The following is a 65164-nucleotide window of genomic DNA, read 5'->3' as shown; positions in this document are numbered from 1 at the left end:
AGTGAGCGAACACCGACCGAACTCCGAAGTCATGCAAATTTGCCACGATGCATGACAGAAAGCTGCTAGGCTTGAAAATGACTTCTGTGTGAACAGTGCTTCAAACATCGTGAAATTTCGCTAATGTGACTGCATATTAATTTCTATGATCTTCTTACTTACTGTTATATTTAGGGGTGTGGTCATGGGTGAAGCTTCATTCTTTCTTTTTATTTTTTTATTTTTATTTTTTATGATTCGCATTGTACAAATTCACAAAATATTGCCACCTCTTAAAGGTATTGTTCACCCAAAAATGAAAATTTGCTGTTAATTTACTCACTCTTTCATTTAAGATGTAGATGACTTATATTTCTTCAAAAGAAGTTTTAACTGAAACCATGAGCAGGCTATATCAACAGCAAATTTAAATTTCTGAGTGAATTATAGCTTTAATTTGTACAACTTTATTCTTACCCTCCTCAGTTATGGTTATATCTAGGGGCGTGGTTAGAGGCGGAGCCTCATTCTTACTTTTTTTAAGTCGGAAGCGTTGTCTCACGCATAACGGAAAATTCCGTTCGGCGGGTAAAGAGTTAAAATAGTTAAATTTTTCTGTTCCATAATATAAAAGCATGTACAGTTTTACAATGGCACAAAAAAAAAAAAATAATAACGACACACGGAAACATAACCGATACGAAGTTCATACCTGTTCAGGTTTTTCTCCAAACAGTCCCGATGCCCTGCAGGTTCTGCTCACAAACACAAAAGAACAATTTAACTGTCATTAGAGACTAAACACACAGCATTTGCATATGTATGTAATGATGTGAGATGATCTAACACACACTCATACACACACAGCACAAATCTACAGGGAGAGACTCGTCCCAGATACTTCAGTCCAGCTCCACCAACTAATTACAGATGATTATAAACACAGAAAATGACTTAATTATACAGAGAATGAGATATTTATATCATGTGAATAAAACACGAGTGCGGTTTAACTGTGAAGTTACCAGTTCAAGTCAAAAAGTCCACGCTCTGATCTTCAGGTCTCTAGATGAGACGCGTGCCCTTCTTTCAATCTCTTTCAGTGAAGGTCTTTGAGACTTGTTGATGTTGTTTCGTTTTTGTTGATGTTTTTAGTGTCACATTTGCAACCTCTTCTAAAATTCTACAATTGGAATTTTAAATTAAGGCAAGACACAACAGACAAAGTCAATGTTTTTCATGCACTTCTGAGATTTTGGGCTATTTTGTTTCCATAAATACGTCTTATTTCAGACTATAGTGGAAATAAAACCAATACAAAGTACTCATACAAATGTTTTTCTTTATTAGGCTATTTATCTATTTGCATCTGTAGATTTGAATAACAGTAAAACATACTGTATCTTTAAAGGCCATTTTCTCAAAATGAGTTTGTTCGTCCACTTCAGCAATGCTTACAGATGCCAAATTCTACAGTTTTATTTCTATTCTGAAGGTTTTTACATATAACATTATATACATTATCCAAACTTATACCAATAACATTATAAAAAACTTAAAACCAATACAATAATTTTTAAAGAAAAAATTCTAAAACTAATACCAGTAGTTTTAAAGATTTATACAATTGTTTTTTTTTTGTTAACCAAAATGAAGCCAGAATAGAATAGAATAAAATTTAAATAAATAATAGAAAACATTAAAATTAGAAAGTTGCTCTGACACCTAACTGAAATAAAGTAAGTTTAAGTACTAAAATTAAAGCTAAATAAATATTCAAAGATATACCTAAACAAAATTACTTAAACTAAAATAAAATATGAAAATATTAAAATAAAAGACCATTCAAAACATGAATGAATACTATAATAGTATTTTCTGATTTATAGACTCAAAATCCCTTCTGTAAAAAAACCTTTCAAATTCTTATATATAAACATAATCAAACATTCATCTTTGTGTCTAGAGACTGTAAAAAATAAAAAAAATAAAAAATTGGTATCAATTACCAACTCAAATTGGTTTAAAATTAAAAGAATAGTGAAACTGTATTGGAATTTTGGTATCCATTAACATGGCGACATTCTTTTAACCATTAAAAATATTTTTAGAGAACTGCATATTTTCATTGTCTGAGTGGATGTTGATGATTATCCAGCTGTCAGCGTCTGTCATCTGAGCATCCGCCCGTAACAAAGACATTTATTAGCAGCAAATAGCATTGTTTGAAGAATGCAGCGCTGTCTAATGTGTGCCAGAGGTGAAAGTGTGTATTAACATCAACAATAAAAAATCATCAGCACACAGTGAGGGCGATGTGTGTGTTGTGAAAGTATGTGTTCCTCAGCAGAGGGTGGGCTGACTGATGGTTTATGGCGGAGGTCTCGTCATTTAAAGCTCAGAAACCTATCAGCCGCCTACAACTTTGTCAGTGCACTTGACTTTTAGTGTCAGCAAAGTCTGAAACACACCTTCAGCTGCGATCAGACAGGACTCTCATGTCGTTCCACACATACGTCTGCCAGTATTTACTCTTAATACGGTGATGGAAATATGCTCGCCTCGCCCTTCACCTCTGCAGAACGCAAGATATGAGGCACAATCTCATGAAAACCTGTCGAGATCAACAAGAACTGAAGACAACGAACACCATTAACATTTTCATGATACTCAGACCTTTTTTAAACTTCAGATTTTCATTATTTTAAAACAAAAAACCTAGAGATTGTGAAGTGTTTGTAATTCCTGCTTTGTTGTCCTGCCCTTGATTTTTTGCTGATTTAAATGAAAATATTGCATCAATCATCAGTGAGAATACGGGGAATCTTAAACATTTTGGATGCGTTATGACAATTGTTTTCTTACATAACAGTAGTGAGAATTTTGCAAGAAAATGTTACAAATGCATAACAAAAATAGCCTTGTTAAGTGAAACCTTAAAATTAACTAATAATGAACAATATACTGTACATCTGCATTAACTAATATAAACAAACAAGAAAAAAAAAATTTTACATTCTTTTTTTATTTAATGTAATTCTGACATTTATTAGCCTAACAGTTTTTTTCCCCCAAATCAAATAAAAAATTGCATCTGTGAATGTTGGTTAATGCACTGTGAACATCTGTATTTTTATTAACTAACATTAATAAATGCTGTAAAAATGTTAGCTAATGAGACCTCACTGTAAAGTGCTTTCTTTATATGAAATTTGACCTGAATTATGTTTGGATGAAATTCATCAGTAAGGTGTGGATCTGTGCTGAGGAGTGACATTCATGCATGTAAGCCTCTTTTAAAAGTGTGGGTTTAAAATCTTTTCAGCCGTGCATGCTGAGAATTTCTGACCTTTAGAGTTGGCATGAACTGTCAGCAGTGGATGAGTAAAGCAGCTCTCGTAGTAAATTACAAACGAACGTGTTTGGGTCATACTGCAGTTCACCTCTAAATACAAAGAAAGAACAAAACATTACATTTAGAGAGTCAGAGGACTACTGTAATGTGAAAAATATAATAACTGCATTATTTAAATTGTCATAATTTTTAATCCACATAATAAACTTAAAGGAGTAAAAATTGCTGTAAAAAAATTACAAAAAAAATAAAAAAAATAAGGCAGGCATAAAAATATCATATATGTAGTAGTCAATATTTGAAGAGGATCAAAAAAGTTGCCCATCAAATATTAAACTTATTTTATCTATGTTTCTCATGTTCATTTAATTTTAAAATTAAGTACTAAAACAACAAACTAAAAACTAAAACTCTTATTTTAGTTATAGTAAATTTAACATTATATATATATATATATATATATATATATATATATATATATATATATATATATATATAGTTAAAAATTAGTTCTACTTAAAAAAAATTCTACATCATTTAAATAATTTTGTGTAAATTTGAGAGTAAAATGTGCTTAAATTACAAAAAAAAAAAGGCAATAAAATGAAGTAAAACCAAAACAACTAGATTAAGTCATCAAAGTTGACTGAATTAAGCTGTAATTTGATTTCGAGTGAATTCTTAATTAGGAGTAATTTTAGTTTAAGAGAAAATCTTCATTTGCATATTTGCACTTGACACATACTTGCCTACCTTTTCTCAAAATAAACACAAATTAGCTTATAACAGAGAAACATTTGCCGCACGAGACTCGTTCCTGCTGTACACTGAAAAATAAACATAGGAAGAAATGATTACTGATTTCACTCAGCACCACTAGAGGACGCCACTTATAACAATGTAATAATTTAATAGTGCTGTCAAACGATTAAGAGCAATTAATCGCATCCAAAATAAAAGTTTTTGTTTACATAATATATATATATATATATATATATATATATATATATATATATATATATATATATATTATATATATATATATATATATATATATATGTATATATATGTATATATATATATATATAATATATATATATATATATATATATATATATATATATATATATATATATATGCAGGCATATTTCAGAAAAATTTATGTTTTTATATTAAAAACATTTATATATAATGTAAATTATATGAATATAAATATATACATGTAGATACATGTAAATATCCTCAAAATATATACTGTGTGTGTGTGTATATAAATATATATATATATATATATATATATATATATATATATATATATATATAATATATATATATATATATATATATGTTTTGAGCATAAACTTACCTAATTTTGTCCAGTTTCTCAGAAAACTAGATTTTATCTCCTTATGTTGCATCTCCATGTATCTTGAATTAAGTGTTTACACATTTGTATTGGAAAACAGGACAAAACACAGAGGAAGATGTTCAGGTTTTTTTTTTCAGTGCTTTCAACATTTACTTAAGATTTTATGGTCTGATTTGAGAGCTTTATAAGCTCTTAATTCCTGTAAGGGCAAACTACAACTTTTTAAGACCCACAGAAAGCCAAATGAGGATTTCTGGATGGAAACATAGGCTTGTGTCCTCATAATGGTGTAGCTACTGCATCTACCAGCAGGGGCTAACTAGACCACATTAACCAGCCCATGACAACCTGTTTGAAATAATAAATATAGCAAAAAACAAAACAACAGTCTGCTGTGACTGTACTTAGCTTTCATTTTATGATGAAAACAAAGCGCTGTGTGGAGGACCAGTGTGTGTGTGTGTGTGTGTTTCTCTGATCCGGCCTACAGGATTAAAGGGGTGAGAGGAGGCCGTGAGGGACAATCCTCACATCACAGACAGAGCACTGACAGTCCAGCAGCTCAGTGGAGGCTATGTTTGTGGAGATGGGCCTGCGCTGGCTGTGGAGGCACCGGGTGAGTGCTTTACTGCTGGTGTTAGCGCTCGCACTGCTCCTCTCGCTCCTGGCCACACGCTCACTGCACACCAACAGGTGAGAGACTTCACTAGCAGAAAACTAAACAAATGAAATCAGTTTCCATTAGCATTTGGCAGATGCTTTTATCCAGACAACTTACAATGCATTCAAGGATTCGAACCCCCGATCCTGGCATCACTAAAGCGTCATGCTGGGTTCTCGGCAAGTTTATTATTGTCTGTTAAACTAAAACAATAATTTGGTTACTTGATATAAGATGAACATTAAAAAATGAAAAATATAGAAAAACTAATTTCATTTAGTTTAACTTGATATACTAAAACTAATAATAATAATAATAATAATAATAATAAATTAAAATAATAACTATAGGCTATAGACATTTCAAAAATAAAACCAAAAAATTTAATAAAAATAACAAAAAAAACAAACAAACAAAAAAAGTTAACAAAAACATTTTAACAAAAAAAATAAATAAAAATGAATTAATTTCATCATATTACTAAAAACATAATATTTTCTGAGTACTATTTGCATTTGGCAGATGCATTAATCCAAAATGACTTACAATGCATTAGAGTTAACTATACAAAAATAGCACTACAATAAAATTAACATTAACTGAAATTTATTAATATTTTATTTCAGCTAGTTGCCAAAGAAAACATTTTTCATTTTCATTTTGGCTTGATGTACTAAAACAAAAATGAATAAAAACTACATCGATACATAATAAAAAAGTAATAAAAAAAACAACCAAAATTGCTAAAAATGTAACTAACATTAAGAATAGAAAAGGGAAAATATGAAAATGCATTCAAAATATTAATAAAAACCATAATAGTTTCTTAATACTACATCTGGCAGATGCTTTTATTCAGTGACTTACAATGCATTATATTTAATTATTTTTACATGAAATAAAAATAATAAATGCAAAAAATAAATAAATAATTATTTCAACTATTTGCAAAGGCAGTATTTCTCATTTAGTTAACTTGAGAATACTATCATATTATAGTTTCTAATAGTTTTATGTAGCATTGAAATCTATTCTCAATAATACTTAAAACAACACTGACGGTTAAAAATGACAGTATCTATCTAAGAGCGCTTTCAAACTAAGTCTGGAACAAATTCTATTTAAAGAACTAGAATTAGGTTTGTTTGGTTGGTTTTTAAAGGGTTTTCTCAGCACAAGGTGCACATCACATGGTTTGGTTTCTTTAGTTGAAAAGCTTTTTTAATGAATTGAGGCATTCACTTAGTCTAGGAAACCACTGGAAAGTCATTTGGACTCACAAACATGTTTTGAGTGAAGTGCTTATGATGACATTTAATTTGCCTCTTTTATTATGTGCTACTTGCACACTGGAGTCAATTTCTGCTGAAACAACTCACATCCCTTACATCTGTTGCACACATATCACATTTATGTGGTTCAAATCCAATGAAAAAACTAGAAAGAAAGAAAACTGCTCAGCTGATAAAGAAGAAGGCATCTAAGCAGATGTTTCTCCTACAGAACCTATGATCTGAGACCTACAGCAGACAGAAGGAACCAGAGAAGAGTTGCTGAGAAACACACGTCACCTCTCACTCCAAACACACACCATCAGCCCAAACACACACCGACAGCAAGAGCCGAGCGGCGGAGAGCACATCCACCCGTGGTCTTCCTGAAGACACACCGGACCGGCAGCAGCACCGTGCAGAACATCCTGTTTCGACTCGGAGAACGAGAGAGCGCCACCTTCGCCTTTCCCTCCCGCACGTTCCAGTTTAACTACCCAGACAGGTAAAATAAGCACAGTGCATGATGCACATCACATTTCCACCAATGTTTCAGTAATTACATGTTAAAGTACCCTATTACCTGTTTCCATTCATCTCAGTGGTGTTTTGGTGCAGGATCTTCTAGAAGTGCATGACCAGCTGCTGCTGTTTTTGGTCCCAAGTAGCTGTAAACTCTTCATTAGTGAATATTCTGGCTCAAAGACAACAGGTGGAGAAAAACATGAGTCTATTTCACTATAGTGCTAAGTGGACCAAGCTAATCAATCTAAGGCACCAAATGACAAAGATCAATCAATCAATCCATAAAAGCCTCCAAAACACATCTACTGTAATATAGTAATGCAATGAAATACTTACAGTATAATTGATATGTTGCTTGCAAATTGGATTGTTGGCATACACAGCTACTTTTGAATGAAGTAAGATTAATTTTGACAGTGGATTAGTTACAGCATGGGGCTAACTTGGCCATGCTAAACATGCTAATGAATCACCAGAAGACAATTTAAGTCCATTTCACAATCTGAATAACCTTAATCTCCTATAATATCATAAAATTTGAACAAAATAAGTTGTTTGCCATGTGCTTTGGTAGCATACATGGCTAGTTTGAATGGCTGTCAGTGGAAAAGGATGCATCTTAACTGAAAAACTGGTTGCAGCATGGGGCTAAAGGCAAATTGCTAAAATGGCAAATTGGTTTGTTAGCATACATGTCTACTTTTCAATGGCTGTCAATGGAGAAACATGCTTCTTGGCTAACTGGACAATGCTATACAATCAAAGATTTAAGAAAGTTTATATAAAAAAAAATACCTTTCCCATGTCCATTTCCCATTTTAATAAGCATCCAGAATAACTACTATAATATAATGAAATGCTCATGATTTATGCAAATTGTTTTGCTGGCATACACAGCTTCTTTGAATGGCTTTAAATGCAGAAAGATAAATTTGACAGCAAATTAGTTACTGCACTGAGCCATGCTAAGCAGTCTTTATGATATTCATAATTTGGCTACCCATGCTAGGTCACCAAAAGACAATATACAGTTGACCTTTAAAACACTGCATATATCACTACACTGAAAAAAGGTACAAAAGTTGTCACTGTGGCAAAACCCTTCTAAAAGTTAACTAATATGTTCACTTTAGGTACTAATATGTACCTTTAAGTCACCAATATGCACCCGTTAGGGGTAAATAAAAGTTCAAAAAACTTTTCTGAAAGGGTACTGCTACAGTGACATCTTTTGCACTTTGTCCGAGAGTGTAGGGTGGATGGATCAAGTCAGTCAGTTAGTCATTAACAACATATTCTTGACCTCATTCTTCAGACCATTAACAACTGTTCAAGGGTTAATGAGCTTTAAACCAAACAAGTTCTTCACTCTTGCTCTCTCTGTCTCAGATTCAGAGCGACATTTGTGGACGAGCTGCCCGAGGGTTCATCTCAGTTCGACTTGCTTTGCAGTCACATGCGTCTGGACCTGAGGGAGGTGAGGAAGGTGATGCCCCAGAATGCTGTCTTCATCACGCTCTTGCGAGACCCAATCAAGACCTTTGAGTCAGTCTTTGGGTACTACACCTCCACTGTCCCAGCGTTCTTCACTGCACGCCGAGCCGCCACCAACGAAGGTAAATCTGCACTCTCTGTGTTCCTGGACTCTCCGGAGATCTTCTGGGACCCGAAGGAACCTGGGAATGGTCTTGCCAAGAACCCAATGAGCTTTGACATGGGGCTCAACAACCAGAAGTGGAATGGCTCATGGCCGGAGGACTTGGCACAACTGGAGGAAGCGTTTCACCTGGTGATGATCGCCGAGCACTTCGACGAGTCCCTGGTTCTCCTGGGGGCTCTTCTCGGACTGAAGCATGAGGATTTGGCTTACCTTCGGCTCAATGTTCGTGCCGGCAACAGCGTGACGGAGCTGGACGAGAACATGCAGGCAAAAGTGCGATCATGGAACGTGCTGGACACTCTGCTCTATGACTTCTTTGTGCAGGTGTTCTGGGAGAAGGCGGCTCAGTTCGGGATGGAGAGGTTGAAAGCAGAAGTGGAACAGCTCAAGGCCTTTACGGAGGACGTACGACGGAAATGTGTGTCCAGGACTGAGGTTCCTCCGAAAGAGCTGGAGGACTTGCTGCGCCCATGGCAGACAGAGACAGCCACTATTGTGGGATATGAGGTGCAGGGGAATCTGTCGCTGCAGGATCAGGGGTTCTGCATTCGGATGATGCTTCCTGAGCTTCAGTATCACTCGCACTTGTACTTCAAGCAGTATGGTAGAGATATGAGAGCCGCTCCAGCTGACTGAAACCTTGGACCAGGTGGGACTCAATGGTCTCAGGCCTGGTCTTGGCTAATGGGACTCCATCAACTCTTCACAGAACAAGTCTTCACAGAACAAGTCTGGTGGAGTTGAACTAAGATGGAGCATTGCACCATCAAAATGCAAGTCCTGGATAAAACAAGACAGCAACACTCCTTCCCCAAACGGTGGTCTACATCAGTGGTTCCCAACTTATGTCCTGGAGAACCCCAAACAATACACATTTTGGATGTTTCTCTCATCTGACACAATCATTTCAGGTCTTGGAGATTTTACTAACAAACTGATGACAGTGATGTCCAATGATCCTGCTCCTGGAGGGACAATGTTCTGCAGAGTTTAGCTCCAACACATCTGCCTTGAAGTTTCCAGTGATCCTGAAGACATTGATTAGCTGGTTCAGGTGTTTTATTAAAGTTGGGAGCTAAACCCAGGTCAGTGGCCCTCTAGAAGCAGGATTGGACACCACTGGATTAGGAAGACGTACAAAATTTGCAGAGTTGAGGGTAATTTAAGACAAGGATTGGGAACCACTGGTCTACATCGATGACTTAAACATGAAAGTGATGGAGAAACATATCAACGTGCATTTGCACAAAGATCTGCATTGCGATAACTATTGGTTATCTGTAGATCCAATGAATTTTGAATTAAATGCAGCGTTTCATTCTTTGACAACCATATAAACATTAACTGCACTATTGTATACATTTACCATACTAGATTCTAAAGTTTCAATTGAATAAATGCTGTTTTCATTAGGTGAAATAATACAATATGCATCAAACAGGTTATACGTATTTGTTCATTGATATTGATTGTCAGTAGTTGCTTGTGTTAACAACAGATTTGTTGCTTAACCAGAGAAGTTCAATTGGTCTGTATAAATCTACAAAGATGTTTATCTTTCATGCTACATAAAAAAAAAAAAAAAAAAAAAACTAAAACTAATGAAAACTCTAGAATAACCCTAAGAATAACAAGAACACAGGAAAATAAACACCTCAAAAGTACTGGTCATGAAAACATATGTCATAAGAATTTGGGTAGAAATGAGTGTCAGAACACCAACAACAAAAAAAAAAAAAAAAAAGAGGTGATGTGAAATGTTTTACTTTATCTCTGAAAAATTAACATGAAAATAAAAGCTCTCCATTTATACAGTAGTTAAACAAACAGCAAAACGCAGATAAAACAGAGACTAAATCACAGTGTTCACAACAGCCAAATCCCATGTTTGCCTGTCAAAGAGTAACGTCTGCACCTCGTCTGTCCGAGAGCCTCACTGTCTGCTGTCATTAGCATCACACCAAACACATGTAATCTGCTTAGCCACCTGCTCAGCGAACTCTTCACATCCTCCTGTACGGAGCCTTTACACACGACAACTACAGAAAAACAAGAAAATAACAGCAGCGGTCTGTAAAAAACACTCAAAGAGCAAAAGCACCTACATTCACCCACGTTCTAGACACACAAAATACTCCAGCTCTCCTTGACATGCCACATGACTGAAACTGGAGGAAGCACTGGAGCACCAAACAGGAAACAGAGTCTGTGCGTCACAAGAGCACAAACTCCTCCAAACAGCTCTTCTTTCTGATTCGGCCCGGCTTGTCTTTGGACTTTATATGAGTGAATGAGTCTGACGTACAGCTCATCTCCTCCACATTGTGACCCTCCACAAACGTGAAGATGGGGTACTTCTCCTGGGATGATGTCAGAGCCTGTCCATCAAAGGAGAGACGGAGGGAAAGTTTGATATTGCAGGATTTCAGACGCATAATACATTCAGACAAGCTTCAGTTTTGTAGGATGTGCTTGTCTTCCTCTCACCTTAGTGACATCTGAGCACAGAGCCTGGAAATCCGCTCTGCTTCCGGCGTAAAAACCCACCGTACAGCTCGGGTCCATGCGGTTAAACGGCATCTTCCTGACAGTTTTACAGTGAAACGACTGCATCCAGAGACAACAAACAGAGGCATTAATATATTCAATTCAAATTTATTTGTATAGCGCTTTTTACAATGCATATTGATTCAAATCAGCTTTGCAGAAAATGCTTTTGAATGTTACAATAAGTCTTCTCTAATAATAAAACTAAAACTAAAATATATACTATATACTAATATATAATATATACTAATATATACTCGCCTGTCATTCATCAACCTTTATGGCTTACCATCTGAAATATGTTTGTAGCAGTAACTTTACATGGCCGCTCAATCTGATGTTAATCTAGAAATATGTGCGTTTATAATGCTCATTATAATTATTTAAATGGTTTATTAATAAACGTGTGATTAGTCAACTAATGCTTCAAATTAATGACTACTAGTCAACCAGAAAAATCTTTAGTCGAGGGTAGCTAATGTGTATATATAGTTTTTTATTACATTGTATTTCAGCAAATTTTAATTTAATTGAAAATGAGAAATGCTGTCTTGGTAACTAGCTAAAATCAAATAAGTTTTTTTTTTTATTATTTTAAACAATGAAATGATGGAAATTTTAGTCAACTATAACCTTTTATTCAAAAAGAGGAGGCATTTATATATTTATATAGTTTTGATTCATATTTTGAATCAGTTATCATTTTTATATTTTCAATTTTAATTATAATTTTAGTTACAAAAGTTGTAAGTAATTTTGTTCTGCGTTTTTGTCATTTATATTAGTTTTTTTATGTAAGGTATGTATAGTTCTTGATTTCTATTTTAGTTTTTTTTTTAGTCATTTTAGTACTTTAAACAAAAATAAAAATATGTTGACTTGGACACTCTCTGAAATAAAACAGATTTTTAAAAAAATATAATTAAAACAGACTTCAAACAGAAGCATTAACATATAACTTTATTTTCTGTTTATATTTTTATTTTCTGTTTAGAAAATGCTTTATTTTAATTCCAGATTTTAAATTTGTACTGTTTTTGCAATTTACAAATTTTTTAAAAATGTATAGTTTTTATTAATTATTAATACAATTTTTGTTTTAGTAATTGTAGTACTTAAACCTGAAAAAAAAATACTAACTGAAACAAGTTTACTGAATTTTATATTAGTTCAATTAATATTTTTTTTTTCAATTAAAAAAAAGTTTTTTGATAGTTTTAGTTCATTATAATAACCAAATAAAAAACAAACGTATTTATCTATCATTATCATCAATCACCTCTTCATATTATGAAAACAGATGGTGACCAGCGGCCGTCAAGCTCCAAAAAAAAAAAAAGTGCAGTTTTTGACTTTGATAGTCCCTGGCTGCTGTATGTATGACATTTGGATGTGGAATAAATTTGTTTTCTATTGGCAAACTACTCCTTTAAATATGGGCTCACCTCTAAAGGGAAGTTGTCTTTTTGGACGTCTACAGCAGCCTGACAGTAATGAGGATCCAAATAGATCAGCTGATCATCTGCATGAAGCACACAGAAAACCACAAACACGCAGATGCTGAGCGATTCATTACACGTTACACATTACAAACACAAAAGTGCGTCACGTGGCTCACCCTGGAATCCCACGAAAAACAGTGAGTGTTTGGGTTTCCCTCCGATGATTCCCATGCAGCACCGCAGCTCCAGCAACCTCTGCACACACAGAGAGAGAAAACATGAGCTCAGAGCATCACCACAACATCACTTCACGTCTGTGTGTGTGTGTCTCGTAACACACCTTGACACATCGGGTGTAAGCCGGATTCAACGCATCAGAGCCCAAACGCACAGGCACCAGCAGAACCAGCGACTTCCAGCCAGACCTGCACCTCGCTGAGAGATCCGTATGGGACGTCCCGCACAGGTTTAACACGTCTCCAACATACACTACAGAAAAACACAGAGATTTAGTGCTGAGGTGTTACAGCCTGTTCACAAATGATCCATGATCATTGCAGTTTGTGCCAACTTTGCAGGTAGTTTCCTGTGAAAATAAAGACTGTGTCCAGATGAGCACAAAACAGGGGACCTAAAACTGACCAGGATTCATTGCTAAATCATGACTGACAGACCTGTGCAGTTCTGCGCCACGTACACTGCCAGATCGGACACCTCGGACGCTGCCACGGCCTTCCTGAAACACACGAACGAACATTTACCTTCAACCATCACTGAAAAAACTCTATATTTACATGCAATTCAATTTACAATATGAACATTAATATATTAATATATTAATATATACATATTTTTTTTCTGTTGTTTTTATGTTGCATATGACATTACTGAAATGTATAAATGGCAGTAATACACCATGAAATGCTGTGCATTACAGTGATTTTACCATAACATTTACTAAAAACATTTATATTATTTAAACAATAAAAGAAATAAAATATAATATTAATATTTACTTAGCTAAGTAAATATTAATATTATAGCTAAAACAACAAAATTGTTAAAATGTTTCCTAAAATTTAAATGGAAAATATAAAATAAAATGAATGTAAATAAATCGACAAAATAATAATAAAAATGTCTAAAACATTGCTAAAACTTTAAAATGAAAATGGAATGTCCAATCCCGACTCGAGGACCTTTCCCGATCGCGCCCCCTTCTCTCTCCTGAATAAAGTCTTTTTTTTTCTCTTTGCACACAAAAAGTATTCTCGTCGCTTCATAAGATTACGGTTGTCACATGGATTACTTTACCGATCTCCTTGCTACGTTTCTGAGCCTTGATCATAGTAGTACCCTTGCTGTCTATGGGAGGGTCAGAGAGCTCTCAGATTTCATCCTAAAATATCTTAATTTGTGTTCCGAAGATGAATGACGGTTTTACGGGTTTGGAACGACAAGAGGGTGAGTAAATAATGACAGAATTTTTATTTTTGGGTGAATTATTCCTTTAATACAGTGTCCAGATCTGTGGTCACAGGTGATAGTATATCAGCTTCAAATATAGCTCATCCAGTCACATTCATATTTCCTCACATTTATGTGTTCTCAGATCAGTTCATGAAGTCCCCCTGTGCTTTAACCCACTGCATGGTTCACTTACTGCAGTATGTGGGCCACGATGGCCGGTCCGTACCAGTCACCCGCCCTCTTCCCAGAGGCCCTGCCCAACTCCACCAGCCGGTGCAGGCCGAACGGGGCGGAGGGCAGATCGCCGAACCAGGACACGATCCTCCTGTGAGTCCGCTCCTCGTGAGACCCACAGTCTAGCGCAGTTCCCAGACTGCGTCTGCGATGCTTTCCTGAGTCGCGCCGGCTCTCTCTGAGGGAATCATCCAGCACGTGAGCGTCCACCACCTCCAGGTCATCTTTGGTCTGATGATGCGTCGCAGGCCACGTCCAGCCTGAAGAGAGTCAATACAGACCAGACCAATGGCGTTCTTATTTTTGTATATACTATGCAGTTAGTAACTGTGCAAGTATAGTATAACATAAAATAACTTTGTTCTACGTGAATAGGATGCAAAATGTTGTTTATTCAATGCTGAATTGTGATATATATATATATATATATATATATGACTTTTTACTCATAATTTAATGATTTATTCTCAACATTTTATCACAAAATTGAACAATTTTTTTTTCTCAAAACAATGACTTTATTCTCGAAATGTAATACTCAAGGTTTAATTTAAACATTTTATTTCCACATTTTTCTTGAAATGTAACGAGTTTAATCTCGCAGACTTTAATCTTGAGATGGTTTTATTATTATTTTTTATTATTATTATTATTGCTTGGCCCTAATCTTCTTCCATTAAAAAGGGACATATCTATTAAAAAATTTTAAAAATTAAAAAAAAATAATAATAATAAATATGTGTATTTTCATTTATAATCTATAATTTAATAATTTAATTAATTCATATTAATTAATCCAATATTAAAAATATGCTTTTTTTTTTTTTTTTTTTTTTTAAAAAAACTAATACAATTAAATTCAAATTTAATAAAAATTGTCATAGTCTTAATACATTTTCCAATTCAGAATCCCTTACAGAATAAAAAACACCTAAAAAATTTAAGAATTAACTTAACCATTAAAGAAACCAAAACACCTACAAAAAATAAAAAAATCTCAATGAAATTTAAAAGTAAACATAAAAGAACCAACAGCACATCATTTACAGCTCAAAAAGGTCTGAATGCATTGAAGGGTTAAGTCCCTTTAGGTGTGTTTGTACCCGCGGGCATCATGTGCAGCATTAGTCCGTGAGCTAACAGCATCTGTGCGCTGCGGAGCATGCAGCCCCATCCCGCGTCAGACGTCAGCGCCGAGCCGTCCAGCGGCGGGAAACCTCTCCTGTAGGTCATCCACAGCAGAGAGGAGAACGCCCGCCGGAAACTCTCCCGCTCTCCTGAGAGAAAACACACACGCTTACAGTGACAACAAGACACAGCGACCCCTCACTCACAGACATAACCGTCCTGTCCTGCTTACCGCTGAAGCTCAGCTGATAGGACTGTCCCAGCAGACACACAGGGCTGCTCTTACTGAGACGCGGCTTGCTCTTCAGAGACCAGCCTGCACAGAAACAGAGGTGTGTCAACATGACAGTGTGTGCAGTAGAGCCTTTAAAATGAAAATGGAGGGAGTGAGGGAGGAAGGTCAAGGTCAAAACAGTAGAACTATCAAACGACTAGAAATCTACCAGCTCTCTTCTGATAGAAAAATATACACTACAGTTCAAAGTTTTGGAAGAAATTAATACTTTTATTCATCAAGGACACATTAAATTGATTAAAAGTGATAGTAAATAAATTTATAATGTTGCAAAATCTTTCTATTTCCAATAAATCCTGTTCTAATGAACTTTCTATTCATCAAATAATCAAAGAATCCTGAAAAATAAAACATATCAGTTTCCACTGTTTTCAACATTAATAATCAGAAATGTTTCTTGGAAATCAAATCAGAATATTAGACTGATTTCTGAAGAATCATGTGACACTGAAGAATGGAGTAATGATGCTGAAAATTCAGCTTTGATCACAGAAATAAATTACATTTTACAATATATTCATATAGAAAACAGTTATTTTTATGATATTTCAGTTTTTTTTCTGTATTTATGATCATTTGTCTTCTCTAAACATTTGAAATATATTACTGACCCCAAACTTTTGATCAGCAGTGTATGTGCTGAAAGTTACAGTACAGGTCAAAAGTTTGGAAACATTACTATTTTTAATGTTTTTGAAAGAAGTCTCTTCTGCTCATCAAGCCTGCATTTATTTGATCAAAAATACAGAAAAAACAGTAATATTGTGAAATATTATTACAACTTAAAATAATAGTTTTCTATTTGAATATACTTTAAAATTTATAATTTATTCCTGTGATGCAAAGCTGAATTTTCAGCATCATTACTCCAGCCTTCAGTGTCACATGTAACATCCAGTCTATCACATGATCATTTAGAAATCATTCTAATATTCTGATTTATTATGAGTGCTGGAAACAGTTCTGCTGTCTAATATATTTGATGAATAAAAGGTTAAAAAGAACTGCATTTATTCAAAATAAAAAAAAAATCCTAATAATATATATTCTAATAATATATTTTCTTTACTATCACTTTTTTTATCAATTTAACACATCCTTGCCGAATAAAAGTATTGATTTTTAAAAAAAAAAAGAAAGAAAAAAAATAACTGACCCCAAATTACTGACCAGTAGTGTATACTGTTATTACAAAATATTTATATTTTTAATATATTTGAAAAACATAGCTTCTTCTTCTTTTTTTTTTTTTTTTTTTACTTTTTATTCATCAAAGTATCCTAAAAAAGTATCACATGTTCTGAAAAAATATTAAGCAGCAGAACTGTTTGATAATGAATCATCATATTAGAATGATTTCTAAAGGATCATGTGATAATGATCCTAAAAATTCAGCTTTGCATCACAGAAATAAATGATAATTTAAAGTATAATAAATTTAAAAACAATTATTTTAAATTGTAATAATATATCACAATATTACATATTTTTTTTTCTGTATTTTTGATCAAATAAATGCAGGCTTGATGAGCAGAAGAAAGTTCTTTCAAAAACATTAAAAATAGTAATGTTTCCAAACTTTTGACCTGTACTGTATTTAAAGAAATCAATAGTTACATTCAGTAAGGATGCACTGCTTTGATAAAAAGTGACCATTAAGACATCCGACAATGTTATAAAATATTACTATTTTTAAATAAATGCTGTTCTATTCAACTTTCTATTAATCAAAGAATCCTGAGAACTGAAACATATCATGGATTCTGGATGGAACTGTTTTCAACATTAATACTAATAAAATGTTTCTTGAGTACTTAAATCGGAAGAAAAAATTCGTTTTTATAAAAAAAAAAAAAAAAAAAAAAACTGATCACACACCTCCATATCTGACATTATTCCATGCCGAAATGAGTTTTGTCTTGAGTTTGGTCCTGTCCTTTGACTCCTGGACGTGTCCGTCGCCGTCTGTGCCCAGATCCAGCAGGCTCGGGTTCGACAGGTTGACCACCTCAAACGAGGCGAGGTCATCCGTGGCCTCCATCCCGCTGTCAAACTCATCACTCACATCCATCATCCCCGGGATACTGTTGCCATGTCGCCCGGAGGCTCTGAATCCCTGCTGTCCAATCAGAGGAGGGATGCGAGACGCTCGGGTGTTACAGGTGCCAGTGAAGCTGCGGGACAGTGAAATAAAGGTTAATGTGTCACCAGAGGTAGTACACGGCTCTTTAAAGTAAAATACTGAGCCATGTGACAACCATGTGACTGAAGGAATCTTACAAATGTGTCAAAACAAAGGTTATATCAAACTCCCATCACAGACACTACAGTAATAAAAGTGTTAGATAACTATTATGTGTTTATGCATTAAATACACGTGATGATTTCAGTTTATCTTCATTTTAAAGAGCCACTGTGGCACTACTATGGTAAACTAATGGGATAGTATGGTACTCTGAGATTTACCATGGTATTGAATGTACAAGACACATATTGTGGTATAAATGTACGCTATCTCATCATTATTTTCGAGAATTACAGTGAATGTCAGATGTGAGAGTGAATTTATAAGTTTGTTGTTGATTTGTTGATGCGGAAATCATGTTTATATGTACAGATTCACCTCTCGGATATAAAGACGGGTCACTTTATCCCACGAAGGCGACTATATTTGAATCACGTGGTAAAATACTTACCTTAAAGGCTGCTTTAACTGTCATATCATTGTGAATATCGCAAGATTTCAGCTGGAAACTTTCCGCAGTAAGTTACACAAATACCGCGACGCCACTGCCTTGATTTCACTGCCTGACTACTAACTCCGCCCCTTTCCTGCTTCACGCGGCAACGGAGCTCGTGTGTGTACTCTGATTGGCTGTCTGGTTCCTCAGCGCTCTGATTGGTCAACTGGGTGACTATGTAAGTAGAACTGGGAATGCTCTCAAATTCTCTTAAGTATTAGCTAGCTAGATTATTATAGCTGGATTTAGTCATATTACGTAGTTTTTGGTCTGAGGCAACAGAAAACGGTAAGAGTTTGTACCTTTATTGATTTATCTGTGCTAAATCCACTGATCTATAATATAGAACATAGATATATAGATCAGTGCCTAAATCACATTCAAACGACTGCTAAATTATCAGTAGTTCAAACTCGTTACTTTAGATTGTTGACATTACATATAATGAACACTTCATGAAATTATATTATAGTTTAACTAAGCTTTTTCATTATTATATTTTGTTATATGGTTATAGAATTATATTGTATTACCTTATTTTAACTGCTATCATATTAAATAACTCTCACACCACATGACCTGGTTGGGGCCTGTCCAATATTAGCCCTAAATTAACCCTAACCTATGATCTTGACATTGTTAGTTCCTAATCCTGCTAACCGATATTTAATTTATCACTTAAACATGTATCTACAAACACATGCAAGAGGACAGACAACACAAAACAAACTACTGGCTTAATTATTATTACTGCACTTTATTATTAATATTTTTTTTTAAATTGCATTAGTTTATAACATTGCCTGAGGTGAGAAATCATAAAAAACTGTAATTAAACAATGTAATAAGAAGTGAATATACAAAAACAAAAAGATTCACAGGTAAAACAGTTTGAGGAAGATTTATGCAAAGCAGCAGTTTTTAATAATCGAACATGTTGAAAATCTTTCAAATAAAGTTATAAACAAATAAATGAATACAAAGAGATAAATCAATAAAGTGCATTCTGTAACATTGTTTGTACTCTTTGTGTGAGTAACGGTGTCTCAGGCAAACGCTATGCCTACAGAATCTACACACAGACACAATCTATCCTACATACACACACTTCACAGCACAAATCAATCAGAAAACACAATAAGGGCATATACACCCTACCCAAATATTATTAAACTTATAAAAGATGGCATCCTCATTATAAAGTACTGTGGTTTTACCGTGGTACAATAATGGTATCTGATATGTACAATGGATCATAGATACCACTGAATCATTAACATATCCATGTATATTCAAGGTGTATGTCCCAAAAATTTTATTATCATGGTGCAATGTCTAAAAAAAACATGATAATACCAAAGAAAATAATCAGGTTAATATATTTGGGTAAAGTGTAAAGTCCTCTATTGGCAGAAGACAGTCAATCGGGGATCAAGGATCAGCTGATTTGGAAGAAAATCATTGCATTAATGTGGCACCAAACACTTCTAAGACATCGCTATATTCACTACACACAGTCTCCAAAGGACGTCCACACAAACGTGAGAGTGACCGTGTGATCTAAGGTGTAAACAGACTGGATCAGTTCCACATGTAACATGAAGCCACTTCCAGAACATCGTTGCATCTCTCGCAGACCACTAGACATGACAACCTACTACGTGATAAATTCCTATAAAAGTTGGACACAATGTAGCAAAAGTGAATTAAAAGCCCTGAATGGATTAAAATTAAACACATCTACTACTGTACCTCATACTTCACAAACTCTTCTGCATATACTTAAGAATAATTCAGGCTTCTTCAGATTTGTAAGAATTCAAGTGTATAATCCACAGTGCAATTACTGGCCTATAATATATATAATCTAACACAATGACATCATAGTGACCCATTTTCTTCATAGACTTCATCTAATAATCTCAATATCATTTCACAATGCCATTCTTGAGGTTTTCCCTCCAGTCTCAGGGTGGCAAATTAAAACTATGTACACTCTCCTTGCTTCTTTCCAAAGGTATTTCAATTCATCCACATAAAAGTCAACATGAAACGACATCTGCAACCCCAATTTACTTCCATAACGGTCATGCTTCCAAATCTATGTTTATGTGCTATTACTGCCATTTTGCTAATTGGCATTAAATTATTCCACTAACTGGTCGATAAAAAGGCTGCAATTTCCTATTACTAGTAGTAGTATATTTTTTATTTAATGCCAAGTAAAGATTTTAGGCTATTTTCATGGCAAAAACAATTAAAAAATACAAGTATAACAAATACAATAAAAACCAGCAAACAAACAAACACAAGTTACATTACACAAGATTTTTGACATTAACACATGATAAAAATTCAAAAAGGTTTTCTGGCAAAATTATACTAAATAACTTTTTAAGTGAGTTCACTTCAAAAAGGAGTTTTCTACATACATTAAAAGCTGGACACTCCAATAAAATTTGTTTGACAGAAAGGGGAATCTTGCAAAGCATGCATTGAGTAGGTTCTTCACCTTTAAGCAAAAATGCATGAGTATTGCATTTTCCTACTAAGTAGATATTTGACTACAGACCTTAGTCAGGGTGGATGCAGATTAAATAACATAGCAATCCATTAAGAAGTAAATTGATTTCATGTTGCCTTTTGCTGGGCATTTCCAGTGCAAATGTAGTTAAGACAGCAGAAACAAGCACTTATACACATGGTTCTGTCCTTGTGCAACAATCATTTCCCTTTTCCACCAGTGTAACCCTCCCAAACCTCTAGTTAGGCATTTTTTTGCCTCTTGTATAACGCTACTGTTGTCAGTTTAACAGTATAGTTGAGGTACTGGACTGAGATTGTTTAGATCTATGGTGTCGGTCACTAGGTAAACACTTTAGCTACCTCTCCTTTCTAAATCTGACAAACTGATTGGTTGATATGGTGATGAATGACATGTCATGCCCTCTACAGGCCAGGCAGGAATGATTGGATGTGCAGTGTTCACTAGCATTAGGTCTTTCATTTTTCATCTTATTTTTTTGACTCTTCTGTTAACAATATACATGTAACATGCATCTAGAGAGACGTACTGGTTTAATTCTACATCCACAGATGATGGTGCATATATTCTTACAGCATATGCACAAACAAACATATTTGACAACAGTCATTTTGAAGCACCTTTACTTGTTTACGTTTTTTTCGTTTATATCTTGGTTTGATGGCTGTAGAGTCTTTTGAGTAGTCTGCATTTGGACAATTACAGGGAATGCATCCCATTTAAAGTTCCAAACAAAATATTTCTGTTAAGAATATTACGGATGCTTGGAAGAGCTCTTCGATGCCTTTTCGGGCTTTGATGATCCAGGACCGGGCCACGTTCCCGTCAACCCGCGGCGACTCCCAGACGAGGCCTCGGACTTTCCCAACGTGGCGGCTCGTTTGTCCTCGTTGGTTTTGGAGCTCTCCTTGACCTTCCCACCATCCTGAGAGCCCAATTTCATCGGCCCAAGCATGGTTTTAGCCACACTGGTGAGCTGCGTCACGAAGCTGGACCGGTCACCAGGAGATACGGCACGTGATTTGCTTGTGCAAGGCGACCTGGCGGTTGGAGACGGAGAAGCTGGGGACTCTTCAGCCACTTCCAGGCGACATCTTTCCTCTTGAGGGCCTCTGGGTGACCCCAATGGGGTTTGAACCCATTCTTCAATAGTTTTGGACTGGGCAGGAACTGCTGCTGAGACTCTCATTGCACCAGCAGAACTAGGTCCAGTCCCCTCAATGGTTAGAGGTCCTTTGCCTGACTTGCTTGCCTCTGGAGCCATTGTCCGTGCAGTTTTCTCTTTCACTGGAATCTTTCCCATGTCTTTGCCATTTTCCAGCCCTTTAGGACCATCAGTTTGAAGGCTATGGGGTTTGAGTTCCTGTGCTCCAGAGCTCTGGACAACTGGCGTTCGTTCTGGGACCTTGGGTCCAGATCCCATTGCATAAAATGATTCGCTCTTTCCCGCATCCCTGGCTGCCTCCTTCCCTGTCGAAACGACTTGAGAAGACTCAGATTTGGAGGCTACTTTCTCCTTCTGAGGTGGCTCACCAAACTGGGTGGAGGATTTAGGATCCAAAGTGGTTGCTGCTGGTTGTTTTTTTGAAGCAGTCCTTAAAACAGCTTCACTTGAGTCAGGCTGCCTTGCTTTCCCCTCGGACTCTCTTCCAGCTATCGAGTCCTGTCTCCCAAGTTGCCTCACCGGACTCATTGTGAGCTGAGCGGGTGTGTGTGTTGGCGTTTGGTCGGGTGGAGAGGGCGGAGCCCCAGGTGTGTTCTCACCCTCGATCTCCATCAGGCTCTGGAGGGCATGTTCACAGTGGAATGACTCCCGGCGGTATTCGGCATGCACAACCTCCAAACCATGCTTCCGCATGGACACGCAAAGCCCTCCTTTTCTGTCCGAGCCCACAGAAGACGTGGAGGATGGAAATGAATGCGGAGGGGACGGGCCAAGCTTCTCGGCTGACTGCACCCTTTGGAGGAGAGGTGAACGGGGCGGTTCTGCACTCTTGGGCCGGGGGCGTGTGATTGGAGGAGAGGCGTGGAGCTTGGCGGGGAAGGCCTGGGTAGTATTGGAGCTGCCGACAGTGTGTCCAGCGATGGGTGGCGGGGAAGACGATGTAGGGGATGGCGTGTGGGCCAGAGGAGACAGAGGAATGTTCCCGGCGGATTTGCAGCGAGCAGAACGGTACTGCCGGTGGAGTTTGGGCGAGAGGCCATAAAGAGAGCTTGGCCGCATGTGCTGAGATGTCGCAGGTGAGTTTGGCGTGCTGGACGCCGGTGAGCTGCTCTGAGACGAGGTGCCTGAGAGGACAAGGACAGAACGAGTCAGAACCTCATAGAAACATGAAAAGGGCACACAATCAGTCAAAAACCCCAACACTGACTGAAGCCAAATATCAAAGGCTAATTTAGGTCATTTCAACGCACATCTGCTGGAAAGGAAAGAGGAACCACACTTGTCAGAAATGTTATCTTCAGTAGGCCAAATGTCACTCAAAGTTCATGCTATGAGGCAGAAAGTTTTAATTAAAACTCAATGTTACATGTACCTTTTTGTTCTCTAGAAAGGCTTTATTTTTTAACCAGACATTTGTGCATGTATAAAACTATTAAAATTGTTCAGCTACTTAAAACTTAGGCCCGAATCATACTTATGTCATGCATTATATGTATATGAATATATTCATGAACAAGTGCTTCTAGCAACAAACATGGTCTTAAGAGACATTGGATTCTGTGAGGCACATAATGAGTGATATTCATGAACATTTGGCATTTTCAGCATGGTTGCAAGGGACGCTGATAATTACAAACACTAAACAGTAACTCTGTCGCCACCTTGAGTACTGTACTGCTATGATGAATTTAAAATATATAAAACAAGACTATACACTGTTTTGCACCTGCATACTTGCATAATCTCAATCAGTCAGGCTTAAATGAGTAAAATAGTAAAAAGTAAACAAATAATAAATAACACATATAATAAATAATAGATTTATAAACAAATATTATTAACATTTTGTACAAGATCATAATAAAAAATAATTTCTTTTTATTTACACATTTAAAAAAAATACTATTTATATAAAATAATATTGTTTATCTATTTATTAATAATATTGTTGAATTTATGATTTAGCAATGACCTTTAATTAGAAAACGCTGGTCTAGAAAAACTCATTTACTAAAATTGTAAAACAAGCATAAATGACACCACCAAATCAGCCAATGTGATTCAACATCTGACAGGTATTTTTAATACATCATAAAGCAGTGGGAGAAGCTCTGACCGAGGTAGGCGGAGTCTGGAGGAGAGCGGTACGTCTGCGTGGGCGAGCGAGCAGACAGGTTGTGTGTGGGCGATCCAGGCAGACTGTCTCCAGATGAGAGAGAGCGATTCAGAGAGGACAGACTACGACTGGTGTGAAGCAGGTTGGACTGTTTCGCAATCTTACGAAAGAGAGAGCTGCGCTTCTTACTGCAGACAGAGAACGAGTAAAGCAAATGAGTAAAACATTTACATAGATGATATGTATATTTATGTGAAGTCATTCACTCTTTCTGACCTGTCTTGTCCATCTTTTGCAGGTGACTTCTTGTTGCGTCTGGCCATCTTGGCTTTGTAGCTAAGCTTCCTTGCTGGTCCAATCTTTATGGACGTGTTTTCGAATGGAGTGGTAGTTACTGTTACTTTGCTGTCACTCTGAAAATTCAGTGAACCGTGTTACATTTGTTGAGTAATATCTCTAGAAAGTAAGTCAGACGTGTTTGTGATGCCCATACCTTCAGAATGAGCTCCACCACCTCTGTGTGCACCAGTCCGTGCACAGACTCCCCGTTCACATGGGTGATGAGGTCGCCAGCACAAAGCCCTGCCTCCTGGGCCGGCCCACCACACTCAACATGCTGTGATTGGACAAAAGCAATGTCAGTCATAACCTGTAACACATTCTTAAGCTATAAATGAAAAGAATGTTCCAGCATGTGTCCGTACCCAGACCATGTGCTGTACGCTGTAGATGTTACTGTCACCCATGTAGACTCTAATGGCGCGCAAGGTGAAGCCGTACTTCTTTCCAGAGCGATGGATGGTGATTGGTGAGCGCAGGACATTGACAGTAGGTGAGTAGTCACGACTCGGAGATGAGTCACGAGACGAGGGATTGGAAGAGATGGAGCGAGGAGACATGGGACTGGCTTGTGGTGACGTACCATGCTGCTCAACTAAGAGACCAAACATAATATTACAAAAGCTCATGTCAATGCCACGTATATTGAAATGATTGATAATGTTTGACTTTGATAATGATTTTTTTTTATTTATTATTATTATTATTATTATTATATATTAAAGGGATAATTAACCCCAAAATGAAAATTCTGTCATTAATTACTCACCCTCATGTTTTTCCAAACCCATAAGACCTCTGTTCATCTTCAGAACACAAATGAAGATATTTTTGATGGAATCAGAGAGCTCTCTGACCCTCCCATAGACAACAACGGTACTACCACGATCAAGGTCCAGAAACATAGCAAGGAGATCGGTAAAGTAATCCATGTGACATCAGGGGTTCAACAGTAATTTTACAAAGCTATGAGAATACTTTTTGTGTGCAAAAGAAAAAAAACAACGACTTTATTCAACAATTTGTCTTGTCCGCATCACTCTATAGCGCTATTTTGGCGAATATTCACTGAACTCAAACAGCGTATGCTGTTCTGTGTCAGCTGTGTCATACGGATACATTATTGTGAATACTCTCCAAAATAGCGATATAGAGTGACGCAGAGGAGGCGGATTGTTGGATAAAGTTGTTATTTTTGTTTTCTTTACACACAAAAAGTGTTCTCGTAGCTTTGTAAAATTACTGTTGAACCCCTGATGTCACATGGATTATTTTACCGATCTCCTTGCTACATTTCTGGACCTTGATCGTGGTAGTACCCTTGCTGTCTATGGGAGGGTCAGAGAGTTCTCGGGATGCATCAAAAGTATCTTAATTTGTGTTCTGAAGATGAACGGAGGTCTGACGGGTTTGGAACGACACAAGGGTGAGTAATTAATGACAGAATTTTCATTTTTTGGGTGAACTAATCTTTTAAACATAAACTACGATTTTATAGACCATATACACAAATAATACAAAAAACAAAAAAGAAAACTGTATTTTTTTAATTTATTTAAATGAATCAAAATATTTTCTTTATATAGTATATATACTATAGTGTATGAAAAATAGTGTTTCAATTTTGTGAGTTGACATTTTTAAATTTAAAATACACAGAGACTACAGAGACTTACTATACACTTAAACAGAAAAAGAAGAAAAAATAAATTTCATGTGAATGTATTTATTTTGTAAAAATGTGCATAAAAAATACATATTTATTATATTAAAAAAACATATTAATTAGTTACTATTACACATAAAAACGTGATAAAAAGGGCAGAAATCAAAAAGAAATAGTACAATTATTAAGTGCTGTGATTTTATTGGTTGTTGTTAATTATAATATTAATAATAATGAAATCGTGTCTGAGGCCTCACCTGCAGGTATGATGACAGACAGGGCCGTGGCAGAGGCTGACTTGATGACTTTGGTTCCAGAGCGAGTCGCGCTAAGTTTCTCGCTGTCGGTCTGAATCTGATGATGTCGCGCTCTTCGTAAGACGAGGTCACTTCCGATGCGAGGCCCAAATGAGTCTGGCATGTGTAGAGGAACCGTGGGAGTGGCAGCGGCGGCATCAGCAGGCCGCAGCAGTTTATCTAAGAAACAGGAAGATAAAACATAAAATGTGAGATATCACTGGGCGGCACAATGAGTGATTGATACCCAGGAACACAACAGTAAAATGTAAGAAAGTATTATATTTATGTTTATTGTGAAAACCAAATAACCTCCAGGATGTCCCACTGATGCCGTAGAGCTGGACTCCACCAGTCCGGAGCAGACGGGCACGCTGGCGCCCTCTAGTGACAAGCCCCTGGTTTTGATGGGTGTTTGGCGTGTGTGCACGTCACCGTCTCCCTCTAGTGGAGAAGTGAAGCGGTGCGTGTCCATCAGCGCTGAGAAACGCCTGCGCGCACCAGGAGGACTGGAGTCTGATTCAATGAAAGACAACTCTGAGCATGACAGACGCTTCCTACAGAGACAGCAGAACAAACGGAGGGTGTTAGTGAAGATTATGTCTCTCTGACAATCATCGTTAAAGATATTTGAATGTTCTAACAATCAAAATTAGATGTGTATATTTTCTTAAGGTCTGACTTGTTGCTAGGGTGTTGCTAGGTGGTTTCTAAGGTGTTCTAAGTAGTTGCTATGGTTTTCTTTTTAGTTTTTAGTGTATGCTATGCTGTTGGTAGGTTGTTCTGAGTGGCCAGTGGCTGTTTTGAGCATTTCTAATATATTTTAATGCATTCTTTGCAGTTCTTAGTTTTTAAGTCGTTTAAAATGTGATACTATGTGGTTGCCAGTGCTGGGTATATTACTTACAAATTGTAGTCTATTACTGATTCCAAATTACATGACAAAAATTGTTGTCAGTAACGTAATCAATTACATTACACATTTCAGGTAATATAATCAGACTACTTTTAGACAACTTTTAGATTCGATTTGATTTAAATAGGATATTCCTGTACCATATTTATATTAAATATACTGCATTACATGCAAATAAGAAATAATGTGAATTTGTGCATTTTGAATGACAGAAGCCTTCCAAAACTAGGAATTTAATCTAATTACAAGTACTCCATTTTTGGAATCTGATAATGTAATCCAAATTACACGTAATCAGATACTACCCAGCTCTGGTGGTTGCTAGGTGGTTTCTAAGGTGTTCTGAGTGGTTACTAGAGTGTTGCTGGGCTATTCTGGGAGGTTGTTGTACTGTCTTGTCTTACATCTCGGAGGATCCGGTTCTCCAGCTCTTGTCTCGGAGGGTCACGCTGCCCAGACTTTCTCTTTTACTGCGATCTTCTCTGTGAGCTTTGGGCTCTCGGCGGGTCACCACTGGTTTGTGCTCCAGCTGCGACAGATGCTCCATGCTGCTGTACACCTACGATTCAGATGCACTAGATGAATCCTTGAATGGCTTACATTACCCATAATCCTCAGTGTTGTGTAAAGAGCTGAATCTAGGTCTCACCTTGCTGAAGCGTGGCGAGCAGGAGGAGAAGCGGTGAATCTCCACTGGCTCGTCGTCATTGGTGTCGTCTTCATCGTACGAGTGAACGTGATGAAATCGCTCTGATCGCGCTGAGACAGACAGATGAGTTACTCACTAATGCACACCATCAGACAACACCACAAACACACACACACACCGTCCATCACTCACTGTCGAAGTAGCTGGTGTCCTCCTCCGACTCCAGATGAGGGATGAACTCGGCTTTCTGCCGGAGCAAGCTGCTCCAGTCCAGATCACAGAAGAACGGATGCTGCTTCACCTCGAACGCTCCACCTGTACTCCGCACAAACACACGATTTCATTCAGTGCATGGAGAACGTCTGACTCTGCTGACCAGCAACAGCAATATGATAAAAGACACTCAATGATCAATAATCAAATGAACTATTAATAATAGTAAAAACAGATGTTTATATTTTTAATTAGAATATAAAGCCTAGAATAGTCTGAGTGGTTGCTAGGGCGTTGTTAGGTAATTCAGAGTGGTTTTAAACTTTTTACTGTTTTGCTGATACATGGTTTCTAATGTGTTCTGTGTGGTTTCTACGTTGGTTGCTAGGGTGTTTTTTCCCATGCTATGTGGTTGTTGGTGGTTCTGAGTGATTTTACACTTGATATGGGTTGCTAGGGTTCTGAGTGATGTTGTACTTGCTACTTTGTGTTGCTAGGTGGTTTCTAAGGTGTTTTGAGTGGTTATGCTGTTGAGTGGTTTGGGTGTTTTTAATGCATGCTATGCAGTTAAGTGGTTCCGAGTTGTGTAAAACTTGCTACTATAAGGTTGCTAGGCTGTTTAAGGTTATAGGTTGCTAGGACATTTTTAGTGCATGTTTTAGTCATGGTTATTGGAGGTTCTTTAAAACTTGCTAATTGGTTCCTAATAGGTTGCTATGCTGTTGCTAGGGTGGTTTTAATACATGCAAAGCATTTAAGTGGTTCAGAGTGGTGTTAAACTTGCTACTATATGTTTGCTAGGTAGTTTGTAAGGTGCTCTAACTGATTGCTAGGGTGTTGTTAAGGTGTTTTAGTGTTTAGGCAGTTATGACTTTCTTTAAGTGTGCTACTATGTGGTTGCCAGGGAGTGGTTGCTAGGGTGATTCAAGGCTATGTTGCTGTCATGTTGTTAAGTCTATGGGAACTTTTCACTTGTTTTACTGTCAACGAATGGACTGCAGTTCAAAAAGTAGGTTTAAGGGCTTGAGTTTTGAGCTGTTCTTCTGCCAAGAAATATCATTTTTTTTCTAATGATCAGTGTTATAATACAGCTCTAATCCAAGTCAACAGCTGTAACAGTCAGAGCAGGGTGTAGGGTGTATTTAGGGTGTATTTAGTGGCAGTGGGTCACATGACTGGAGGTGTGTGACGTCACCTGTGCCCAGTCTGAGCAGCGGGTTGGTCTGCAGGAGAGATGAGATCAGGTGCTGTGCGTCAGCGGGGAGAGCTTCATCATCCTCAGGCCACACAATGTCATCTACACACACTCACACATTTTACACGGTGTACATCTTTTTTTATTTAGATTCATGAGATTGTTTCACTGTGTGAAATATTAGTATTGTAGGTGTGTCTTTACCTGTGATCACCTGACCGAACAGCTCCTCCGGTGTGTCGCCGAAGAATGGCACGCAGCCCACCAGGAACTCGTAGAGGATGATGCCCATGGCCCACCAGTCCACCGGCTTGCCGTAACCCTGCCGCAGGATCACCTCCGGGGCGATGTACTCTGGGGTGCCGCACACCTGGGGTCAAAGGTCAAAGAACGTTTCTATGCGGTTGCTGAGGTGTTTGGAATAGTTTTAAACACCCTCCAAAGAAGTTGCTAACAATGCATACCACTAAAGACGGTGCTGACAATTAAACAAACAAACAAACACAAAAACATACATCACTTGCCCACCGCTGCACCAGTCCCCACTTTATTTTTTTATAGTACTAAAAATCATTTAGTTGAGTGAAAGAACAGACACTACAATTAAAAACTGAATGCAGCTGCTCAATGCAGCGTGCCAAACGACACTCGCATCACAGATCAGATTTCATTTATCCAGTGAAGAGAGTGAAGAGAGCTGACTGACTGAGGTGAGAAACACAAGACGATGGTGGATTTAGTTTCGAAACGAAATGCAAAAGCGCCTGTTTGGCAATATTTTGGATTTTAAAAAGCCTGTTGACTGTTTATCTAAGGTTATTTTTGAAGTTTTTTTATACATTCGTGTCTTATTTAATTGGTTCACAGTGTTTGCTGATTTTTACTTAATTTAAACTTTGTGTAATTTATTTATTATATTTGACATCAAGGTGTGTGCCTCCAAGCTTTCTTATTTGTTTTGCTAATAAACGTTCTAAGTTTCTTATTTATTTGGTTATATATTATACATGTTTACTTATTTCCAGTTTTGTATACCTATTTAAACTTTATGCAAGTTATTTGTTATTTTATATTAGGCATAGCCTGCCCTATAGCATGGTGTTTTTTTGTTTTGTTAATAAAAGTTCTGTTTTATATATAGGCTAAAGTGAGTTTGACGTTGTATTTTATTGTTGCATTTAAGTAATTGACGCCAAATTGCTGCTAATTCACATGGTGCTTTTAAGCTTTTTAAAAGTGAAGGAAAGTGAGGAAAAGAGTGAAAGTTCAAACAAACTAAAATCAAACAATTGCTTTAGCAAACTGCCACTACTTGAAATTGAAAGTAGAATGCACACAAGCTATTTAAAAGCGAAGGAAAGCGAGGAAAAGAGGGAACACCCCTTCCCCCGCAGTGATACCCGTACTATTGGTGTTGCTGAGGTTTTTGGAATAGTTTTCAGCTTGTTGCTAAGCGGTTACTGAGGAGTTCGGAATAGTTTTCAGCTTGTTGCTATGCAGTTACTGAGGAGTTCGGAATAGTTTTCAGCTTGTTGCTATGCAGTTACTGAGGAGTTCGGAATAGTTTTCAGCTTGTTGCTATGCGGTTACTGAGGAGTTCGGACTAGTTTTTAGCTTGTTGCTGTGCAGTTACTGAGGAGTTCGGAATAGTTTTAGCGTGTTGTATGTCGTTGCTGAGATGCTTGGAATTGTTTTCAGTGTGTTGTTATGTGGTTGCTAAGGTGTTTGGAAAAGTTTTTAGCACATTGCTATGCAGTTTCAGGTGTTTGAAATAGTTTTTTTTTTTCAGTATGGTGGTGTTGGAATCATTTTAGAATGTCGTGAAGGTGTTGCTTACAGCCAGTGACATTGTATCATAAACTTGAATGTGTAAATTATATTTGATAAAAAAAATAACTAAATTAAATAGGCACACAATGAAACGTGTGGTTTTGTGGCTTTTTCACCATGACTACGTACAGAACAGAATATTGTAAGTATTTTCTTGTACCTGTTTATCCAGGAACTCCCTGGTGTCCTTCTCGATGTGTCCTTCATACAGGTTTGTGGTGAGACTCATGAGACCCATTTTAGACAAACCGAAATCCGTGAGTTTAATGTGACCCATTGACGTGATCAGCAGACTGACGGGGAGAAAGAGAGAGACAGATGGAGGTGATGTGAGACAGTCTCTACAGTAACACACACTCAAGCTGAGTGGCACTTCTGACATGCGTTTAATTATATAACACAATCTGTCCAAATTAAACGATTTTATTAATCTCACACAGGAAATGCTGTATGTCATTGCCCAACAGATGGCAAATGAATCCCAGCAATCATTTAATTGACTGTGCACGGTCACTTAGTAAATTACATGCTTTCCTGCCACTGTCATTACATATAATTCAAAATTATTTTAACTGTTATTGGCATATTACTTGTCCGGTTTGAGATCTCGGTGCACGATTCCATAGTTATGTATGTATTCGAGGGCCAGGACGGTTTCAGCGAAGTACATGCGCGCCATTTCCACAGGCAGTGCTCCGATATTCTTTAGCAGTGTCGCGCAGTCGCCTCCTGAAACGAAACACACAGATGAGATCTCGTTAACATCTCAGTTGTTTCTCATAAGACAACAACACCGAAGCCTCCTGCTTCTCAGATGTTTCTCCTGAGAAAAAGACTCCAGTTATCTCACACGTGTCTCCTCAGGTGTTTCAGAAGAGTTCTCAAACTGTGCTCAGATTCGCTCAAGATCCCCAACACAAACTCAATCTTTTCTCATCAAATGATTTGAGCTGCTTTCCGCATTCATTTTATAACCCTAGACTCCTACTGGAGTTACTCATCTGGGTTTGTTTTATTTCTCAGGCATTTTAAGAGAAACACCTGAGAGTTAAAACATACCTGAGACCTCAATACAGTCAATAAAGCTTTAATAAAAGAGCAATAAAAGTGTGTGCGCGTGTCTCACCCTCCACATACTCTATGACCATACACAGGTGTCGCCTGGTCTCAAAGGAGCAGAACATGCTGACCACGAACGGGTTCTCGGCGAAGGTCAGGATGTCTCGCTCCACAAATGCCTGCTGGATCTGGTTCCTCAGAATCAGGTTCTGTTTGTTGATTTTCTTCATAGCGAAGCGCTGTCGCGTCTCCAGATGGCGGACCAGATACACCGCGCTGAGAAACACAGTGTCTCCTGTCAGTGTCTCAACTCCTCTGTGTGTGTTTGGTTATTTAGTAGATGCATTTGTATCCACAGTGACCGTGCTTATGTTACAAAATTTTCAGTTACAAATAAATGCTGTGCTTTTAAACTTTATATCCCCATTTAGATATTGAAGCAAACGTGTGTGTGCGTGTTTCTGTAAATTGTGGGGACTCTCCATAGACTTCTATTACTTTTATACGGACCAAACAATATTTTCTATCCTCTAACCATAAACCTGCCCCTTACAGAAAACCTGTTTGCATTGTTACACTTTCAGATAAACATCATTTACTGTTTTTTAACAATTTTTCCCCTCAATGTCAAAAATTTCAGCTTTTACTATTCTTGTGTGGACATTTGGTCCCCACGATGTAGCATGAACAAGTACACGTGTGTGTGTGTGTGTGTGTGCTGGTTTACCCGTAGGCTCCATTGCTGATCAGTTTGATAGTCTGGAAATCTGCCTCTCCAGGTGGCTTCATGGGTTTTATCTTTCCCTGGAAATGAGAAAAATCCCCTCAAACTCTTGCACAAGATGTTATCATCATCTTGTAACAGACGCTTTACTGACAAACAGTCGTTTTCATATTTCCTGGGGCTGTGTGTGTGTGTGTGTGTGTGTGTGTTCAGACCTCTGCGGAGTCACAGTCGAGGTCTCCCGGTTTGTGACGGGCCCCTCACTGTCGTAATGCTCTCGACTGACCATCTCTGAAACACAGACGTGTCAGTCGGTCAGTGATCAGCTGTACTGGGATCAGTGCTGTGTGATTGTTGTGTGACTGAGGTCTCACCCTCCAGAGGGTCTCTGGTCAGACCCAGCTGACTGATGATGTATCGCGGGATGTCGGTCTTCATCAGGTGTCCTTCTTTGGCGTGATCTTCAGCCGCCTCCAGCAGATGATAGAACTCTTCAGGGTTAAACTCCTGGAAAACGTGTCAGAGCAACATCTGTTAGTGTTGCTATGCGGTTGCTGGGGTGTTTGGATTAGTTTTTGGCGCGTTGCTATGTGGTTGCTGGGGTGTTTGGATTAGTTTTTGGCGCGTTGCTATGCGGTTGCTGGGGTGTTTGGATTAGTTTTCGGCATGTTGCTATGCGGTTGCTGGGGTGTTTGGATTAGTTTTCGGCGCGTTGCTATGCGGTTGCTGGGGTGTTTGGATTAGTTTTCGGCGCGTTGCTATGCGGTTGCTGGGGTGTTTGGATTAGTTTTCGGCATGTTGCTATGCGGTTGCTGGGGTGTTTGGATTAGTTTTCGGCGCGTTGCTATGCGGTTGCTGGGGTGTTTGGATTAGTTTTTTCGGCAGGTTGCTATGTGGTTGCTGGGGTGTTTGGATTAGTTTTCGGCGCGTTGCTATGCGGTTGCTATGCGGTTGCTGGGGTGTTTGGATTAGTTTTCGGCGCGTTGCTATGCGGTTGCTGGGGTGTTTGGATTAGTTTTCGGCGCATTGCTATGCGGTTGCTGGGGTGTTTGGATTAGTTTTCGGCGCGTTGCTATGCGGTTGCTGGGGTGTTTGGATTAGTTTTCGGCGCGTTGCTATGTGGTTGCTATGTGGTTGCTGGGGTGTTTGGATTAGTTTTCGGCGCGTTGCTATGCGGTTGCTGGGGTGTTTGGATTAGTTTTCGGCACGTTGCTATGCAGTTGCTGGGGTGTTTGGATTAGTTTTCGGCGCGTTGCTATGCGGTTGCTATGTGGTTGCTGGGGTGTTTGGATTAGTTTTCGGCGCGTTTTGCTATGCGGTTGCTGGGGTGTTTGGATTAGTTTTTGGCACGTTGCTATGTGGTTGCTGGGTGTTTGGATTAGTTTTTGGCGCGTTGCTATGCGGTTGCTGGGGTGTTTGGATTAGTTTTCGGCGCGTTGCTATGCGTTGCTGGGGTGTTTGGATTAGTTTTCAGCACGTTGCTATGTGGTTGCTGGGGTGTTTAGATTAGTTTTTGGCGTGTTGCTATGAGGTTGCTGGGTTGTTTGGATTAGTTTTCGGCACGTTGCTATGCGATTGCTAGGTTGTTTAGATTAGTTTTCAGCACGTTGATATGCGGTTGTTGGGTTGTTTAGTTTTCAGCACGTTGCTATGCGGTTGTTGTGGTGTTTAGATTAGTTTTCGGTGCATTGCTATGCGGTTGCTGGGGTGTTTGGATTAGGTTTTGGCATGTTGATATGCGGTTGCTGGGTTGTTTAGATTAGTTTTCAACATGTTGCTATGTGGTTGCTGGGTTGTTTAGATTAGTTTTCGGCACGTTGATATGCGGTTGTTGGGTTGTTTAGTTTTCAGCATGTTGCTATGCGGTTGCTGGAATGTTTAGATTCGTTTTCAGCATGTTGCTATGCGGTTGCTGGGTTGTTTAGATTAGTTTTCAGTGTGTTGCTATGAGGTTGCAGGGTGTTTGGATTAGTTTTCAGCACGTTGATATGAGGTTGCTAGCGTGTTTGGATTAGCTTTCAGTGTGTTACTATGCAATTTCTGAGGTGTTTGGAATAGTTTCAGCGTGTTGCTATGCGATTTCTGAAGTGTTTGGTTTAGTTTTTAGAATGCTGCTATGCGGTTGCTGAGGTGTTTGGAACAGATTTTAGCGTGTTGCTATGTGGTTGCTGAGGTGTTTGGAACAGATTTTAGCGTGTTGCTATGTGGTTGCTGAGGTGTTTGGTTTAGTTTTTAGAATGTTGCTATGCAGTTAATGAGGTGTTTGATATAGTTTTTAGAATGTTGCTCTGGTGTTTGGAATGGTTTTCTGCATGATGCTACGTGCTGTTTCACTCTGAAATAAGTCATAAATGCAATACATCAGATGGGTTCAGGGATCAGGCGGCATTATTGTTTGGTTGAGGATCAGCACTAGGGTTCAGTTTCTGTGACAGTCTAAAAATAAAGTTGAATTATACTGAATATTTGTAATTTGCTGAAGTATATGAACACACTCTCATTTTGGGAACGTCTCTGTTTAACAGGGATAATGAATGGTTCATGTGGTTTAATCCTGGAGCAGCACAGAAACATTTCCAAATGAGTTTTTCAGGCAGTGAATCACAGAAGGTCAATGATAACAGCAGCATTCTCACAGCTCCCAATCTAAATGCTAATGCAGCCGCAGGTTTAACTCGCTCTCTCTCCTTTTGTGTGTTTTGCAGCCATTCTTGTTTAAAACACTTTTCTGAAGTAGGAGTGAAAATTGGAAAACATCAGGCCTGTGTTGTTGGTGTCCAGAGGGGTTTGAAGCATCATGTTATCTAATGAATGAATAAAAGAACAAGCAAAAGAGAGCATTTTCTCACCAAACACTCCAAAAGTCGAGCAGGTCGAGCAATGATGAAGAGGAGTTTCTTCACCAACTCAGTGACGAAGGTCAACTCTGAACTCTCTGACCGCTTATAAGCCTGAGAGACATAAAGACAGATAATATTAAATAAATAATATAATATATTATAAATCATATTTCATTACTTCTTCACATTACAGTAAAGGGACCGTTCTTTGAGGTTTAATGAGATCACGGGTTTGATGATGAACTCACGTCATCAAGAAGTTTCTCCAGGTTCTCCTGCAGCTCAAAGAAGTAGATAGACGTGATGAGACCCTCCTTAGATTTGGTCAGGCAGTCTCTCGACAGCTCGATGATCTGGTGGTGGATAAAGCTTAGGACCCCGTCGGCCAGCGGCAGAACGCTCTCGGGACAATATGAGTGGATGAAATCACACAACCTGCCCTCCATCTGCGCCGTGGCCTGACAAGAACAAATTATTTATTATTTTATAATAATTTGCCGATACCAGTATTTTAAAACTACTAATAGCTAATAATAACATTGTTATTATTACAGTATAAAGCATTTTGTAATAAATAATCTATTATTATTTAAGTAGTATTTCTAGATTATTTATTTATTACTCAATACTTAATAGCTAACAATAATAATAATAAAGCATTTCGGATATTCTAGAAATGTATAATAATAATAATAGTAATTAAGCATTTTAAATATTCTAGAATTTTTAAATAATAATAACAATAATTTTAAGTTAATAAATAGTTATTCTATAATTATTTTAGTATTATTATTACTTCAAGAATAATAATATAATTATATTAATTATATTATATAAGGATTACCTATTAATTATAATATATAATTATATTAATAATACTAAGTAATAATAATAATTATAATAACAGAATATTTTCATATTTTAAATATGCACACAATTGATGTATGATACATAGTTGTGCAAAGCAAGATTATATATTTGTATTTTTTAGAAAGTGATTTTATTTTGATGTTTTATCTCTACACCTTCGGTTACTCCAGTTGTCCTCAGTTAACCTGATGCTGTTCTGACCATATAAATGTGTTTATCTTACAGCAAACTGAGAGACAGACACCAGACACCAGTGGGAGCCTCTCCCTCTCTCTCTCTGTGTGTGTGTGTGTGTGTGTGTGTGTGTGTGTGTGTGTGTGTGTGTGTGTGTGTGTGTGTGTGTGTGTGTGTGTGTGTGTGTAAATCAATACAGTCTCCCATAAGATGGCTAATGTTAGAGAGGAGCATCACGTGACGAGGCTCATGAAGTACACTCACAGCAAAGCGTTACTGCTCAGATGTTGCTGATTTACATTAACTTAACATTAACTAAATTTAATAAATGCTATATAAGTATTGTTCATGTTAACTTATATAATTAACTAATGTTTCCAAACGAACCCTTGTTGTAAACTGTTACCATAGATAATTATAGAAATTATAATATTTATAAAAGTTAATATTTTCATATATATATTATATATATCTATATATATATATATATATATATATATATATATATATTCTTCTAGAATCTGTTCAGCATTACTGTGTTCACAAGTGGACAGGTGTGAGAAACGGGTAGACAGATTCTGTGGTGTGAGACAGGTGTGTGTGTGTGTGTGTGTGTGTGTGTGTGTGTGTGTGTGTGTGTTACCTTAGGGAAACGCTCCCTGTAAACATGATTCATCATGATGATCTCATTGTCGTAGCAGGAGTGAGAGCGACCCGGACTGAACACACAACAGAGAGAGATAGAGTTAAACACAACTACTGCAACACACACACCTGAGCATGAGTGTGTGTGTGCGTTTGCAGACCTCAGGCTGCGCGAGCGGGGTCTTATGTGGGGTGAACAGCGTCCCCCGTCATCGTCAGTGATGCTCTCCGTGCTGCCGAAGTGTTTGGACAGGAAGTGCAGCTCGTCCATGGTGGGCTGAGACGGCAACTGATGCAGACGCTCCTGAGACGAGCTGGAGGACTGCAGATAAACACAGACATTCAACACATCTAAACTGTGACAGAGTGCAGGCATGAACAGGCTGTAAACTGTAATCTGGAAGCATCGGCTCCAGTCCCTAGTGAGCTGCCTACATAGACAGCATTTTAAGAGAACATAGATGCAGTCCTGTCAGGAAGACTGCTCTGAACAACAATCAGCACAATAATGCTTTCTTAATTATTATTACAAGAACAACCAACAAAGGAAAAAAACACACTTCATTATAGCAATAACATACCAATAATATAATTACATTATAATTTTATATAACTTGACACTTGATAACTTATTTACATGATAAAGTGCACTTTATATCTATCTCAGAGTAAAAGCTGATTACTATAGCATTACATGCATAAGCTTTCAGATTAAAAAATCCCAAAAATAACAAAACATTTGATTTTAACAGTGTAAAGAAAACCTTAAGCATATCTTGATTAATATCCAAAAATTTACTAATTTTAATTTTACTAATTTACCGTTAAAAATAGCTTTTCATATTTGAGCTTTTGTCTTTTTTCCAACAAAAAATAATGTTTCAGATATGATTTAAATGCAGGTAAACCCAAATCATTGACCTTGTTTTTGTTTTTTTAATATACTCACTATTATTATTTATTACAAAGCACTTTTATATAATACAATATAAAATAATATAATAACTATTATTATTTAGTTCAAGGCTATTTATTCCAAAATAATTTTATATAATATAATAACTATTATTTTTTATAATATATTCCTTTATATGTTATAATATGAAATGTAATATAACTATTTAGACATATTAAAAAAGTTTAAACACAAATGACAAAACATAACAAAATGACTAAATTAACTGAAATGTAAAAATTAAAATGGAAACTAAAAATAAAAATAAAAACTCATATAAAAATTATAATAGCATATAAAAAGTTCTAAACTAACACTGTCTCTGACTGTACAGTTGAAATGGTCTTCAGCTGTGTTCACTGTTCATAACTAAGCCACAAACACGTCATAAATGACCCACAGCTGAATCTCTGAAGTGCATCTGATGTGTGTTTGTCATCAGATGTGACGCACGTCTGTGTATGTGTTCACATGAGAAACTCTCTTACCGTTGAGCTGGGAGTGTTTGTTCCATAGCCAGAAGATGGAAGAGACGCCAGCGACCAGCGACGCCCGTCCCTGCACACACAACAGTACGGGAGCTGCATTAACAGCAGCTAAGGGTTTCTGTTAGACTTCCAGTCTGAAGTGTGTGTGTGTGTGTGTGTGTGTGTGTGTGTGTGTGTGTGTTTGTTGCTGGAATAAAACTCAATGTGTGTGTGTGTGTGTTTACCGTCTTGAGGAAGCGAAAGAGAAATGTGCCGGAGTGCTGGGAGAGAAGTTTCGAGGGCTGTCCAGAGGACTACTTCCTGTGAGAACAGGAACAACAAATGATGCTCAATTACAAACAAAACTCAAGCACGAGAGAAAATCGCATCAGCGAGTCTGTAAGCAGAATGCATCAGCAAACACATCAGTATCTGTAAAGTGTTTTGTCCAGCAGGGGGCGTGGCCTCTCACCGATGTGTCCCGGTAATGGGGAGTGTGGGCGGGGCAGAGTCGGGGAGGTGTAAGAAATAAAAAAACTCCTCCTACTACTGCAACAACACAAAAAAAAAAAAAAAATAAACAAGTTTAAAATGTATCAGTAAAAAACATAAAAAAAACAAAAAAACGTGAAACAATCAGAGGAAATAACGAAACCGCTAAAGATCAGCACAATACACCACTGCTAAAAAAAGTTGTAATAAATACAAATAAAAAAAAAAAATAAAAAAAAAAAAAAAAAAAATAAATAAATGAAAAAAAATAATGCATTTAAAATTAAAAACACAAAAACTTGAAAAATTAACTTAAAAAAATAAAAATGAAGGAATAAATAAACAAACAAAATAAATAAATACTGAAAGAAAGAAATCTTAAAAACTAAATAAATAAAACCAAAAAAAAAAATAAAAAAAAAATAATAAATGAAAATAAAGAAACTTTAAAATTAAACAAATACATAAAAATTAAAACTAAATAAAATACAATTGAAAAACAAATAATAAATTACACAAAAAAAATATTTATAAACAAACAAATAAATAAATGTTAATAAATAAATAAACTTTCAAAATAAATACAAATTAAATAAATACTTAAAAGAAAAAAAAAACTAAAAAAAAAGAAAAAAAAATGCATCACCTCACTAAACAACAAATACAACCAGCTGCCTATCCCAAACCCTAATGATTAAAAGGAATATTTTATTTTAAGGATTAATTGTTTTCCATCATCAGATGTCTTGATGAGATAAGATTATGTTCAGACAAAATCATATCAGAGCCGAGAACAGAGAAACTGCTGTGTGTGTATCTCTGTGTGTGTGTGTGTGTGTGTGTGTGTGTGTGTGTGTGTGTGTGTGTGTGTGTGTGTGTGTGTGTGTGTGTGTGTGTGTGTGTGTGTGTGTGTGTGCGTGTGCGCGCGGGCTCTGCAGCAGAACAAGAGCGATACAGAAAATTCCATTTCCACAGTCATCAATCTGAGTCAGCATGAATCTAAAGAAACAGAGAGACACTCTGGATGAGAGAGAGAGACAGATACACAGACAGAGAGAGAGAGAGATAATGGACGAGAGAGTAAAAGAGAGACACTTGATATGCCTTGAGTGACTGTATGAGAGCCATTACACACCATTACTTTGTGTGTGTGTGTGTGTGTGTGTGTCAGGCTTTATCTACATTGTGAGCAGTAAATGTCCCCACAAGGAAAGTAAAAACTGAAATCAGCTACACTGAGCTGAAAAAAAAGCTTAATAAACAGACTAAATAAAGCCTTAAAGATTTCATTTATAAATCAAAATCCCAAAAAGCTAAATTTGATCTTTTTAATTTGATCACAAACTGACAAAATGATGATGACAGATGACAGAGCACATGTTGAGTAGCTAATAGAGCAATAGTAAACACACACACACACACACACACACACACACACACACACACACACACAGGTGTAGACAGATGGGTAATTAACGGTCTTTGGGGATCATCCTGAACAGAACCCTGTACCTCTCTTAAAGAAACAGCGGCCTTATTAAATACACAGTAGCCCTCTTAAAGACACAGCGCTCCTTCTAAACATTTGCTTCCCGAAGCTTTACTTTCACTGTTCCTCGGTGGAGGAAGGACCTTCGCAAACCTCTAATTCATCTCACATCTCATCTTTTAAGGAACGTTTATTTGTTAATCTCTCAATCATTATTGTATTGCATTGCATTATAGGTTTTGATCATCAAATTAAGCAGTTAAATATCATCTTACTGAGACATTTTATTGGTAGATATAGGGCCCTATTTTAACGATCTAAGTGCATGGTCTAAAGTGCATGGTGCGTGTGCACTCAGAGCGTGTCCGAATCCACTTTTGCTAGTTTGATGATGGGAAATAGGTCGGCGCCCGGGCCCGGGTGCATGATCTTTGATCTTAACGGGTTGTCCCTATTCTCCTAATGAGTAATGGGTGTTTTTTTGGCGTAATGTGCAATAAAACCAGAGTCTCATCCCCTTTAAAAGCTAGTTGCACTGGCGCCATGTTACACAAGCGCATTGTGCACCCGCTTATAGGCACATTTTACTAGCGCACTCTTTAAATTACAAAGAAAAAATATCGGCCAGATTTTAGTCCAGGTTTTTTGTTGGTCAATGGCGCAGTTTATTTTCAGTTCCTCAAAATAGCAACGCACCAACAATGCGCCTGAACACACCTCTTTTTTAGACCAGCACGCCTATGGGCGCACAAATGGGAGCAAATGCATTTGCTATTTAAACAACGCGGCGCAAGACAGGAAAATGAGAACTGCATCAGGCTGAAACTATAGCAAAAACACTTGCGCCAGGTGTATGATAGAGCCCACAGAGTGACAACTGATATTTATATCATTTTATGTAAATATCTGCAATACTCTTATAATGACCAGAATCTCATCTTACTTTTTGGCCAATATCAGCATCAAATTGCACATTTTTGCTCAGTTTGGGCCTCTGAATAAAACTGAGCTGTTTTTCCCCCTCCATATTCTCTCTATGTAAAAATAAAAAAAAACAAAAAAAAAACAAATATAAAAAAAAAATAAATAAATGTCTAAAAGTTAAATTAACGGTTCCATTTAAAAAAAAATACAAATACAAATAAAATACAAATTTAGTCAATTATTTGATATGTCAGAGTTAAAAGCACGGTAAACCTCTCTTAAAGAGACAGCACCTCCTAATATCAACATTCAAGCACAACAACTGTTGAGACATTTTAAGTATCATCATGGAGGATTTAAGACAAAAACTACAAGCTAATAGATCAATTATTTACCAACGCATTCAGACGATCAACAAGTCATTTACAAAACAAAAATGTTCACATGACTTTGTTACCAAAAACACTCATAAGACTCAACAGAAAAAGTAAACATAGTTAATTTTGCGTCATAGTCATTGCCTCAAATACACAAGATAAACAATTTCATTCAGTTCAATCAAACACTATAATGTATACACTATACACATGAATATCATAAACCAGATCTTTAATCACAACATTTACTAACAAGTCAAACTCACTACACTAATGATGTCACTCAGTTAATGTGTCGCCAGCTGCAGGTAAACAGTGACCTCAGCCACATCCTCATGTGCAGAAAAACACATTTCAAACAGATTTTAAAATCATTTCACCTTTTAGTGCGACGAAACACGCCGCCCTGCATGACTGAGAGCACAAAGCAGCCGAAAACACGCAGAAACACACATCTAAAACATCATCAGATGGAGAGCGCTCAGAACGTCTGCCTTTGCCTGCACACTGGAAAATAGAGTGCGGGGGGAATTCTGGGTAAAATCTCCAGGGCAGCGGATGATACCAAGACGAGCATTAAAAGAGGGGAGCAGGTGCAGCACATCCGCTCACAAGATGCCACTGAATGTGTGTGTGTATGTGTGTTTCAAAGCGTAAGTGCAATATGCTTTTTTCCCAGAGGTCACGGTGATATAACTGAGATTCACGGAAAAAAGTAAATGAGAGTGAAAAAAGAAAGCTTTTAGAGAAATGGACAGAGAGACAGAGAAAGATAAATAAAGCTGACAAAGAAAGACAGGTTGAGTCAGAGTTAATATACTTTAACACTAAAACTAAAAGCATTTTCGTTACTTTAAATAACATACACATTAACTGAAATAACTCAAAAACTTAAAATTATTTGTTCTAGCTAGTTGCTACGGCAAAGTTTCTTGAGTGACTAAAATATCTAAAACTATATAAATCTTAAAAAACAATGTTAACTGAAATAAAATATATTACAAAACCTTAAACTTATTTTATTTACACTCACTGCAAACACAAGATTTCCTGTTTTAGTTTCATTTAACTTGAAGTACTAAAATAACTAAAACTAAATAAACCTTAAAAAACATTTTTATTACTACAAATAACTGAAATATAACTAAATATAAAAAAAATTATATATTTTATTTAAAATAGATGCAAATACAACATTTCTCATTTTTGTTTAGTTTAATTTGAAGTATTGGAAAATAACTAAAACTAAATTAAAGGGATACTCCACCCCAAAATGAACATTTTCACTTTAACTAATAAATAAATAAAAACTATATAGACATTAAAAAAAACTAATACAAATTACAAAGAAATGCCAAATTAACATTAATGGAAGGGTAAAACATACAAGTTTAATTGTAAAATATATACACATTATGTTAGTATATATTTACTGCTAATTATTTATAATAATTTCAATATTATAAAATGGTAATTCTACTATTAGTAGATTTTATTTCCTACTTAAATAAGATGCAGTACCTAATGAAGTTGATGTTTTAACCTAGGCCTACAAATGACAACAAAATGACTAAAACTTCGACTAAAGCGAAAACAGATAAATAAAATCCAATTCAAAATATTAACACATACTATAATAATGTGATTTTAAAATAACACTGGGCTGAGTTTATACAGTAAACAAAATGATGGCATATTAAAATTGACCACAGTAATCTAAAATACCACAGTTACTACACTTATCATAAGGAGGGAACTACTCCTAGTTTAGTAGGCTGATACCTCCAACCCGAATTAAAAATGTAAATGAAGCATTTATTTATCTATGTATTATTATGACTGAAAAGAGACTCACCTGCTGTTTTTACGGGGCAGAGGAAGATCCTTCTGGGCCGAAGACAGAGAGACAAAAACGACGAGAAAACAGAGAAAGAAAACCAAGATCAGACAGGATAAACTCACGTAAAGTCACGCTTATACATGTCATTAAACAGAAATATCAGAGTAAGCATCACAAACACACATTACAAGCAGAACATCTGACAAAAATAATGATTTAAACGATGTGAAAAATAAATGAGAAGCTATTTAACGTGGATTTGAAGTGTGTGAATGTCACTGAGTTTGTATTTGAAAGAGTTTGGCATGTTATCGTAGCGCTGGGCATGACACAGACATGACGGTTCGTTCCGTTTCTGTGGATGAATCACACTGAAACAAACAAACGGATCACAGAGAGATGCTGCTGCTGTTCTGGCAGCGCTCCCGTCCTTCACTTCTCTCTGTGATCGAACACATAATCCGCTCTCATTCGTCTTTCTGACAGAATCTCTGTCTCCGTGAGAGACTCCGGCAGAACTTCAGCAGACGTTCATTCAGATGCAGACAAACAGGCCGTGCATGTTAAACATATTCAACCAAACAAAACCACTCCATTTACTACATTCACTCATGTTCTTAATGTTAGCGTACAGAACTGAATTAGACAAGCTTCATCCCATCAATCATTCTCCAAGCCCTGCCATGTAAAGACATCTCAAGCCAGTCCAAAGTCAGCAAAAAGTTTCCTGGCTAAAAAGAGCACAGGCCACTTTTATAGTTGAGCATAGTAATATATGTTAATAGTAGACTTTCCATGCATGTTATTCAACAAAAAGTTGGCTCGCAGCAGCTTTAGTCAGCAAATATCATTAGCATTGATTGGCAGACATCACTAATCGATACGAGCAGCTCAGATGTCCTTGGACGTTGATGTTCTTTCAGAATTAAAGGATTAGTTCACCCAAAAATGAAAATTAGACTCACTCTGATGGCATCCTACGTGTATATGGCTTTTTCTTTCAGATGAATCCAGTCGGAGTTATATAAAAAATCGTTTTTGATCTTTCAAGCTGTTTCATGGCACTCAGCAGGTGTTGCAGTGCTTCAGTCCAAAAGAAGTTAAATAAAAAGCATCCATCCATAATAAAAAGTGTCTCACACGGCTCCGGGGGGTGAACAAAGTCCTCCTGTAGCGAATCGATGCGTTTTTGTAAGACAAATAACCATATTTTAAACATAATCAATTTATTGTAGCTTGCGCTCACTGTTGTACACGGAACCAGTTCCGGGGGAATTACGTATGAGGTCAGCTTTGCGCATGCGCCGCTCAGAAGTGATTTCGATATAAGCCAAGAGGAGACTGGTTTTTTAGGCGACCATTATTTTCGAATGTATCGCCTTATTGTTTCCATGGTGACGCATCATACTTGTCATGTGACACAACGCAGCCACAATAGATCTGTATGGCACATGGGTCCCATTTATTTAGTTTTTTCTGTTTTATTCAAAATATACACAAACATGCTCACTATATCATGAAATTCTGATTTCTGAAATATGTGCACTTAAATCTATTTGGTAGTTTAAACACTTTTATATCGACCGTGTTCACGCTGAATCCAAGCTGTGGGATTTACAACACAAATTCATCCTCTCCTCCCGAAACATGTTAAAGTAGGTCTCCGGTAAACTGGGAGAAGAGCAGAGTAAACTTTATAATTACCTACACAATCTGTATATGATATCAATAAAACATGTCATCAGATTATATTTGTAAGGATCATTATTTCCGTTTCCATAGACATCAGCGTGTATTTTACAAACTATAAATGTTTGCTAGTACTTATGTGTATTTAAATCTCTGAAACCTAAAATAAGCATTATATGATTGAAAACACTAAATATTTGTGATAATATGACTTTGTGATAATGCTCCACGCCAGCCAAAACACGAAAGCAGATTTAAATTCAGCAGTTGATGACGTGACGCACTGAAAGTTCTAATCACACCGGTGTGATCGTACGCGTTAAAGGGTTAACAAGCGTTGGTTTTCACGAGACTCACCAGCGCATGCGCAAAGCTGAACTCATACATCATCCACCCGCATGGCGCAAGCTACATTAAAGTGATTATTACGGTTTTAATATGGTTATTTTTCTTACAAAAATGCATCGATTCGCTACAGGAGGACTTTGTTCACCCCCCAGAGCCGTGTGAGACACTTTTTTTAATTGGATAGGTGCTTTTTATTTAACTTCTTTTGGACTGATGCATGTAACACCCGCTGAGTGCCATTTAACAGCTTGAAAGATCAAAGACGATTTTTAATATAACTCAGACTGGATTCATCTCAAAGAAGAAAGCCATATACACCTTGGATGCCATGGGGGTAATTTATGGGCTAATTTGCATTTTTGGGTGAACTAACCCTTTAACACATTTTACAACATTCACACTGGAAACCAGATCCACGTGAAACACAATCTAGAAACGAAACCTGTCAAAACATATCAACAACAAAAAATGAGACAATTAATTTTGCATAAAGAAAGGGAAGCCAAATTTCAGATATTGTTGAATTGTTTTGAGGATAATTATACACAATTTGTCACCTGATCAAGAATATTTTACAGATTTTATGAACAGCTACAAGAATAAACCAAGGTTTGATCATATAAAAGCTCGACAGCATCTTAAGAAAGGAAAAGTGCGTATCAGAGGTGTTGTATTTTTAGCTGTATTATTACTCAGCAGCAGAAGACGCTCACTTTGTATTGACTAACTGATCAAACGCCACATCTCTGCGCTCTCGTCGCCCATCAGCTCTCACATTGATCCTCAATAAAAGCGTGTGTTTCCATGACAACAGTTAGTGTGCTGCTGACACGTTAACGCCGCTCGTCCCGTGAATAATCGCTGCTGAGGGTTAAACTCTCTCTGACCGAGCCATCGGGTCAATTACACTGTAAATAACCTGAGAGATCAACCCAAGGGCATTACAGCACACATATACATTCACACAGCTGCACCAAACACTTTCTCCTGCATATCGTTCTGTTTGGGTCCTACTGTGGTTCACTATACAGTGAGTATAAAATGTGAAATCATTTCAGAGCAATTCCACTTATCATAAACATGATGGCTGAAGAAGATCTTTCACCGAAATATTAATATTTAATGAAGATGTGCAAGCTACATGCAAACAAGCAACATGCGTGACTTTTTCCTACTATTTCCAAATTTCAGGAATAAAAATAAACCAAAGAATTATTATTAATATAAAGTGATATTGCTTAAGTTATGAATACATCAGTAATTTAAAAATATATTTAATATGTTTTGATTTAAATTGTTATAATTTAATTTCTGCAACCACACCTTTGCAATATGTTAAAAATAAAACTTAAAAATAATTTATTTAAATGTAAGAACATAGAATTTGTGCCTTCATTGTTTTAGAAATGTAATATAATAAATAAAATAGTTGTTTTATATATGCATAATGGTATATTTTTTGCGGTTATTATAGCTAACTAAAAGTAAAACCATAATATATATATATATATATATATATATATATATATATATATATATATATATATATATATATATATATATATATATATATATATATATATATATATATATATATATATATATATATATATATATATATTAAAATATAAAAAAAAAAAAAAATAAAACAAACTTTAACTGAAATTTAAAAAATTCAACTTATTGAATTAAATTGAATGTAAATTGCCAAGGCAACATTTTTAATTTTCATTTAGTTTACCTTGATGTACTAACATAACTAAAACTAAAACTGAAATAAAAACAAATCAAAAAAACTATACAAACATAAATAAAAATGACTAAAACTCACAATAAAATAATTAAAACTTTAACTAAAATGAAAATGAAAACAGAAAATATAAAAAACTAAAATATTAATAAACACTGACAGTATCTCAATAATACTAAAACTAAACTGCTCAAATGTTTTGAGATGGTTTTAAGCATTTTCTCAGCTGTAATAATTAACAATTGTAAAAGATAGAACCCTGTTATTTTCTTTGAACAGGTAATGCTCTCCAACTCATATAAAACACTGAAGCTCTTCTTAGAGTTAAACCAAGTCATATGAAATGAAATTTTAGTCATAAAAGTAGCGTAAAATGTATAACTTACATTTTCAGTGTGCAATTTTATCAAACTATGCAAATATTCTCTCATTAACGTTGCACAATAAATCTTTTTGCATCATGAATTCGCAGAACATTATTATCTTCATTTATCTTCATTAAATGAGTTTTCCACGTAAAGCAGCAGAAGGCTGCAGATCATCTCTAGTTTCTCTGAAGAAAGACACTCGTGGTGTCTGTTTGTTTCACTGTGACTCACATGTTTAATTTTAGACAGTAATTGAGTTTTCCGTCTTTAAATGCTGTAAAAGCTTCCTAGAAACCCTGTGGAGAAGAGCAGCCTGGTAAACTCATGTGGACAGATGGAGCAGATCGAGAACCCAAACTCTGAGCAGAGATCTCCGAGCAAAAGCACTTCAGCTGCGGTAATGAAGCGTTCTCTCCATCCGTCAGAGATGCTCTTAAACATTACAGTTATGAGTCACGAGACGGGACGTCATAGCAAATCATCACAATATAACTGGAAAAAAACATAAGGGTGAATTTTAAATAATTTGAAAATTTTAACATATCAGTATATAATACATAATACCAGTCAACATTGGTTATAATGTCTTTTTGTGGTCCAATCAGAGTATCGTATGGTAAAACCATGGCATTTTTGAAAATTACTGATATATATTTGATATATTTTGATAGTACTGAATGTTTACCATATTCATATACCATGTTTCTTCAAGGTACTTGAAACAATACCATGGTACTACCTCTATAGGCTATATGGCCATAAACTACATAATAAAATTAACTAAAAATAGGAGAATTGTTTATTAAAAAGGCTTTTAAAATGCATACATTTTTATATAAATGCATATATTTTTTAAGGCTTTAAAAATGCATATATATATATATATATATATATATATATATATATATATATATATATATATATATATATATATATATATATATATATATTTTTTTTTTTTACTTTTTAAAAAATCTTAACAGTTTATTTCAGTAAACATATTTTATTTAAAGTAATAAAAAAAAAACTTTTTTATGGTTTTTGTTTTAGTTAAACTATAATAAACCCTACCATATAACCCTATGACGATGAGTTTTCAGGCTCATTTTCTTAAAAAAAAATTTACTTCTACATATTAGAAATTTCTCTTTTTGATACAGGTTGAATAGAGTCTGATAACCTTCGATTTATAATTCTAGATGATCCGTCTGAATGATGACGGGCTGAAAAAGCAGTCTGAGCGGTAATGAAATGGCACTATCTGGGCCTCCTGCCCACCGTTTGGTGCAAACCCATCATTTCCTGCGCCAACCCCATAATCTGAGCCTCATTACCCTAAGAGCGTCCCAGTGCCAGCGTCCGCAAAACAGCCCCTGAGTTATCGCTGCGCCTTCATTTTCGGGATTTCCTCCAACTGTTTTTACTAATGGCTCTGCGCATCAGGAGAAAATGTGCATCGGACGCCTTCAGTAATTAAATGACAGACTTCCGGAAATCTGCTGGAGTCTGCGTCACAGTGAAAATCACCAGTTTTGAGGGTCAACTACAGAAACAGACACAGTTGAGCTCCGAAAAAGACAAAATGTCAAATATGATAAAAAAAATTAAATGCAACTTAAGTCTTATTTAGAGCCACATGCATGCACCTAAAACCCTCCTGCATCAGCTCTTAATCTGTATGCAGCACCCTGCTGCATGATGGGAGTGACCTTTGACCTCTGAGGCAGTGTGTTGCACCATATGGCGGCAACAGTGCAGCGGAGCGGGGAGGGGTGTTAACTGAATAACCAACACAATGAGTGTGTGTGTGAGTGTGTGTGTGCGCGTGATGAACGAGACAGACCCAGGGGGCACTGGAAAATTCGCTGAGGGCAATTATTTTCACACCGTGCGAAAAATATGTCACATGTTTGAAACAAGATGCCAAGTAATTATATTTTGCATAAATGAATTCTATTTTTAGGAGCATTAGGGTTTTTTTTTTTGCACTGCGACTTTGTTTTCATGACAATGAAATGCATTTCACCCCAAATTCTGTGGCCAAATGTGGCTGTTTACAGAAAGATTAATGTTTGCATTGTCTAAAAAGGCATGTGCATGTTGGTTATATTCATATTTTGATACAATGTATTCTGTTTTGGTTTGATTTTTCTTTTTCATTTCACCCCTAATTCTCATTAATGACAAATAATCTTTAAAAAAAAAACGATAAGATGCCAATATATTTTAACTGTGAAATGTTTGTAGATGATGGAACTATTTGTTGTGCTGCGTTTAGATTACATTTTTTGCATTAAAACAATGATAAATCTGTGGTAAAAGTTAAAGTGTGTAAAATGAACAGTTACTGAGAGGTTACTGAAAGGTTTCAGGATTCACTGTGCTCTCAGATAACACACAGACGGTCCGTCTCTCTCTGACCATGTCTGAGACTTCACGATTGACTCTCCACTGATGATTCTGTGTGTGTGTGTGTGTGTGTGTGTGTGTGTGTGTGTGTGTGTGCGCGTGTGATATCATATCAGACCATTTAACTCATTGTGCAACTCCTAGATACAGAAGCAGTTTCTGATGTCGACACACACACACACACACACACACACACACACACACTTGTCCTGACAAAGCAGTAGATTCTGATAAACCCCACTTAACACACACACACATGAAAATATCTCATCATCGCAGACCAGAGATGCTCAGCATTAAAGAGGCTGAATCATTTTCACCTTAAAAATAGCCTCAGATGGCATATATTCTCTAAGAATGGAACTAAACCAAAAAAAAAAAACAACATTAAAATACTGTGGTATTTACATGCAAATAAATCCATATTACTGCCAGTGTTCAAAAACATGGTATTACTATTAACAAATGTCACCTTCATTTAGCATTGTATTTTAAAGAATACAATTTCCTTACACTGTTCTTATGTGGACTAGAGTATCAGACAGCAATACCATGGTATTTTTGATACACTCCTTAATACTGAATGTTTTCATATGTATATTTGGTCAAAAACCACAGTAATACCATGGTAGATGTCTAGGAAACATGGTATTATAACAGTATATTGTACAGAAAAACACAAGCTTATCCCATGTCAATATACTGCATGCAATGATATATATTCATTTACCACGGTACTCCAAAGAATACCACTCCTCATTGGTTAGACTGTCCTTTTGTGGTCCATTCAGAGAGCAGAACAGTAGTAATACCATGCTATTTTGGTACATAATGTTTACTAGACTCAGATACCATGTTACTTCAAGGTAATTCAATGAATATAATGGTGCTACCCCAGTAAAGGCCATTGATATATACCATGGAAATGAATGAATACCAAATTAATTCACCATGGTACTCCAAAGAACACCACTCCCCATTGGTGACACTGTCTCTGTGTGGTAATGGGAGTATCAGATAGTAATTCCATGTTATAATGAGCTGAATGTTTACCATATTCAGATACTATGTTACTTCAAGGCACCTCAAAGAATACCACGGTAGTACCTCAAGACATCGCCAAAAAACACAATATTACTATAGTACATGTCCAGAAAACACTGGTCTACAAAAACACACTAATAGCATGGTACTGAAGGATTACCATGTCCATTTACCATGGTATTTCAAAGAATACCACTCCCCACTGGTTCCCCTATCTGTATGTGGATCGTAATACCATGATGTACCATAGTAATGAATGTTTACCCTGTTAAAATACCATGTTAATTCAAGGTACTTCAAAAAACACCATTGTTTCTCCACCGTACGTGGCCCGAGACCACAGTATCACGCTGGTACGTGTCCAGGGCACACGGTGTTGGTGTCAGAGAGGGTGCATGTCTGACCTGGAGCCGCCTGCGCCTGATTATTCCCGAGTCGTCCATGTCGTGTCCGGCGGAGGAGACGCTGCTGCGCGGATCAATGGAGGCTCGAGGAGAAGGAGAGCTCAGTGCGCTCGCGACCACCGGGACTCCGTCATCCGCACGCCACCGTAATCCGACTCATACCGAGCGTCCGAGAGGCTGGAGGGGGCTTCGCGACGCTCGCATCCCGCAGAAGACCGAGCGCTGGGCGTGACGTCATAAAGGACCGTGAGCGAGATCAACACGAGTGACTCGGCGCGAGCGCGACCGCTCCTTTAAGCATCACCCTCTCTCTCTCTCTCGCAGTGTTGTTCATTCATGCCATCCCCTCCGTCTCCGGGATGTTTTTGTCTCCTCCTCTCGCTCCTCCCTCACATCAACACTCAAGACCTCGTGAGCTGCATTGTGGCGTTTTATAAATCATTACGCATGTTATTTTGGGATATGTTGGTGCGTGTGAGCATCATTCATCATTTGTTTGATACAAAGCAGCAGAAATTCTGCCCAATGCACAGTTATCAGTCCCTAAATTCCTGTCTAGATAGGCAGCTCGCTGGATTTTGAGACACAACCCAATGCCCTCCAGTGACCCTGCGGTGCAGTGAACATCTGCTTTCTGTTCGTGTGCCTGATATTTATTTTGAAAAATGTCAAAATAAAACGTGTAAGAATTTATTATTATTATTATTATTATTATTATTATTATTATTATTATTATTATTATTATTATGCTACTATAGGCTATCAACATAAAAGACCAAAGCTAAATCTAAATATTTAGATTGTGTAATGTATTTATATTTAACATTTTAAGTGAAACTTTATATTTTTTAAACTATAGCTTATATCACACGTTTTGAGTTCTGGACTTCCTGAAAGAAAAACATTGTGTAAACTATAAAATAAGCTGAATGAATATATCAGTTATTTATTCTTTAAGCATGCGTCTCTTATATACCATATTTATTTATTTTTGTATTTATTTATTTATGCATTCATTCATTTTATTTTTAAAGTATGTCTCATATTCTAAACAACATATTTATTTATACATGCATTGATTTAAAGTATGTTTCTTACATACCCAACACTACATCTATGTATTTATTTATTTATTTGTTTAGTTTATTTTTTATTTTTAAAGTATCTCTCTTGTTTTATTTATTTATTTATTTTTCAGCATGGGGTCTCTTACATAAGAAGCACTATACTGAAAAAAATATATATATATATGCCAAAATATTATTTGCTATGTCAGAAGTTTATGTAGATTATATATATATATATATATATATATATATATATATATATATATATATATTATAGTTATAAAAATTCATGATTATTAAAAAAATATATATGGTTTCCACAGGGTTAACTGTCATATCTTCCTCCCACAGACATTCAGAAGTAGAATGCGGTCAATAGATTTGCCCCCCATTGGCACATTCACTGATGGATTTATCTCTGACATGGTTTACACACAATGACTTTGATCAGGACAGGAACTGGATTCCTGTTGCTTTGACCTGATGAGCTGCTGATCGCACAGAAGAGCATGACATGAAAAGAGTAAAATAACAGAAATAGAAAAGGTCTGATTCTGTGCTAAATCTCTTCGTAGTTTCATTATGACACTCGGATGAGAACGGCACGGATCATCGCATAATATTGAGCAGCGGAGGATTAGGTCATGATCTCACTGTTTTAACATAACATATGGTCACATCAACAGTGTTCTCTAGCACTGGTGACATCACTCATCCGTACAGGAAAACCGGACAAATGCTGCGCTGGGATCAGTCTGACAGACCCGATCTGACTGATCCCAGACAGCAGCGCACTGGATGACCGACATACAGCAACATATTTCTGTCACATATCCGAGAATGTCCCAGTGGCATGCTAACATGCTACCCTCACAATTTTAGCAGTGTGTGTATTGTGTAGAGCATATGAAGAATATGTTTGTTTAAAAGGAATGTTGCACCCAGAAATCATCATTTGCTAAAAAATTTGCTAAACTCAGGTCCTCCAAGATGTAGATGAATTTGTTTCATCATCAGATTTGGAGAAATGTAGCATTACATCACTCAGCAATGTATCCTCTGCAGTGAATGGGTGCCGTCAGAATGAGAGTCCAAATGGCTGATAAAAACATCACAATAATCTACACCACTCCAGTCGATTAATTACCATCTTGTGAATCCAAAAGTTGTTTTTATTTAAAAAAAATATTTTTTATAAATCTATCATTAAGAGGTTTTTAAATACAGACCATTACTTCTGGCTAAAATATGAGTCTATAATTAATAGCACTTCCTCCAGTGAAAAAGTCTAGTTGTTTAGAGTTGAAGTTTAGTTGTTTAGAGCTGTTCTGGACTGTTTGGGCTTGTAAACGGTGCTTGATCTGTGCAGGTTTCTCTCCTTATTCAGACAAGACAGCTTTTTGACGTCAGAAAGCAATATTATGTATTATAGACTCATATTCAAGTCAGTTTAAAGTTAAAAACGTCTTGATGAATTTGTTTCTTAAAAACTTGCAGCTTTTTTCTTGACAAGTCATTAACTGATGGACTGGATTGGTGTGGATTGCTTGTGGATTATTGTGATGTTTTTATCAGCTGTTTGGACTCTCATTCTGACGGCACCCATTCACTGCAGAGGATACATTGGTGAGCAAGTGATGTAATGATGAAGAAACTCATCTACATCTTGGATGGCTTGAGGTTGAGGACATTTTCAGCAAATATTCATTCATATGTACTATATTAGTACACTATGTTTACAGTGGCAATATTTGTTTGGATACTGAATAAGGTTTGGGAAATACATTGCTTCAATAACAGATGGTGTGTGGAGCATCTGCTCTTCTCTAAAACATCCAACTGAACAAATCAGGGTCCCGTGGGGGTGTCCAACATAGGAACAGATGAAAGAGCTTTGAAAAGATGTCAGCTGTTCTGTTCTGAACATTAAACTTCTAAGATGGTATTTAGCATCATCATATGGTGACATCATCAAAGACAGACTCATCAATATGTCATCAGTATGTCATGATTGACTCACAGCAGTCGGTCCGTAAAGACTCACTGTATTTGTGTTGCAGTATATTGTGAGATATAGGAGACGATAACAGAAAAGCTACACTTAATCAGTATTTTCACCTTGTTTTCCAATAAAAATGTTTCAAAAATGTAAAGCAAAACTGCATCTGATATTTCAGAGTTGTTTTAATATATATATATATACTCGCTGGCAAATATTTTTTAATTCATTGAGGTTTATGCTTCGGTACCAGCAAAACAATGTGCTAACAGTATGTTTTAAACTTCTAGTTTTGGATGCTTGGTTATAATTTGCCTGTTTTTATTAGCAATGTGCAAAATGCACACAATCAGAACAAAAACAGAACCACCACTGATCTTCATATTTCCACTCAAACATCCACTAAACCATTGTTGAGTCTCTGTCCATGGTGCTGATCATCAGACCAATGCACTTCACTGTCACTCAGCGCTCATATTCACCACAAAACATACCTGATTGCTTAAATCACACTTGAAATAGTGTGTGCATGTCATCAGACTGTAAAACAAAACATCAAGTCAGCACAAGCACACATTTTCAAGCACAAAAAAATAAGAAATGCTAAAACAATAGATGTAATTTTGAAAACATTTGTGTGCTTGTGCTGACTTAATGTTTTGTTTTACATTATTGTGAAACAGTAAAACATGTGCATAGTTAATGTGATGAATTACACCATAATTGCACCAATTAAACCAAAATAAACACATTTACTTATAAAGAAAAATTGATAGACTTTTTATTTATTTATTTATTTTTATCTGAGGCTATTTGTTGAATTGAAGTGTTTTTTTCTCATTTTATTATCAACATTTTTTTATTATTTAAATCTAGCAATATATCTTAATAAAAAAAGAAGACAAAATATTGATGATTTTTGTGTTGTATATTCAGTGTTTTAATTGTGTATGTAGTTTTACATTGTAAACTGTCTAACTGCTGTCATGAATATGTGATTTTCTGTGATGCTCACATTGACGTCTTGAAGTTCAATAGAATATTTATATGAGCGCAGATGAATAGAAAACGCACAATCCTTCAGACTTTCTGCCAGAGACACAGGCTGGAGGAGGATCTACTCCAAACACATACAAAAGCTGTTGATTCATGAGCAAGACTCAGTCCAGAAATACCCGGCAGACGGACATCATTCATTACGTATTCAGTGACAAACACTGCTGTGTGATGCAGAATGAATCAGTGCTCCCCTATGAGTCTATACATAACAGAACTGAATGATTATGATTATCGTCAGATGACAATAACGCTTAACCCTGTAAAGACTGACATGAAATAAGTCAGTTTTTTTTTTTTAATAGTTTATTGAACCTTTAGACCAAGTGAAAAATATAAAGTGCATATGAGATTTTTGTTGAGTAACATATTTGATAAGAGTACTTAATGAAACTCTGCAATAACAAATGTGATGATTGTTTTCAAGCATAAACAAATAAACAGCATTTCACAGTGCTCCAAGACAACTTAAATGATACAATTACAATTGTAATTAAGGTCATACAAAACTTAATTCTACACTTATTATCATAGGAAAACATGATAGAGGATTATGTGAATTATACCAGAAACTGTTGATCATGTATTGTTCAACAAGTTATGAACACGAAAGGAATGAGCTCGGAAGAGAATTACAGGCTATAGAATGCAAATAATTGACAATATGCAATATATTCAATTCAGAACAAGGATCTGGTAAAATTATCAAGCAAATGTTAAAATGCATTAAAATTGATGGTCTTAAGAATAGACCACCATCCGGTTATGCCTAGACTGAAATCCAGCATAGGAGGTGCTGATATGTGCCTAAAAAGCTGGTTTGCAACCTGCCATTAAACCCACCAAAGAAGAAGAATTACATAAAGTTACATAAAAGTCCAAGATGGACACAGTGGGGAAGAGAAACGAGCAACTAAAGTATATATGCTGGAATACACCCAGTTAAAACATTTAGGAACTACATGTTAATATTTAAAATTGTTTTTATTATGCTCTGTTACTTTACATTTTTAAAAGTATTTATCCAAACTCTCAATAGCATCCTGTTTTCTGAGCTTTTTCCATTGATTTGGAATCTCACCTTTACCCACAATTTTTTCCTTGTAGTGATTTTCCAGATCTTTCTGAAATCTGCAAACAAACCACTTCCAGTACGGCAGCTCAAAGCAGTCAGGAGTGATGCTCCACTTTGCATAAACTCCTCCTGCTTTTCTGTATTCATTACATGGAAACAATCCATCTAATGTAAGAAAGTCTTTATCACTTGCCACTAAATTTGTGCAAATATCCACACAGAAATTCTGTGATAGAAAGCAACGGGATCCTTTAATTCCAATGACTCTGTGGAAAGCAACACTATGATCTCCGTGATGGTTTTCTATGGCGTTGGTGCAAGTGGCTCCACAGAATGGACAGTGAACCCAACAGCACTGACAGAAGTGATCAATCAGAAGCTCATCTGGTCTGAACCTGAAGTCCATTTTTTTATTGGATATATTAGTTTTGTGGATGTTGGATGTTATGCTACTTAGTTCTTTTCTTATCACATCTTCTAGGATTTTGAAATCAACATCAATATCATCATGTTTGACTCCACAGAGGTCATTTTCAGAGAAGATCAGCTCATCTGAGAGCCGCTGTGTGAAACTCTTCAACCACAAACCAACATCTCCACTGTTCTCTTGAACATGTTCTGTAGATTTATGAGCTGCTTCCATGATCTTCTGCTGCAGGAGTTCAATGTTCTCCTTCATCTTTGGTAAAACACTGACACTGAACTTATCAGTTATGTATATACTGACTTCATCTCTGATGAAACTCTTGAAGTGATCTCTGGGTTCATGAATGTATTTCATGTATTTGTCAAAATCCTCCTCTTCTGCCAGTGTCTCTAGGATGTGTTTCTCCAGATTTGATCTGTTTCCTTTCAGAGATGGACATTCTGTTCTCATTTCATTTGCCAGATCTCTAGCAGTCTTCTTGTAGACACTCTGCTCAATGGGCTCTTTCAGTTTCTGACAGATGATCTCACCAAAAATGGCAGTTGATGTTGCTTCATAACAGAATTTCTTGAAAATACTATAATACTCTTCTCTCTTTTTCTCAACATATATTAAAGGATAATTTCTGTCCCTGAACAGTCTGTGCTGGTCAGTGATCTTCTTGTTTGCTCTCTTACAGATGGAAAGAACCAAATCTTTGAAGAACTCATTCTTGAACACATATTTCACTTGTTGTTTCTGATGTTCTGTTACTCTTCTCTTGATGTAACCTGCGAGCTGTTGAATGCAGTTGATGTTGTAGCCCATCTTTGAAATGTTAAATGACTGAATCATTTTGTCTGTCTGCTGCAAAATGTCTGTGACTAATAAACTTATTTGGACTTCATCCTCCAGAGATAAAATTATCCCCAACTTCTCTTTTGCTGATCTGAAGACATTTTTTAAAGCTCCTGTTAATCCAAAGTATTTCTTTGACTGTACGTAATCTGCATAACTAGTCACAGTTAAAATATCCCTGCTCTCCCTCCGGTGATCTACAGGAGCACTTTCATAGACATCATTGAGGAGGAGTTTCACATCTCTCAATATGTCAATGTCTTTGATTATAGGAGTGTCTGTGATGATCTTATTCAGATACTGTTTCCAAAACAAATCAAACTCTTTCTTCAGTGTTTCTTCATCATTTTCTTTGTATTTAGGTTTTAAGGCAAGTTCTTTGCTCTTTTCATAGAGAGTGTTTACATGAGTCTCATTTAATTTCCTCTTTGTTTCTCTCACAATGTTTTCCTGAACATCTTTTATTTTGATGTCCAAGGATTTTTTCCACTGAATCAGTTTATGTTTATCTTTGTCTATCTCAAAGAATTTTAATGCATATTTTTTAACTTCTACACTTGTCTTCTTCAGTTCTCTTTGAAGATCAGTTTCCTTAACCTCATGATTTGCTCCATTTTCTATTTTGTTGTGTAGTTTATTCTCAGTTTCCATCATGGCACTGCGAAGGCTCCAGGGCAAATTGTTGTATTCTCGTTTCCTGTAGGCTGAAATCTCCAGAGAATTTCTGAAGCTGAAGACAAATCTTTCATTCAGTAAAGCTTCCCAGAGATCTTTAATACAATCTTTTAAATCTATCAGCCTAATTCTATCTGAATTTGAGGCATGAGAAATAATAGATTCCTTTAGTTCTTGAATGTTCTCACAGTAGTCTGGGTTTGGTGGTGACATTAGTGAGCTGCCCTCCCAGAGATGAGCCAAATACTTCACATCTTTCTGAACATCAAATCTAATGACATCACTGAAACATTCTGCATCATAATCTTCCTCTTCAGCAGCGAGTTTTGTCATTTCATCCATTGTCTCCTGCAGTCGTCTCCTTCCCTCCATGTTTTTCTCTCCAGCTGTGACGTCTGAAACGTTCTGATGCACAAACACACAGCTGGGAGTCAAATTTACCTTCTTCATCCTCATGATGGCTTGAACAACGATCTGAAGAACATCCTGCATCTCAGAAGGATTTTCTCCAAAAATGTTGATCAGTGTCAGATTTGCAAGACCTACAACAAATGTGGCCAGTTCATTGTCATGATGTCTTGTTGATCTTCCAGACAGTTCTAGAGCATTTAAGCCCTCAGTATCAACAACCAGAATGTAGTCAAAGTTCATCTGTGTTTTCATCTCGTCTGAGACTCTGACCAGCTGCATGAAAGCTCCTCTGGTGCACCTGCCAGCACTGACGGCAAACTGGAGACCAAACATAGCATTCAGCATGGTGGATTTTCCAGAGCTCTGAATCCCTAAAACTGACAGCACAAAGACTCGCTGGTCTCCCAGTTTCTGAACAAGTTCATCTAAAACAGCAGAGATCCAGATCAGAGGAACATGAGCAGCATCTCCATCCATCAGCTCCAGTGGAAATCCAGAGATCATCATCTCTGCTGCAAGACTCGGGAGAAAAGAGAAGTGAACCTGCAGGTCTTTCTTGTTCTTCTTCACAGATGAACATGCTTCATAGATCTGACCGATCTCCCTCATGATGTGCTCCAAACCAAAGGCTGCAGCTTGAAGTTTCTCAGATATTCTCTTAAGTTCATTTAGTTCAGCTATGAGTTGTTCAGATTCATCATGATTCTCTTTCGGTTTTACGACTGCTGACCACTTGTGATGTAGAGCAGAAAGATCATCTGATCTGCGTTCATCCAGGAGGATTCTGAGCCACTTAAAGAAATACATCTTATTTGCAGCTTCTGAATTAATTTCTTTAATAAAGAACTTCATAAATTCGCTGATTTTCAATTTATGCTGTTGTTCACGGATTTCCTTTAGTTCTGTATGTTTTCTGCTTATGTCCATTTCTGTTTCATCTCCTTGAGGTCGATGTAGTTCTTTGTTCTTCTGACTCCACTGATGCCACAGTTTCCCCTGATGAGGCAGAAATGTTTCTTTGATTTCTGTCAGATCTTTCTTCTCCAGTAAACTCATCATCTGTTGTGCTGCTTCTCTTCCTCTCCTGCAGTCCTCATCATCTTCCTCATCTACTCTGATGTCTGAGTGCTTGGACACATCTTCAAGTCTGAAAGTGGAAGATGATTCTAAGAGACAATCATTTATAACTCTTCTGAGCTCTTTAGATACATCTGACTGATTTCTGTCTTTCAAACCAATTTGAAATTTCTCTTTCTTCATCTTCTTTACAGTAGATTCATCCTCAGTAAAAAGACAAATGAGTGGCTTTCTGTCTTTGTACAGGTTTTGAATCTTTGCTGTATGTCCGTCATTCCTGTCCAGTCGTGGTAGAAGAACAACATTGACTGAGGCCATTTCAGTGAGGATCTGCAACTGTTTCTCATGGTCTCCTGCATCACCGTGTAGATTACAGAAGGCAACACAGTCAGTGAATTTATCAGTGTTTTTCCCAGAGGGACAGAACCAGGCGATCTCCACCACACCATCCATCAGGACTCTGGTTCTGCTGCTGCCTGGGCAGTTCCTGTGGAAGAACGTGTCATGTTTCTCATTGATCAGACTGTTCATCAGCTGAGACTTGGATGAAGACACAGAGCCAAATCTGAAGAAAAACACCATTGGAGTTTTCGTCTTGTAGATCGGCTGGGATTTACTGATGGTCTCATTGTTGGTGTTTCTCATCTTCCAGCTCTTGTTGATTTGTCTGAATGTCCAGAGAGGAAACTCAATCTGTTGTGTGAATGGATCAGGAACAAGCAGAGGCAGAGCGTACTGACACTGGGACAGTTTAGTCACCATCAGCTGCTTCAGGAAACCATCAGCACAATGAAACACAGCCATCTGAACATCCATTGGGTGGATTTGCTCAGATTGGCCTGTTCCTTTATTAGAATAAGACATTGCTTTCAAATCATCACTGTCTCTTTGTTGTGTGTGATGCTGTTCACTGGTATATTTCACATTAGTGAATCTTGCTCTGTAGTTTATCATCAGTAGTTTTTGTATGAAACTCCAAACCAGCTTCTCCTCAGCATAAGACTTATGGCACTTTAATGAATGAGCAGTTAACTGAAGAACTTCTACAATTTTCAGTTTATTTTTGTTTTTGTCGAGATGAAGTCTTTGAAATAGTTGCTCTATTTTTTCTCTCTCAGTCTTTTCCTGTATGTGTTGATCTGGACTGACTCCTGCTGGTCCATCGTCCTTTTCTCTCTGTTGTATAGAAAATAAAATAATACTATTTTACTATGACGTTTTGCTCATTGTTAAATATAATATCAACAGTGTGTGACACCTTATACATTTTCATGGAATTTGCTTGGAAATATCTCATAACTTAAATAAAAACCAGAAAAGCCATTTGCAAACTGATGGTGTCAGTGTTTCTTTGAGAAGAAAAAAAAAAAACTATGGCCAAATTGAAGAGAATTCTGTCTTTTAAGGACATGGAAACCATGATTCATGTTTTTATTTGATCCAGATTGGATTATTGCAACTCGTTATACTTAGGGTTTTCTAAGAATCTGCTCTCACAGCTGCAGCTGGTACAAAATGCCACAGCTAGACTGTTGACTGGCACAAGGAAGTGGTCCAGCATTTCTCCAGTGCTGGCTTCACTCCATTGGCCTCCTGTTGATTTTTGAGTCCAATATAAAAGTTTTGATATTGTTTTTTAAAGGTTTGCCTTGTTACAGAAAACATTTCATGTCTGTTACAGCAGCACTGTGTTGCTAGACCTCTAAGATCATCACAGAGTCTGCTTTTACATGTTCCCAGATCACAGCTGAAAACCGAAGGTGATCGAGCTTTCTCTGTGGCAGCCCCACATCTTTGGAATAGTTTCCATAGCTTTGGGACATTGATCAGTAATGGATATTGTATATACTGTGTCTGTTTGAGTAATTTTTAGACTTGAAAAGCAACTGGTGTTGCTGTATAACTGCTATATAAATAAATGTTGATTGATTGATTGATTGATGGTTGTTGATTGGTCATGTGCTGGTCATGAGCTGGTTTAAGCTGGTCCTAAAAACCATCTTAAACCAGCTCATTACCAGCTTAAACCAGCAGCCATGCTTCAAAACATACCTAACTAGCATATGCTGTTTTTTTTTCAACAGGGATATGAGCTGTAAGTTTCACACTGACATGTTGCAAGCTTAATTTAACATCACGACTGACAAATGTATGGAATATTCTGAGTCAGATATGCAAAATTATTATATTTTGACGTCATTACAGGGAAATAACCTAATTTATTAATGAATTCATGTAAACGCAGCTTACTTGCATTGTCTGATGTGCATGTAAATTGGTAAAACTGGTTAGTAATCTGATATTTGTGAGTCATCAGCTTACTGGTGTGCATGTAAATGTGCTCATTATTACCTGTAATCAAAAGCTTCAGGTAAACTGTTCGGAGTGATTTCTGGCTTGTCAACAAATCAGTCTTTTGAACCAGTTCTTTTTAGTGAACTAGATATCAGTTTACCAAACTGGACTGAATTGTCTAAAACAGTTCTACATGCGTGAACTGTGTAATTGAATGAAAGGGCAAAATGAAAGTATTTATGGTTTCTCTTTGTTTATGTAAAAAGGTAAACTGAAGAAGACTAGTTTTTCACTTTATATGCTCTAGACATGTAAAACATTTAAGTTTCAAATCATTATTGTTTGCTTTAATTATATAATTACGTACCATTACGTCATTGCGTGATTATGTACAATCCCAATTCCAGAGTTGGGACGTTTCGTGAAATGCCATAAAATTAAGAATATGTTACCTGTTCATTCTCTTTAACCTTTATTTAATTGACTAAAGTACAAAGAGAAATTTTCCAATGTTTTCAGTGGCCAGCTTTTTTGTAAATATAACCAAATTTTGATTTTCATGGCTGCAACACACTCCAAAAAAATTGGGATAGAAGCATGTTTAACATTGTTCATTGTTTGGGAATTGAGGCTACTAATACTTCAAGTTTTGCAAGCAAAATTGTTGTCCAATCTGATTTGATAACAGACTTCAGATGCTCAACAGTCTGTGATCGATGTTGTCTGATTTTCCTTTTCATGACTGGTCATACATTTTCAATAGGAGACAGATTTGGACTGCAGGCAGGCCAGTCTAGCACATTCAGTCTGTGTCTATGAAACCACGCTGTTGTAGCACATGTAGAATGAGACCTGGCATTGTCTAAAGGCCGGGACACACCAAGCCAACAGTTAGTCGTTGGTCAACGTCAGGCCGATGGCAAGCGACAGTGGGGCTAGTTTGTTTGGTGTGTTCCACTCATGTCGGTGGCAGTTTGCCAAATTCAACAAGTTGAATCTGCGTTTGGGCCGTCTGGACCATCGGCGAGAGCGAGAACTCTGATTGGATGTTCAGAATGAGTCAGTGCCTGAGAATTAAAGCGAAAGTGATGAAAACAACCACATAAATGAAGGTGTTACAAACAGAAGGATGTTTAAATGTTATGTGATCTTTCCTAATCATTCCAGTACGCGAATGTTTTCATAACAACATGAGCCACTTAAAATTATTAAAGTTATCAACATTACTGATATTCAAAATAATAAGCAAGCACTGCTTTGTTTACATTTCGTATATCTGCATTTATCTCGTACATCTTTGGGTTTCTCCTTTTGAATGACGAATAAATGCTATTGATAGCCAAATCAGCCAAAATGGTGCTATGCTGATTTGGAGAGACACAGAGGAGAGGAATTGTTGAATAAAGTCATTATTTTTGTTTTCTTCATGTACAAAAAGTATTCTCGTCGCTTCATAACGTTACAGTTGAATCACTGATGACAGATGGAGTATTCTGACGATGCTTTTCATACTTTCCTGGACCTTAACACTGTTATTTATTTGGCAGTCTATGGGACAGTCTCAAGCCTAATTCCAAAATATCTTAAATTGTGTTCCGAAGACGAACAAAGCTTTTACGGGTTTGGAACGACATGGGGGTAAGTGATTAATGACAAAATTTTCATTTTGGGTGGAGTATCCCTTTAATAACCATGGACTTCCCATGAAAGACATCATCTTGACGGCAGTATATGTTTCTGTAGAATCCCAATACAAGCCTCCATTTCAAT

General features: G+C 36.7%; 4 protein-coding genes across 6 annotated transcripts in view; 1 reads left to right on the top strand and 3 right to left on the bottom strand.

The window, feature by feature from the left end:
* The first annotated feature begins 5245 nt into the window (after positions 1–5245).
* LOC109090961 (galactose-3-O-sulfotransferase 2-like) lies at positions 5246–10097 on the top strand. Its single transcript, XM_019104802.2, has 3 exons — positions 5246–5396; positions 6868–7140; positions 8550–10097. Exons 1-3 carry the CDS (start codon positions 5278–5280, stop codon positions 9454–9456), a joined length of 1299 nt encoding a protein of 432 aa, XP_018960347.1. The 5' UTR covers positions 5246–5277; the 3' UTR covers positions 9457–10097.
* Positions 10098–10123: 26 nt separating this feature from the next.
* On the bottom strand, positions 10124–18786 carry LOC109090930 (cysteine protease ATG4D-like). The gene is made up of 12 exons (XM_042719537.1): positions 18633–18786; positions 18074–18110; positions 17815–18042; positions 15874–15957; positions 15617–15790; positions 14473–14773; positions 13484–13545; positions 13150–13298; positions 12986–13064; positions 12813–12889; positions 11308–11427; positions 10124–11198 (listed from the first exon to the last, which is right to left on the bottom strand). The coding sequence occupies exons 3-12, from the start codon at positions 18008–18010 to the stop codon at positions 11034–11036; spliced, it is 1407 nt and encodes a 468-aa protein (XP_042575471.1). The 5' UTR covers positions 18011–18042; positions 18074–18110; positions 18633–18786; the 3' UTR covers positions 10124–11033.
* A 628-nt stretch (positions 18787–19414) lies between these two features.
* Positions 19415–43035, bottom strand: LOC109090253 (microtubule-associated serine/threonine-protein kinase 1-like). Its single transcript, XM_042721353.1, has 26 exons — positions 43004–43035; positions 39814–39890; positions 39587–39662; positions 39363–39432; positions 38081–38241; positions 37918–37993; positions 36479–36688; positions 36240–36341; positions 33765–33897; positions 33620–33681; positions 33394–33470; positions 32734–32942; positions 32198–32336; positions 31768–31900; positions 29982–30147; positions 29778–29879; positions 28562–28684; positions 28370–28479; positions 28125–28279; positions 27117–27361; positions 26766–26984; positions 25208–25437; positions 24997–25119; positions 24780–24916; positions 24504–24691; positions 19415–23511 (listed from the first exon to the last, which is right to left on the bottom strand). The coding sequence occupies exons 1-26, from the start codon at positions 43033–43035 to the stop codon at positions 21977–21979; spliced, it is 4890 nt and encodes a 1629-aa protein (XP_042577287.1). The 3' UTR covers positions 19415–21976.
* Positions 43036–56540: 13505 nt separating this feature from the next.
* Positions 56541–65164, bottom strand: part of LOC109089460 (interferon-induced very large GTPase 1-like) — a 21355-nt gene continuing 12731 nt past the window's right edge. For all 3 annotated transcript variants that reach the window (XM_042719515.1, XM_042719517.1, XM_042719516.1), the window contains one exon: positions 56541–62275. In XM_042719515.1, the coding sequence (XP_042575449.1) occupies positions 57608–62275 (4668 nt within the window). In that variant the 3' untranslated portion in view covers positions 56541–57607. The remainder of the gene's footprint in view (positions 62276–65164) is intronic.

The sequence above is a fragment of the Cyprinus carpio genome, chromosome B3 (assembly GCF_018340385.1).
Source record: "Cyprinus carpio isolate SPL01 chromosome B3, ASM1834038v1, whole genome shotgun sequence".
Classification (NCBI taxonomy): domain Eukaryota; kingdom Metazoa; phylum Chordata; class Actinopteri; order Cypriniformes; family Cyprinidae; genus Cyprinus; species Cyprinus carpio.
Note: the sequence above shows the minus strand (reverse complement) of the source record. Positions and strands in the feature narration are given on the sequence as shown.

Coding starts and splice junctions, on each gene's coding strand:
- LOC109090961 (XM_019104802.2), top strand. CDS start 5,278: ATGTTTGTGGAGATGGGCCTGCGCTGGCTGTGGAGGCACCGGGTGAGT. Junction 5,397..6,867: donor CGCTCACTGCACACCAACAG/GTGAGAGACTTC, acceptor TTTCTCCTACAG/AACCTATGATCTGAGACCTA. Junction 7,141..8,549: donor CAGTTTAACTACCCAGACAG/GTAAAATAAGCA, acceptor TCTCTGTCTCAG/ATTCAGAGCGACATTTGTGG.
- LOC109090253 (XM_042721353.1), bottom strand. CDS start 43,035: ATGCAGGGCGGCGTGTTTCGTCGCACTAAAAG. Junction 39,663..39,813: donor CCCATTACCGGGACACATCG/GTGAGAGGCCAC, acceptor CTGTTCTCACAG/GAAGTAGTCCTCTGGACAGC. Junction 25,438..26,765: donor GTCTGTCATCATACCTGCAG/GTGAGGCCTCAG, acceptor TTGGTCTCTTAG/TTGAGCAGCATGGTACGTCA.
- LOC109090930 (XM_042719537.1), bottom strand. CDS start 18,010: ATGATGGATGTGAGTGATGAGTTTGACAGCGGGATGGAGGCCACGGAT. Junction 15,791..15,873: donor CTATCAGCTGAGCTTCAGCG/GTAAGCAGGACA, acceptor GTTTTCTCTCAG/GAGAGCGGGAGAGTTTCCGG. Junction 12,890..12,985: donor GTTTTTCGTGGGATTCCAGG/GTGAGCCACGTG, acceptor TGCTTCATGCAG/ATGATCAGCTGATCTATTTG.